Genomic DNA, 72,089 nt, shown 5'->3' with positions numbered 1-72,089 from the left:
CATTACAAGTGGGGATGCTCACCAACGACTGCACAATGTTCAGCCCCATTCATGACGCCTGAGATACTAAAGCAGTCCATGTTCAAATGCAACAAGTTTTGGGCAACATCCAGGCTTGGGCTGACAAGTGGCAATTTATGTTCACACAACACAAAGGATAAGCAATGACTATCATCAGTCAGAGAATATTTCAGTATCACTGGTTGACATTCAACGATGTTACTGTCACTGAATCACCTATTATCGACACCTTGGTGTTCACCATTGAACAGAAACTGAACTGAAATTGCCATATAAATAGGACGGCCACACAATCCACATGAGAGGTTTAGAATACTTTGACCATGAAATCACCTCCTGACTCCTCAATCCCTCTCCATCAACTGCAATGCACAGGTCAGGAGTCAGATGGGGAACCCTTCTCTTTTCTGGGTACAGCTCCAACGGCAGTCTGGAAGTGAGACAGCATTCAGGACAAAGCTTCTGTTTAACTGGCACTACATCCACATGCAGCCCCGGCCTCCTCCACCAACACTGAGTCAAAGCACTGAATACCATCCACAAGGTGCACTTCAGAAATTCACCAAAGATCCTCAACCAGCATATTCCAAACCCATGACCATTTTCACATTTGTGGGACAAGGGCAGCAAATGCAATCGAACACCACCATCTTCAAGTTCCTCCCCAAGACACTCAGCATCCTGACGTGGAAATATTTCACCGATCCTTCGCGTTCACTGCATCAGAATCCTGGAATGCCCTTCCCTATGCCATTGTGGGGAGAGAAACTGCTCAAGAAGGTAGCACACCACCACTTTACCAAGGGCAGCTTGGGATGGGTCACAAATAAATAACGCCCACATACTACAAATGAATAAAAGAAAAGTGTAAAGGAGGCAGGCATTTTGTCTGATGAGGTACTAAATTGCAGATTTATGAAGGCTGAAATAGTAATTAATAGTTTGAATGAAATACTCAACGTGACCATCAATAACATACCTCCACAAACCTGAAGGACAGAAATCTGTGTGATAGTTCAATCCAGAGCTTTTTGACAGGAGAACCCTGGAGAACAACACTTCACATGCATCTATCTATGGGCACTAAGAGACAGACACTGTTGGTTGGAATCATCGTGAATATTCACTATGAATTAGTTCAAAGCCACATTGGGTTGTGTGGCCTAACTTGGTGACTTGAGTGGTCTCAACTTTGTTGCGATATGCAATAGAATTTAAGTTAATTGTCTCAGTAATTGACTGTGTGTGAAATTTCTTAATATATAGCCAAACTAAGGACAGATTGTGGTAAATTTCTAAAGCAACTCTTTTCAAGGTAAACCTGTCATAATTGGGACCAAGTCGAGCACTTGAACTACGAAGGTCGTGAGGGGTTAGTGACCTTGCCCAACAGGGGAGCATTGGCTGGCCAAAATAACCAGATGAGTAGAATCTCGAGAATTGTCTCCGGGCTGGCTGAAAGTGTGCTCTGGTAAATGAAGGGTGCCTGATGATGGAACCCAAACTCTGTGCTGTTTTTTTTTCAAAAGAGTTAAAGGAAAAGGACAAAGTGTTGTACAGGCGTTGAAAACAATTGGCTATTTCTGTGATTAGCACAGGCATGCTGTTTGCTGGGAGAGAGGGGATAATACTTAATAACGGAACAAAAACAAAGTTGCTGGAAAACCTCAACAGATCTGGCAACATCTGTAAAGAAAAAATAAATGAACATTTCTGAGTCTGGTGACCCTTCCTCGTTTTGATACCATGCTGCCTCGTGGCAGAAAGTTTAAAAAAAAATCTGTAGAAGGAAAGCCCTGAGGTAAAGGGGTTAATTTCAGCAAAAGCTGTGCTTCAAACACACACTTCATGCCGAATGTAAAATAAAACAGGGGAGCTACTTCTGACATGAACTCAGGTGCCAGACTTGCTGTCCCATCTGGAGACATCAGAAAAGTGGATGGAAGTTTTGAAGGGATCATTATCATAAACCATAAAGTTTCACACCATAAACTCCGAGGTCAGAATCTTGTTTTAGAATTCAACTTCGCCGGAGCCAAATTGCATGGTCAGGCTTAACTTGCTGACTTGAGAGGCCTCATTTCGTTTGCTCTGTGCAGTAAGAGTTGCATTAAACATTTCAGTGTTTGAGTATCTGTGAGATTTCTTTTAAAGTAAACGTAGATTATGTTAATTTGCAGACCAGCAAATGATTCAGGCCTTACCAGGAGCAGGTAGACTAATGGAATAGAGAAACATATCAGCCATGATCGATTAATGGAGGAAACTGGATGTGCCAAACAATCCCACTTCCATTCCTATATCTTGTGTGCTAATTGTTGTTTTGTGAGATAACTCTTCCCTGGGTCTTCCTTCACTTATAATGTTCCGACTTCGATTTGTCTGATGAGCACAACTCGATGAAGACTGAGTTCTGGAGATATTTGCGAAGAGCTGATGGTACAAGATCCTCACGATGTTAAACTTCCCCACCCACAAAATGCTTATTGACATGAGCATATAATGTAGTCCCATAAATCTCGGTGTGATATTATTTCTCTGTGTCAATTAATTGTCTGAAAGTGTTAGTCAGTGGCAGTAGGGCCACCACGCATAAAATCGGATCACCATTTCTCCTTTGCTACCTCCACTTGAAGATTTATTTTCACTCATTTTTGGAGCAATTTTTTTTCTTGAAACCGATACATTGATAAGAGGAAACATTTATCACTGCAGAAATTCTTGTCTGCACTTCAATGTGCATTCTGAACACTGTGCTTCTCTTGGTTCTTCTATTCTTTTTCCCATGTTAGCATTTTTTTACAAATTTAAACCCCCGCAGTAATCAGTGATCAATGACATGACATGGTGCAACACAATTAGAGGAAAATCCTGTCATTTTTTATAGGACACCAAAACCCAACATCCTTTGGGCCTTTCACTCTGGGCATCTCCCACTTCTTTCAAAGTAACCTCATAATTGAAAGAAACAGTATGGTAGAGTGTACCCAAACCCTCATTGGAATCATATATTTTCTGGAAGAAAGATTAGCTTGAGAGATGATAATACATGTAACTTGCCATTTTTAATAGGAGCATTATGAACTATCCCAAAGTTTGATGTGTTCAGAATTTTACTCAGTAAGTGATAACATATTTAGAATTGTGGACAGTTTCATTTTTGGACTGCGGACCGATGTCCAGCAGTGTAGCAGACAGATCGGTGATGGACCACTTTTGTTTGTCGTTTATTTGAATGATTTTAGTAAGTATATAAGAGGAACGGTTTGTGAGTTTGGGGATGACACCCTGATTGCAGTTTATGTGGACATTGAAGAAGATTTGTTAAGATTCCAAAGATTGATTAATTATGTCAAATTTCTGAAGAGTCGCAGAATGAGTTTCATTGGTGTCCACACAAGGTTTGTAAAAACAAAAAGGCAAGGAAAATGTCATTAAAAGTTGGGCTTTGGGTAGTGTAGAACAAAGACTCTTAAGCAGTCAGGGATTTAATTCCTTGCAGTTTGCATCACATAAAAAGAAGTTGCTTGGGAATGCATTTAGCAGTCTTGCCTTCATTGCTGAGACCATTGAGTAAAGGAGTTGGGACGTTACCATGGGGTTGGATAGGGTTTGATGAGGCCTTTCCTGGAGAACAGTTTACCGTGCCCAGTTAAAGGAAGGACATCATCAAGCTGGAGAGGTTTGAAATTAATGAGAATGCTGCGGGGAATGGAATATTTGAGCTGTTATAAGAGACCGGATCGGCTGGAAATCTTTTTCACTGGAGTGTGGAAGGCTGAAAGGTGACCTTACAGAGGTTTATAAAATGATGAGGAGCATAGGTAATGTGAATGGCAGCTGTAAAAGAAGGCAGCACTATCACTTTCTGTCTGCAACAAGGGGTGAGGACATAACAAGCTGATCATGTTTCTGTGAACTGGAACTATGGTTCACTGTCTAATGCATCGGCTGGGACGTTTCGGGCTGAGATGATGAGGGAGGTTTAAAACAGCTCATGTTGAGTTCACTGGGACAGAAAGAAATTGAGGTCAAAACATTGAATGTGTTCAAGAAGTAGTTGTGTGTATTTCTGAGGGCTAATGGGATGAATGGGCATGGGGCAAATGCGGAAAAGTAGTACTGTGCTGATCTGATCAGTCCTACATTAGATGTTTCCACAAAACTGCAGTTCATAAGCGCTCTCATCACTGAATGTTTTAGGCATCATATCTATGTGTTCTTTAGGATAATTTACAGATATTGTCGGCTACATCTGTTCAATGAAGGTTTAAAAGGCATTTAGATAATTACTTGAAAAATAAATTTTTGGAGGAAAACAGGCAACTAACAGACAGGTGGGACTAGTTTAGACAACAAAATGTGAGGCTGGATGAACACAGCAGGCCAAGCAGCATCTCAGATGCTGCTTGGCCTGCTGTGTTCATCCAGCCTCACATTTTGTTGTCTTGGATTCTCCAGCATCTGCAGTTCCCATTATCTCTGGGACTAGTTTAGGTTTGGATTATGTTCGACATGGACTGGTTGGACAGAAAAGGCTGTTTCTGTGTGGTATGATTCCATGACTCCGTGGTGTAGACACGTGATCCTGCTCTAATCAACTGAGAGAAAGCGTGCACTGATAATGTATCTGCATGAAAACGTGTGTAAGCAACCCCAACTACCCTCCTCCAACACGAGTCCCTGCATTAGCACATTTGGTGTTTCTACAAGAACACCAACCGTTAAATAAGATGGCACACGATAATTTCAGTGGAGCAACAATGTGTGGGCATTAAATATTTTGGTCAGGACCTGACTCAAAAGTCCTCCTGCTGAATCAAATCGAAATGTTAGGAGGCAGAGATGAATGTTTGGTTTTCTGGGTGAGAACAGAACAAGCTGGTGAGTTTTTCAGCCGTGTGACTGCGAACTGGAATGATGGATCACAGGCTTACAACTTTGGGTCGGATGTATGGGACTTCGATGATGACAGTGTTTTCAAACAGCGACTGTGGAGTTTCCAGTGCAGAAAGCAGTTGAATTCAAAACTTTGAATACATTCATGAATTAGATGTAAACATTTCTGAGGGCTGCAGTGATGAAAGGGTTTTGGGAGAAAGCAAGAAAAAAACGTATTGCCGTGATCTGATCACTCCTATTTGAGATATTTCTTGAATCTACGGTTCATAAGTGCAGCCGGAAATGAATGTTCTAGCCAGCACAGCAGTGTGCACTTCAGCAGAATGTACAAATGTTGTTGGCTGTGACTGTTCAATAAACTAACTTTTATTCAGCATCGTACAGCAACCAGGATTCCAAGAATGTTCTGAAGAACTGTCCCAACCCGAAGCATTAACTTCCCTGGGCCTCTGCTGCTGCCTGGCCTGCTGTGTTCGTCTAGCTCCACATTGTTGTCTCTAACTCCAGCACCTGCAATTCTTGCTGTCTCTTAGCAAGAAAGGACATGTTCTTTGCAGTTTGTTTTACCTTTCTTGAAGGTTCGTGTATGACGTTTCAATGTGTAATTTTGTCGGCGACTCAGATCCCTTTCGTGCAATATTGACACACAACTTGCAGTTTCCAAGTTTGAACCAGCCATAGTTTTTGATTGGTTTCGAGACAGTAACAAACGTGACCACGGTTATAAACTGGCACATTTGATCTCAGTATCTCTAATAGGCTCATTTATTTTCATATTAAACGCCATTGTTAAAGCCTCTTCTTTTAAAATTAGTCCCTGATTTTGAACGTGTTACCTTAAAATGGAAATGCTATCTGCAAAATTTAAACAAAAGGTCATAAATAACAGAAAATAACACACGCATAAAATGCCCAATGGAAAATATCAGAAATGTTTGTATAAAGCATTTTTTTGCAACTCGGGGGATGAAGGAAATTCCTTTGTGGAAAACGATGTGAAATTAAGTCTCAGTCATAAAGAATTTCACCTAAATTAGATTTATTTCATGACCATGTTTTTCAACTAATCTGAGAATTTGTTTCCATAGAGAGTTCACCACAGTCTTAAGCTCTTCTCTGAATTTGTTCTGGGTGATTGCATAAATGCATGGGTTCAGGAAACAACTCAACAACTTGAGTATATTTCCTATTTCAATTGCGATATATTCAGGGTTGTTGAAATCACCTCGGTAATAATTAAGGTTTGACAGTCTGGTAATGACCAAACTCGTGGAATATGTCAACCAAAGCATTATGAAACTGACTGATACCGAGAACAATAAAATGATAGACTTTCTCCGATTCTCCAACTCTGAATTTCTTTGATTCTCATTTCTGTGACCCTGGAGTCCAACGCGAGTTCTATTTGCCAATACTATACGGTGGATGGTGAAAGAATTAAACAAAAAAATGAGGAGAAATGGAAGCCAAGCAATCCAGACACTGTAAAACCAGACAAACGCGATCCCTGGAGTTGAAGCAAAGAAAGTTACGCTGGATCGGCAGCCCCACTGAATTTTGTTAATGATTTACTCTGGCACATATGCAAACAAAAGTGGAATATTCTTTAACAAGATCAAGACTGAGATGATTATTAGCACTGTGGTCGCTGTTTTTTTTGGTGCAATATTTTACTTTAAACTCCTGGCAGCAGATCAGCACAAATCTGTCAAACGAGAATGAAACGGTGAACCAAACAGTTTAATCGAGACTCGTGGCAATCATATATGTAATGAGCTTGCACACAGGAGTGTGGGACAGGAAGGAAAATGGTAAATAATGAATCAAAATACGATATACTATACTATAGTTGATAACGACCAATAAATCCGAAGTTCCCATCGCCAACATGTAAGCAGAGATGCATCTGGAAAGGCCACAGTTTCCTCGTAAGATAATTAAAACAGTCACCAGGTTCGCTGAAAAAGAGACAGAGAAGGTCAGTTAAATTGCAATGCATAATTGAAATAGAGGTGAAGATACTTATTAAAAGATTTGAAAACATCCTGAGTAATTTACAAAGCTAGAAATGTACCAAACATTTAATATGCTACTGCAGTCATCATTCCAAATGGTACTGTCAGACAATCAATAAAAATGTTTGCAGAGGATACTTACGGAATATTATAGAACATAGAACATTACAGCAGAGTACAGGCCCTTTGGCCCTCGATGTTGTGCCGACCTGTCATACCGATCTCAAGCCCATCTAACCTACACTATTCCATGTACGTCCATATGCTTATCCAATGATGACTTAAATGTACCTAAGGTTGGAGAATCTACTACCGTTGCAGGCACAGCGTTCAATTCACTTACTACTCTCTGAGTAAAGAAACTACCTCTGACATCTGTCCTATATCTTTCACCCCTCAATTTAAAGCTATGCGGCCTCATGCTGGCCGTCACCATCCTAGGAAAAAGGCTTTCCCTATCCACCCTATCTAACACTCTGATTATTTTATACGTTTCAATTAAGTCACCTCTCAACCTTCTTCTCTCTAATGAAAACAGCCTCAAGTCCCTCAGCCTTTCCTCATAAGACCTTCCCTCCATTCCATGTAGCATCCTAGTAAACCTCCTCTGCACCCTTTCCAAAGCCTCCACATCCTTCTTATAATGCGGTGACCAGAACTGTACACAATACTCCAAGTGCGGCTGCACCAGAGTTTTGTACAGCTTCACCATAACCTCTTGGTTCCGGAACTCAATACTTCTATTAATAAAAGTTAAAATACTGTATGCCTTCTTAACAGCCCTGTCAACCTGGGTGAAAACTTTCAAGGATCTGTGTACATGGACACCAAGATCTCTCTGCTCATCTACAGTACTAAGAATCTTACCATTACCCCTGTACTTTGCCTTCCGGTTACTCCTACCAAAGTGCATCACCTCACACTTGTCTGCATTAAACTCCATTTGCCACCTCTCAGCCCAGCTCTGCAGCTTATCTGTGTCTCTCTGTAACCTACAGCATCCTTCATCACTATCCACAACTCCACCGACCTTAGTGTTGTCTGCAAATTTACTAACCCATCCTTCTACGCCCTCATCCAGGTCATTTATAAAAATGACAAACAGCAGTGGACCCAACACCGAACCTTGCGGTACACCACAAGTAACTGATCTCCAGGATGAACGTTTCCCATTAACTATGACCCTCTGCCTTCTTTCAGCAAGCCAATTTCCGATCCAAACTGCTGCATCACCCACAATTCCACTCCTCCGCATTTTGTACAATAGCTTATTGTGGGGAACCTTATCGAATGCCTTGCTGAAATCCATATACACCACATCAACCGGTTTACTCTCATCTACCTGTCTGGTCACCTTCTCAAAGAACTCAGTAAGTTTTGTGAGGCACGACCTTCCCTTCACAAAACCGTGCTGACTATCTCTAATAAATTTATTCTTTTCTAGATGATTATAAATCCTATCCCTTAAATCGTTTTCCAACACTTTACCAACAACTGAGGTAAGGCTCATTATGTTTATTACAACAGCAGTATTTCTCGGTAAAAGGGGAAAAAAAAACACAAACTGACCAGCCAATATTCTTCATGTTGTTCCGGTAACACTGACATTGGGAAACATACAATGCGTAGCGTTCACAAAGAGAAATTATAAAAAACTACAAGTAGGTTGGATGCCTCACCAGGAAGACAAAAAGCTGCAAGAAGTGGATAATGAATCTCTTTCAACAGCAAAATCAGTGCTTTCACCATTTCTGAGGAAACATGATTTCTGTAGGTTCTGAAGGTTTGTGACTGATGTATGATTAGGTTAAGGAAAGGTAATCTGTATTAATACATGCATCAGACCTCCAGAGAGCTAATTATGTCAAATGATTACTTCTGATAATTAGGCAGGATAATTTAGATTTTTTTGCACAATGCACTAAATAAAATAAGGTCTGACCCCGGCATCATAGACTTTCATTGTCTTCTCTATTCACTGGATCCGGATGCCATGCATCTTACCTTATTTCTGAATTTAGACAGTTGTGCTTTGTACTGAACAATCCTGCCTGGTGAATCAGTTTTGCTTTTTTTGAGTTTGTCACAAATCTCATGAACTACTCTACTCTACTCCACCTAATTGCCAATAGCTACATCTGTCGCGTGTATGGGAGCTCCTCACAATCTAACAGTTGTTCACTTTCTGAAATTAAATCCTTATTCAGGAATGATGGACGAGGGAACTCTAACAGATTGATTGCTATCTTGGAGATGTTTTCCGCATCCAACCTAATTTTAGTTGATTTCACCAAGTTGCCTTGGTGAATGCCATCCTTCCAGACATTGGCACTTTCTGGACATGCTGGAAATCTGTTCTTCTGGCGGCCTGGGTATAAACACAGAGTCCTGAATAAACTTATGTGTTTCTTCCAGAGAACACAAAGCAGCTTGTACTATCTTCAATAAAACCTTTAATGCTGCTGAATATGAGAGGAATTAAGTATCAACACTCAGGAAGTAGTATTGAAAACACACCTAATTTGGTTAATGGAAGCTGTGTCTTGAATATCCTGACCATCCGGTTTCTAGTACCTGCAGTACTTACTGTCTCCAACACACTGGCCTTGGTCTCTTCATATTTAATTACTGAATGCATCCCACTGTCTATCTGACGCAGGCTTTTCTAAAAAAATAACTGTTTTGTCGCTGTCTATTCTCGTCCTATCATACCTGACTTTGCTCCTGATTCAGACTTGGATTTCAGACTCATCCCATTCCTCCTCCATGAAAGTCTTGCATTTAACTGAGTTAACTTGCTCTCTGCAAAATTGTTCCCCACTAATACTTTGACCAATGGCATGACATCATCACCTAATTTTAAGTCCAGAATCGCCACCTCCCTTGTAAGGCATATCACTTGCAAGGTTAGAAACTAAACTGTCCTGGATGTGTTTCAGAATTCCCTCCCTCTAAATTACTTAAAATTTGATTTCTTCAATGAATGTTGGGAAGTTGAAATCACCACTATCGTGCACATGATTTTTACACTCTGAAATTTGCCTCTGCATCTGCTCCTCTATTTCACCCAGATGAGGCAGGAACCTATATTAAACTCCAACCATTTACACTCCGTTCAAAAACAAAATGGAAAACGAACAAGACCAGGATTTTCCGTTGAAGAATTGTTCTTTTATTCTGACATTTTTCTTAGCTCTGCCCATGTGGTTTTATCTGAGGAAATCTCCAGGATGTCATCCTTTCTAATTGCCCAAAGTGATAAACTGCTCAAAAATGTGGTGCCATCTGTTCTTTGCTTTGCTTGGGACCCTTATATTCTACAATATTGATCTGTAAATCCTTCTCCTACCTTGACTGCATCTGAGTGATAGAATATATTCCCATGTGCTCTCTTGTGTCATCAACTCATCTGCCTTGTTTTTCAAAATAACAAAGCGTGAAGCTGGATGAACACAGCAGGCCAAGCAACATCTCAGGAGCACAAAAGCTGATGTTTCAGGCTCAGACTGGGTGTAATAAAATAGATTCAGAGTCACAGAGCGCCATGGAGTCAAACAGCCCAGAAACAGACCCTTCGGTCCAACTCACCCTGCTCCTATGATGTTGCTTGGCCTGCTGTGTTCTTCCAGCTCCACACCTTGTTATCCCCCATGGTGACCAAGTTTTCTAGGCTAAACTAATCTCACTTGCCTGCAGATGGCCAATATCCCTCTAAACCCTTGGTTTTCATGTATCTATGCAAATGCCTTATAAATATTGTAACTGTTCCTGCATCTAGCACTTCCTCTGGTGGTTCATTCCACATAAGAACCTCTCTCTGTGTGAAAAAAAAAATGTTGTCGAGCTAGTCCTTTTCAAATCTTTTGACTATCAACTGAAAAAAAAAGACAAAATCCCTTTTGTTTTGAACCCCACCCCTCCTCCTACAGTAGGGAAATGATCTTTGTTATTTTACCGGTGGATGTCCCTCATTGTTCTACAAATGCTGTAAGGCCTTTACTCAACATCTTATACTCCAGAGAAAAATGTCCCAGACTATCCACCTTTTACTTTTAACTCAAACTCTCCAGTTCCAGTAACATCCTTGTAAATTTTCTCTGGATCCTCTACAGATTAATAATGTCCTTTCTTTAGCTCAGTGAACAGAACTGCACACAATATTCAAGAACTTGTTCCAGCAACATCTTGTGCAAGCACAACATCACGTCCCAACTCCAACACTGAGCACTGAATGTATCATTTAGCCTTGACAATCTCAATCGCTATTTTACTTTGATTGGCTATACTTTATCTGTCTTCCTGACTCACTTATCATTACCTCTAGTACTTCAAGTGCAGCTCTGCTGCAGACACTTCTCTCAGGATCCCACCTCCTTCGCATGTTAGCTTCTTCCCTCTTCAACAGCACGAGTAAAGATTGTCCTGAATTCCTCAGCAATCCTACCAACAGTCGCAATGACCCAGTAGTGAGAAATTGCAGACCATTAGAGTTGTGAGCTTCATATCAATTGACTCAGAAACGAAGATTTTGTTTCAATTCAAGAACAGAAAACAGTGCAAGTTGGTTACGTATGGGTGCAATAATTGTATTGGAGTTATATTTTCTCTGTGAATGAGTATATGGTTGAGGGGTGGCAAGGTGGTTCAGAGGTTAGACTGCTGACTCACAGCGCAGGGGGATAAACTACCCAGCATTATACAGAAATGTATAGTTAGGTGAATTGAGGGGACGTTGGGAGCCTGAGACTTCGGGCAATGGTCTTCAGAGGGTCAGTGAAAATGTGATGGGCCAAATGGCTGTTTTCAGCACTGTGGGGATGCAGTGGGTTGGAAAGAGATGGAAAATAGATTAAAATTTTATTTCCACCCTTGTGATGAGATTTTTGTGTTTCTGATCCATAGTCTTATATTTCTTCATTTCCTCTTCTCCTGGCTCAAATGAATCCTTGCGTATTATGAATACTACCCATACCGGCTACTGAATGTAAAAAAAAAGTTGTATCGAAACAATCTTTCACTCTGATTTATAAAGATTCATTGCACGCCTCCAATGGTAATGGAACAAACTTCAGACGGGAGGACATAAGCAAATTACAAAGGCAGGTGGTAGCTTCTATAAATGAGGAGGCATTCCGTAAATACATACAACTTGTCTTAATACAAGAAAATGTTTCATCCTGGCAAGACGATATAAATAGAAATGTGCTTTGTGAATGTCATGATATCACTCAGCTCTGATTTGCGCAGCAACCTGGGTTTCCTTGTGCATAATTGCAGCACTTTAATGACAGTAGGAACTGCAGATGCTGGAGAATCTGAGGTAACAAGGTGTAGAGCTGGATGAACACAACAGGCTAAGCAGCATCAGAGGAGCAGGACGGCTGATGTTTCGGGCCTAGAACCGTCTTCAGAAAGTCTGAAGAATAATTTTCTGAAGAAGGGTCTAGGCCCAAAACATCAGCCTACTTGCTCCTCTGATGCTGTTTGGTCTGCTGTGTTCATCTACACCTTGCTATCTGCAGCACCGTCGTGTCTCGGTATAACAACTCATTTGAAAAGCTTATACATTGTTCTTGTATATTAAGATCCGAGGTGTCATTAATATCAGACAATATTTGAATGTCCTCAGGTGAAATGGACAAATGAGATCATTCCAAGTTTACAACGAATGTGATCCATCAGTTCAGTATGATTAGGCCAAACACATGCGGCTGAGAAATAGTTGAACTGAGAAGTCCTGACTGACAAGTTTAACTTCCATCAACTGCAGTCATCTTCTTTTCTTCCAGCCCTGACAGTTCTGAGATTTTCTGGCTAGCTCTGACGAATTTGAGATGTATTTGAAACCTTAAACATCATAGTTATACAGTTCTGCTCGCTCAGGTTCACGTGTATTCAGTCATCTCAGACACATCCCCTGATCTGGCTCATCAATTCTCGGGCTAAGTAGGGCAGGATTTGGTCATTCTAGCATATTTGCCTCTTTTAATTCGGCAAGAATAGAGCATCGCTGCCAGTATGGTAGAAGTTGAAAAGTCACATTACTTTTGAGGACACTTCCCGTGATGTTCCCGACAGGAGACTGGCGGCGAACAATCTGACAGATTGATGTTGTTGCATTCTTTGTCAAGTAATTGTCACTGTTGTACAGGCCACGCAATGAGGCAGATTTGTTTGGAAGCAAGTTGGAGGCAATTGAGCTGCTTACACTCTAGTTAGTATACAACCGAAGAAAGAAGGATAGCATAGCTGTATTGCGAAAGATAACAGAAGGATACATACAGTGATCACTATGTTCAATTGTCCTAATGTACAAACAATTCATAAATGTATACCGTGGCAAAAAAAAAGGAAATCAGAAATCAGGTTTTCAAACTACTGCACCTCCCAGTCGCAAACCATTTCCACTCCCCCTCCCATTCTTTAGATGACATATCCATCATGGGCCTCCTGCAGTGCCACAATGATGCCACCCGAAGGTTGCAGGAACAGCAACTCATATTCCGCCTGGGAACCCTGCAGCCTAATGGTATCAATGTGGACTTCACCAGTTTCAAAATCTCCCCTTCCCCTACTGCATCCCGAAACCAGCCCAGTTCGTCACCTCCCCCCACTGCACCACACAACCAGCCCAGCTCTTCCCCTCCACCCACTGCATCCCAAAACCAGTCCAACCTGTCTCCGCCTTCCTAACCTGTTCTTACTCTCACATCCCTTCCTCCCACCCCAAGCCGCACCCCCATCTACCTACTAACCTCATCCCACCTCCTTGACCTGTCCATCTTCCCTGGATTGACCAATCCCCTCCCTACCTCCCCACCTATACTCTCTCCACCTATCTTCTTTTGTCTCCATCTTCGGTCCGCCTCCCCCTCTCTCCCTATTTATTCCAGAACCCTCACCCCATCCCCCTCTCTGATGAAGGGTCTAGGCCCGAAACGTCAGCTTTTGTGCTCCTGAGATGCTGCTTGGCCTGCTGTGGTCATCCAGCCTCACATTTTGTTGCCTCCTGTTAATTCATGTGTTATCTGCAACACCTCATTCCTGGAACCACCACACAGGGGCGCGCGCGCGCGCACACACACACGCACACACACACACACACACACACACACACACACCAGAAATACAAATCAATGAGATTCTGTCCAGTTCTCATCTGCCTGAATATTTGATGGTCTCCATTTCCTCATGCAGACGTCGCTTTTTTTAAAAAAGACAGTAATATTCTGCGATATGCTTCAATTCCTCTCTTGTGTCTGCTTTTCAATACATTTGCTTTTGTTTCTCCTCTCACTGTTGCAGTTAATTTCTCTGAGCTCGAAATAAGGACTTTGTCCTTCATCTATTCCGTTTTTGTTGTTTTTTTATTTTTTTCTGAATTACTTGATCAAACATCATCTCTGATAATTTAACTTCTTTACCTGTATTATTTGTTTTCTCCTCCTGAAACTTTGTGACCGTTTGACTACATCGTGAGAAGCAAACCAGAATACACTTCCTGTAATACCTCGGTTATTTGGTTTTCTACCAGCTTTTCAACCACCCGAGGTATTACTCCCAACCGTGATCCAGCTATATCATTTCAAAACATAAATTGTAGTCCTGGAACCGAGAATTTCTCTATTACTCTGACCACCACTTCACCACCTTCGACAGAACATTCTAACCTCAATTTATTTCGTGGAGCATTGCCCTTCTTACTGCAAATATCACATATTACCTTTTCTTTTCTCGAAGTATTCCTCATCAATTACATATATCTTGGTTTTTCACTGTCAAAGATTGGCTTGTTCCTCCTTCTCTTAAAATTTTGGTGTCATTACCTGCTCTGCCTACATACATGAGTCAGCGTCATTGTCATTTTTTTTCTAAAGAAATTGAACACTTTATTCTCATCCAGTCTTTGACCAGATCATGCTTCTGTTGCAGATATTTAGGTTCCACTGTGCTTTCAATGAACAAAGAACAATCCAGTCAATGAACAGGCCTTTCGGCACTCCAAGCCGGAGCTGACACATGTTGCCCCTCCAGGATAAAACTATCTTTGCTAACAGGAAGCGTATCCCACTATTCCCTTCAAATACTCATATTCTCCCATGAGCATGTGTCCCCGCATAATTAAGACCTACAACCTGGGAAAAAGCCTTAAGCAAAGATTATTAGTCTGTATCCTTATCTTTTATCCATCTTACCAGTGTTTTTTTCTGAATCATCAATACTACTACTTCACAATTTATTGCAGTGAAAACAGCTGAGATTTTCTTTTCTCCTCATTCCCACTTATCAGTTTCCTTCACCCACGGTGTTAAACTATCTTTACTATCTTCAGTCAGGTCTTATTTCCTTTACCACCTGCGGGTTTCACTTTTGCCCCATTTCTGTTACTCACAGAGTGATTAGATTAGATGAGATGAGATTAGATTAGATTAGATTAGATTCCCTACAGTGTGGAAACAGGCCCTTCGGCCTAACAAGTCCACACTGTCCCTTGCAGCATCCCACCCAGAGCCATCGCCCTATAACCCACACACCCCTGAACACTACAGGCAATTTAGCATGGCCGATCCACCTAGCCTGCACGTCTTTGAATAGTGGGAGGAAACTGGAGCGCCCAGAGGAAACCGACGCAGACACGGGGAGAAGGTGCAAACTCCACACAGACAGTAACGTGAGGCTGGAATTGAACCTGGGTCTCTGGTGCTGTGAGTCTGCAGCGCTAACCACTGAGCCACCATGCTGCCCCAAACAGAATTGGTTTCGGAAGCCAAACTTTGATTTGCGAACCAACTCATGATCGTCGCACATTTCCACTACTAAATAACCAGACTTGCTCAAAATTGTTTGAAGAAAGTAGCCAAGAACCTTGTTTTTTTCTTATTTTAAAGGCAAAAGTAAAGTGGCTCGGTGGCTCGGTGGTTGACACTGCTGCCTCACAGCACTCGGGACGCATGTTTGATTCCGCCTTCGGGCAACAGTCCCTCTCAAGTTTGTACATTCTCCCTGTGTCTGCGTGGGTTTCCTGTGGGTGCTTCGGCTCCCTCTCATACTCCAAAGATGTGCAGGCTCGGTGGATTGGCGACACTAAATTGCCCACAGTGTTCAGGGATGTGTAGGTTAGGTGAGCTGTGGGTGCAGGTGCCTGGGTGGGATACTGTGAGGGTTGGTGTGGACTTGTTGGACCAAAGAGCCTGGTTACACTCTGTAATAATCGCTGGAGATTGCAGCAGAGTAGGTGTCCCATACCATGTCCTTTTCTGTCAGTCCCTTTATTTTCAACTGAATTACTTTGTCCTGTGTATAGATGGCAGTGGTGAGATGCCAGTGAGCGGACATCGAGCAGTCTTGATATGAATCTGAGATGCAGATCTCAAGCAGGCCCCGAGCATGGAACTTGAGCAGCCCAGAGCACGGGCACTGAGTGGACACAGCACAGAATACAGTGAGCTCTGACTGGCTTTTCCTGAACGAGGACAGGAACAGTAGGCAGCAGCTGTGACACTGCAGAGATGAGGTTGGCACATCAGCAAAAGAACCACCTGAGTGTCACCATCACTGTTGTTGGCTGGATCCTACACAGTTTGTGACAAAGCAGCGGTGGAAGAGCATGAGAGCTGCATCGATGAGGTGCGCCCATTGGCCAGAGATGCAGCTCTGGCATTGGTTGGCCCCATGATGTCGGTGACGAGGCAGTGTAGGACGGGTATTGGCCCAGTAGCAAAGGTGGGACCTGAGGTACGGTGGCTTCGATGTTGGTTGCATCTGGTGTAGAATTCAGCAAAGTGTTAGCAGTGGAATAGCAGTATAGGTGTAGTTCAGGTGATGGCCTGGTTAAAGTCTGCTGGGGACTCGTCAAGCTATATATTTCCTTTCGTTCCCTCATGTTAAAATTATTCAAAACAACACTATTTCTAAGTGACAAGTGAAATCTTTCCACTTTATTTAATTGTATTCTTTCTGTAAAATATACAGTATGCAATAAATCAAAATTAAAATTAAATGAAATCATGATTGTCTTAAAACAAAAAGGTTAATTAGCTCCAGATTCTAATCAATGGGTTTGAAAAGAATGAGAGATGATCTAATTTAAATTTGATTTTACTGCTAACCCCACCGGGTGTCACAGTGGCTCAGCGGTTAGCACTGCTGCCTCACAGCACCAGGGACCAGGTTTGATTCCAGCCTCGTGTGACTGTCCGTGTGGAGTTTGTGCATTCTCCTCGTGTCTGCGTGGGTTTGCTCCAGTTTCCACCCACAGTCCAAAGATGTGTAGGCTAGGTCGATTGGCCATGCTAAATTGTTCATACTGTTCAGGGATGTGTACATTAGGAGGGATCAGTCTGGCTTGGATGCTTTGAGTGTCAGTGTGGGCTGGTTGGGCCGAAGGGTGTGTTTTCCACACTCTAGGGACTCTGTGATTCCAAAAAATAATTCAGGTAAATCTTTTGCTCACTGCGATTTCTTTTTTTAAAAAGAAACTTGACAATGCACTCTGCAGCTCACGAAGTCGAAGTTAATTCTCATGAAATTGAAATACTTGATTCAGAAGTTTCTCCTCTATCATAATGATGTCCAAGAGGTACCTCGTATTTCAGCTTAATGAACTGCCATGCTTAATTAATTTACTTGTTTCAATATTGTCATCTATTTACTTACTTTACCTTTTGCGTATTCAGACCAAAATGCAAAGAATTTTCTGACAGTGTTAAAATTGTAAGAATAGGAAGTAATTTATTCATATACCCAATGACTTGTAAAATGGCTGTATTTCTTCACTGTGCTCGATCATGGAATAATGTCATTCACCTCCAAACAACCACAAAATTAGCATTGTGTGAAAGTATTAACTGTTGATTTAAAAAAAAATCAGCCCACAAGGCTTTCATGAAAAATATCCTTTTTAAGCCCACATGGAATCTGATCAATAGAAATCAGATGTTACTTTCTTTCATTTCTTCTAGTTAATGTCATGGCGATTGTAATCCTATCTCAGCGAAAATGTGGTCTTTCTATCTGTACAACTCGCGACCTGATTGCCATGGCAACAGCTGATCTATTGACAATTGTCACTTATGTCATAGTGTGGCGAATCACTTCCTACTACTTTCCGGGTGCTGCCCTGATCTTCCACGCTTCCTGTCGTGTCAATCTTATTCTGAGCCTCATATCAATAGAAGGTTCTGTCTGGTTCACTGTCATGTTAACCTTTGACTGATTTCTGGCCATCTGCTGCCAGAATCTGAAGACAAAGTACTGCACCGAGAGTACAGCCACAATAGTCATATCAACGACATCCATTCTTGTCTGTTTAAAAAAACATTCCACACTATTTGTCAGTTGAACCTGGAGTTATCATCAACAATGTGCCAACATTCTGTGTGGAGAAGCAGAGCTACTATACAGGGATAGGATGGGTCATCTTTGATTGGTTTGTTACAGCCTTAACCCCATTACTTCCATTTGCTCTAATTCTCATTCTCAACATTCTGACAGTCAGGCACATTTTTGTAGCCAGTCGAGTGCGTAAGCAGTTGAGGGGTCAGAGCAAGGGAAAGAATCACAGTGACCCAGAGATGGAGAGCAGAAGGAAGTCAGCAATTTTACTCTTCACTGTATCAGGTAACTTGTTACTTCTGTGGTTGACGTATCTTATTGAATTTGTTCATTATAACATAACAGGAATAGACCACAGAGATTACAATGATTCTGAATACATTCCTCCACAAGCTGGATACATTCTGATGAATTTAACTTGCTGCACAAACACATTTATTTACGTTGTTACACAATCGAAGTTCAGAGATCAACTTCAAAGCATGATGAAGTACCCAGTTAACTTAACCCGTCAACTAATTAACAAAGAAAACAGGAGTCCATGACCAACAGCAATAACAATCTGTAATGACATTTTTATAGAACAACAGTGAGAGATCATTTGTCTTAATGTTATCTTATTTGTTTTTTTGTGCTTCCTGCTCAACAAGTGATACGTTTGATTACCTTCAGTCAAATAGAAGTTCACCAGGCTGTCCTGTTCATGTTAGAGGCGCTGCCATATGAGGAGACATTGATAAAGCTGCGCCTGAAATCTGAAAACTTTGAAAGAATGACTGGTGATGTCAAAGGAAACGCCAATGCTTAAACTGCGGGACAACGCTTGTTTCATGTTTAATTTGCTCTTTGTAGAGAGGGCCCATTCTTTCACTGTAATACCTTAATTTGTACTAGACATATATCTCTCTCTCTTTCACTTTTTTTCACTGTATCTGTCCAGCAGCTCTCTGTACACCTCCGCTGCACCTGTCAATGCCATATATATTTATATATATATAACACATATATAATTTTTCAGCTGTAATATTCAATTGATCAGCACTGAAACTGTTCAGTCTGTCAGTCTGTCCACAGATTTTGGCAGACTCATTGGATTTCTTCGAAGTTCTATGTTACAGTTTTTAGCACTTCCAAGGCTGGAAAGGGCAGATGGCAATTGGATGTTAACTTGCCTGCACTTTGGGAACAAGGGGCACATTCCCGATGGTCACAGGGGACAGCTTCATCTTTTTCAGGGCCAAGCTGGATTTTTGAGAATGCATGGCTTGTAAGTTCAGCTTTGGAGCAATTTAAGGGCATTACTTATCAAATCCCACCGAGGCACACTAACTGTTGTGGGCAAATGAGGACAGGCTGTGCCTTTAATTCAGCTAATCTCCCCCTCCCTCACTGCGTCCCAAAACCCGCCCAACTCGTCCCTGTCTCCCCAACCTGTTCTTCCTCTCATCTATCCCCTCCTCCCACCTCAAGGTGCACCTCCATTTCCCACCTACTAACCTCATCCAGCCTCATTGACCTGTCCGTCCTCCCCGGACTGACCTATCCCGCCCCCACCTCCCCACCTGTATTCTCCTTTCCACCTATCTTCTCCTCTGTCCATCTTCGGTCCCTCTCTCCCTATTTATTTCAGAACCCTCTCTCCACCCCCCCTCTCTAATGAAGGGTCTGGGCCTGAAACGTCAGCTGTTGTGCTCCTGAGATGCTGTTTGGCCTGCTGTGTTCATCCACCTTCACACTTTGTTAACCTCCAAAGGAATGATAGATTTCTTTAAATAAGGAGACAGAAACTGTGCACAGTATCCCAGCACTTGTCCTTGTTCCACACTCTTCTGCAACAATACTTTGAAATATGGGCCACAATTCAACTCAATTTTCTGATTCCCTTTTGCAACTCCTCACTGGCGTCTGTGTTTTCTGCATAAATACGTTTAAGTATTTCTGTGTTACAGCTTCCTGTGGGTTTTCCTCATTCAAATAAGGAACTACAACGAGTACAAAGTGGAGTATAACGTGGGAAAGTGTGAGGTGTGGAGTACAACATGGGAAAGTGAGAGATCACGAACTTTGGTGAGAAGGATAGATGCATGGACCATTTTGTAAACGGGGAGGACATTCAGAAGTCTGAAGTGCAGAGACTTGAATGTTCTTACCTGGGATATTCTCAAGGTAAGCTTGAAGATTGAGTCAGTCGTTAGGAAGGCAAATGCAATGTTGCCATTTATTTTGAGCGAAATTGAATGCAAAAGCATAGATTTACTTCTGCGGCTCCAGAAGACTCTGGCCAGGCCACATTTGTAATGTTTTAAGCAGCTTTGGGCCCCATATCTCAGAAAGGATACACTGGATTTGGAGGTTCATGAGAACGGTCCCAGAAACGTAAAGCTTAACAAGCTAAATTGCCTTTCTTGCTCAGGGATGTGGAGATGAGGTGGGTTATACGAGGATGGGTCAGTGTGCGCTTGATGGGCCAAAGGATTCTATGATCTGTGATCTATATGAGGAAATTTTGAGGACTCTGGATCTCTGCTCGATGGAGTTAAGCAGGATGAGGGGGCATCTGGTTGAAATTTGCAGAGTAATGAATGGCCTGGACAGAGTGAACGTTGGGAAAATGTTTCCAATGTTAGGAGAGTCGAGGACACAAGAGCATAGCCTTCGAGCAAAGGGTAGGCAATTTAGGTCAGAGATAAGGGGAAACTTCTTCACCTAGGCAGTGGCAAATCTTTGGAATTCACACCACAGAAGGCTGTGTTAAAGAGATTAAGGGTTACAGGGAGAAAGCAGTACAATGGGGTTGACAAAGCAGACGCGATGGGCTGAATGGCCTAATTTCTGCACCTTTGTCATGTGGTCTTCAGGTAAATAATGTTTTGTTTCCTTGATTTCCATTTGAAAATTAACAACTTCTCATCTCCCCACTTTTTAAAAAAAGTTTTCATTGTGGAAAATTTTGCTCACTTACTTAATCCATCAATACCTCTGGAATTTGATTGTATCCCATTTAGAACTTGCCTTTTCACCTTTGAGAGTGTCATCTGAATATTTGGCCAAAGCACATTTGCTCCCTTCCTCTAAATCATTAACATAGTTTTGGTACAGGTTTGTGGTCCCAGCACTGATTCATTTGAACCCTACTAGAGAGACCACCAAACAAAAAACAACTCCGTAAAACTATTCGCTATTCCCTGCCAAATGTCAAATTCTCAAGCTACGCCACATAAAATTTTCAACACTTTGGTGTCTAATGTCTTAACCTTTTGTTAGCTCCCTTATGAAATGTTTACTCAAAATCTAAATGCAATGGATCGATTGTTTTCCTTTTTTTTCCATTATGGTTCAGACATTCTCAAAATGTCGAAGGAATTTTGACGATAATGACACAGGAGATGAAACTAGGCCATCTGGCCCATCGAGTCTCCTCTCCCATTCAATCATTGCTGTTGAGGTGTTTCGCTGATCAGCTTATATTTAACACCTTTTTTTCCTCGTTCCCTTTTTTTTAATACAGGATGACACATTGGTAGTTTTAGGATCCTCTGGTATGTCTCCGGAATTCAAGAGTTTATTTTTAATAAAATTAAAACCAATGTAGCTATCCTCTCTGTAGCTACTTATTTTATAAACTCAGGATGGAAATTATCAGTACCAGAAAGCAAATCTTCCTTAAGAAGAATTAGTTTTTCTGTTACAACGTTCACACTGTTGGTGTTGATGCTGAATACTCCTCGATATTCTTTTGCATTAATAGCTTGTTTGAAGATGTTACATGCCGCTCTGTTTTCTAGAAAAATAAAATTCATTCAGAGCTCTGTGTTCATACCTAGGCCTGTAGATAAACTCCAGAGGATTTCACAGTTGTCTAGAATATGTTTGTGGCCGAGGGCATGTAAAATTAAGATGGCCGCAGAAAAAAAAAACTAAAGTGATTCTCACAGATGGCAATCAAGCTGTTAGAATTCTCTTACCCAGTAATCGTGACCGAGTATGCAATTTAAGAAACTGTGTCATTGATAGAATGTGGTGAGCACCCATATATGTTACAGTTGTAGCTCCTGGCAGTTCTGTGGAGCAGAGCACTGCAGATACAGGAATTAATGCCAACAAAAAATTGAAACCGATTCATGCGTCAGGCTTATTTTAGACAAAAGACAACTGTCTAATTTCAGAAATTAAGTCATACGCGTGACATCAAGGTCCAAACAACAGGGGAGCCAATCAATTAAATGTATGACGTCAGGGTCAGATCCTATTTCATTTAGTGTATTATGCAAAAAAATAAAAAAATTGAAGTGATTGTAATTAATGTGAGTGATGATTTGACACATTTAATCCTCTGGAGATCTGATGCGTGTATAAGTACAGACTGGCTTTCCATATCCTGGCCATACAACTGTCAGAGACCTTCAACACAGACAGAAGTGATTCATTCTCATAAATGAGAAAACCACCAATTTTACTGTTGAAAGAGATTTACTATCCACTTCTCGCAGCTGCTTGTCTTCCAGGTAAGTCATTCTGACTTGTTTGCTTTTAGTAGATTTTAGTTTCTCCTTCTCCTTGTTAATGCCACATATCGTATTTTACCTCGTGTCGGTGTTGCCAGAACAATATCAAGAAATGTGTCTGGACACTGACTGCTTTTTGTTTCACTTTATCTGAAAACACAACTCCTGCAATGATTATAAACTATACGTGTCATCTGCAATGAAAATTGATGATTTTTAGACAGGCTGGCTATACTATATGGAATGATGACTGATGCAACATATTAAACTCTTGGGTAAATTTTCTATTTTTAAATCAATCACAATGTGTTCAAATGTTCTTAATAAGTACGTTCACCTCTATTTCAAACGTGCATTGCAATTTTACTTACCTTCTTCGCCTCTCTTACAGCGAACATGATGACAGTTTTTATTCTCTTACGAAGAAATTGTGGCCTTTCCAAATGCATCTCAACTTACATGGTGGCGATGGCAACAGCGGATCTATTAGTCATTATCAACAGCATTATAGTATATCGTATTTTGAGTTATCACTTTCCATTTTCCTTCCTGTCCCACACACCAGTGTGTAAGCTCACTGTATATATGATTACCGTGAGTCTCGATTTAACCGTTTGGTTCACCGTTTCCTTCACATTTGACAGATTTGTGGTGATCTGCTGCCAGAGGTTTAAAGCAAAATATTGCACCAAAAGAACTGCAACCACGGTATTAACGGTCATCTCAGTCTTGATCTTGTTAAAGAATATACCAGTTTTGTTTGCGTATGAGCCAGAGCAAATCATCAACAATATCCAGTGGGGCTGCCGATCAAGTGCAAATTTCTTAGGTTCGTCTCCAGGGATAGCATTTGTCTGGTTTTACAGTGCCTGGATTGCTTGGCTTCCATTCATCCTCATGTTCTTGTTTAATTCTTTAACAATTCACCGTATATTAGTTGCGAATAGGATTCATATTGGACTGAAGGGTCACAGCAGAGAGAATCATAGCAATTCAGAGATGGAAAACCGTAGGAAGTCCATCATTTTATTGTTCTCCGTATCAATTAGTTTCATATTACTTTGGTTGACACATTCTATGAGTTTGGCCATTACTAGATTGTCAAACCCTAATTATTACCGAGGTGATTTCAACAACCCTCAATATGTCGCAACTGAAACAGGAAATATCCTCAAGTTCTTGAGTTGTTTCCTGAACCCATGTATTTATGCAATGACCCAGAACAAATTCAGAGAAGAGCTGAGCAATGTGATGAAATCTCTTTTAAACAAATTCTTTGATTAACTGAAAAACACACGGACAAGGCAAATGCATTTTAAACGATTCTCTTTGTAGCTGAGCCTTAATTTCACATCATTTTCCACAATGGAATTCCCTTCGCCTGTCTGGCTGTAAAATAAAATGCTTTACTCAGATACTTCTTATATTTTCAACTGGACGTTTGATGTGTGTTACTTTCAGTTATTTAAGATTTTTTGAATATTGCAGGTAGCATACTTATTCAACGATCATGTTTTCAAATTCTTGTACTGCGTTGATTTTTTTTAAAATGTGACTTTACAACTGGCATTTAAAAATTTGGAAGAAGTGCTCCCTTCCTCCAAATCATGAACATAGACTGTAAACGTTTGTGGTTCCAGCACCGCTTCTGTTGAACCCCATTCGATCTACCTCACCAAGCCAAAAAAATACTCCTTCACACCATTTGCTATTTCCTGCCAACTATCGAATTCTCAGACCATGCCAATATAACACATAAATAAATGAATCCACTACAGCTACTTAAATCAAATGCATCAGGTTCTGCCCATAGTCAAGTTTGTTTTTGTCTGGACAAACAATCAAAGCTATTACTGCCTCAAACTTGGAAACTGCATGTTGTGCGTTAATATCGCCGGAAAGAGACCCCACTTCCCGACAAAAGTAAACATTGAAACGTCACGCACAGAAACTTCAAACAGGTAAAAGAAGCACCAAAGGAAAAATATGTCCTTGCTATCCTGGTTATTGCATGATACTGATTTAAAATAGTTTATTGAACGGCTGAGGCCTGCAATATCTGTAAATTATCCGAAAGTACACATCTGTATGATGCCTTAAACACTCACTGATGAGTGCACGTATGAACCATAGACTCATGGAAATATCTATTACAGGAATGATCTGATCACTGCAGTACTTTCTCCCGCATTCTCCCAATAACCTTTCACCCGTGTAGCCCTCAGAAACACACACGTCTGCTTCCTGAATGTATCCAATGTTTTGACCTTACGTGATTCTATGCCACAGAAGGCAGTAGTCACTGTTTGAAAACTCTCTTGTCATCTCAGTGGTACATGTCCTCCCCAATGTGCTTACACTGTGAAACAAGTTTCCAGTTCGCAGTAACATGGCAGAAGATCTGATCAACTGCTTTGTTCTCACTCAGAATAAATATCTGCTCTATGCCCTTATATTTTCATTTGTTTCAAGGGGAGGAATTCTGAGACAGTGCTTAAGTCAATACTTAATGCTCCATCCTTGCTGCCCAACTCAGATTGTAGTTTGCTGTCTTGTTTAACTGTTGCAGTTCTTGTGGGAATACCACACGTGAGAATGCAGGGGCTCTTGGTTGAAGAAGGGTAGTTACAGTTGCTCACCCATTTTATTTTTCATGCAAACACAATTATCAGTGAATCTTTGCTCTGAGTTCATAAGAACAAGATTTTGTATATGCTGTCATGTAGTCATACATTCCTTCGAACAGAAATAGGCTTTTTAATCCAAATAATCCATGCCGACCATAATCCCAAACTAAACTAATCCCACCTCCCTGAGTGCCGCCCATTTCCCTTCAACTTTCTATTCATGCACTTACATAAATGTCTTTGATACATTGTAACTGCACCATCATCCATCACTTCCTCTGGAAATTCATTTGACACAGGAACTGCTCTCTGTAAAACAAAATACCCACATGCCTTTTCTTAAAATTTTCTCCTCTCATGCTAAAATGATTCCCCTCAGTCTTGCAATCGCCCATACTATGGAGAAAAAAGACACCTACTATTCGCGTTCCCTGTATCCCTCATGAATTCATAAGCCTCTGTAAGGTCAACCTCCAATCTTCCAAGCTGCATTGAGAAAGAGTTCCAGCTGATCCAGTCTGTCCTTACAACTCAAACAACTCCATTCCAGGCAACATCCTAGAAAAATCTCTTATGGACCCTCTACAGCTGGTCATGTCTGACCTATCACCAGGCAGCAAAGACTTTAAAGAGTCCTCCAGGAGACCCCTCACCAGGGTCCTGCACAACATTAAAATAACATCCCAACTGCTATACTCAATGGCCTGAGCAATGAAGGCAAGCGTCCTAAATGCGTACTTAACCCATCCTATCAACATGGGATGCAAACTTCAAATAACTGTGGACCTGTTCATGAAGACTCTGTTGTACTACACAACCCAAGGCCCAAATTTTCATTGCTTAAGTCTTGCAGTTGCTTGCTTTATCAAAATTCAATCTTGTGTTTATCCAGATTTAACTCCATCTGACCCAATTCATCAAGTTCTCTTTCGAATCATCAATAACCTTCACTGCCCACAATACCAGCAACCTGTGTGTCGTCTGCAAACTCACTACTCACTCCTCCAAAACGCTCATCTAAATATTTTTTTTTCTAAATGACAAACAAAAGTGAACCCATCACCGATAAAATTATTTACAAGTCAGGATTTTGCAATACTTCATGTCACTCCAACTAAACTGGCAGCTCACACATTTTTGTCATCTCTGAAGATGTTTTTTTTTCTTGCAGTAGATATGATTCCTGTGAGAGTTTGGGCACACTGGAACTCAGTACTCCATTCAACTATGAGGTCCCTTTGAATGGAACTGGGCTGGGAGAGAGTGAACGACATTACAAATGTGGGTATTGGCGTCCCCTAAAGGAAGGGATTCCCTCTTAACTGCTGTGGAACATGCAATCTCGTTTTTCAACGATCACATCAGTGATTAAAATTTGTAAAATCCTAACATGAGAAAACAAAGTAGAAGAATCAAGAAAATCACAGTAGTCACAATGCACATTGCAGTGTAATCATTAAGTTATGTTGTACCAAATGTATCCTGTTCTCTGTTTGACTTTACCAAAAAAGATTTTGTTTTGTGAATGAGTGAAAATAAACTTTCAAACAATCCTTGTGGCGACCCGCTGGCTCAGTGCCACTTCCAGCATTGGGCGACTGTCTATGTGGAGATTGTATGCATGGGTTTCTTCCGCATGCTCTGGTTTCCTCCCACAGTCCAAACACGTGCTGGTTAGGGTGGATTGGCCATGCTAAATTGCCCAAAGTGTTCAGGGATGTGCAGATTAGGTGAGTTATGCGGGATGTGTCTGGGTGGGATGCTCTGAGGTTCGGTGCGGACTTCTTGGGGAGAAGGGTCTGTTTCCACACTCTCGGAGTTCTATGGTTCTTAAAACGAGGTAGCAAAGGGAAAATCGTTACCTGACGTCATACATGGGAATCCTACAGGCACTAACCAAAGGGTTACAGAGAAATAGAAACCTGTCAAGAAATACGGTGTAACATTAAGTGCTTTGCGAATAGGCTTTTTACTGGGTTGCAGGTGCAGGAATTTATTACCTTGAGGGTCTGTACCATCAGCTTTTAGGAAGGTCTCCAGCGAGCAGTCTAATCAGGAAAATGGAAGATGGATCGTAAAAAGTGAAGGAAGACATTGGGAAGAGTTCCCCTGACTAGACAACAATTAGCACACAACAAATAGGAACAGAATTAGGAAATTTGTCCCATCCAGTCTGCTCCACCATTCAGTCATGGTTGATACGTTTCTTCAACCAATTCATCCACCTTCACCCAGGAAGGCCTGAAGCAATTTTGTGTGTGCAAATTAAAAGAAGCTAACTTAGCACTGCAGGGATTCTATGATCAAACACTGAGACAATTATTTCATCTTTATTGCACGCAGCAAACAAAAAAGGACCCCTCCACTCAGCAAGTTAAGCATGATCACACAACAAGGCTCTTAACAAATTGGATCAAACAAATAGTGTTTGCTTCCAGATGTGTTCACTCTTAGATTCGTATACAGCGTTATTCTCTGAAACTCTGCAACTGAAGAGTCCTGAAGTTTAATTCTTATACAAGTTTCTGTCCATAGAGTTCATGGTGTGAAATTATTGAAGATCGCTTCGATATATATGTCCACTTTATTGGTTATTGTTCTGGATCCATCAACCCTGGAACTTGCTTTCATATCAGAAGCAGCTCCCTGTTTTGTTTAATGTTCGGCATGAGGTTCCTGTTTGAAGTGTGGCTGTTGCTGCATTTTACCCATTTACCTCAGGACTTTACTTCAACAGACGTTCCTATTTAACTATGTGTCACAAGGTGGCATGTTATCAAGTATTGTTATCTCCTCTGTCTCAGAAAACAGCATTTTATGTTGCATCCTAGAAATAGCAAATTATTTTCAGTTCCTGTATAACAGTTTGTCATTGTCTCTGAACAGTTTCAAAATAACTGTACAGAGGTCAGGTCCCACCTCTAAGTCTCCCCTTATTCACGACTGCACAGGACACTGGCCGTGGCAGCTGTCATAGAGCTGTAGTGCTTTTATTTTCCCCCAGCACCCGTGTTGTGTGTGTGCAGGTGTAAGACCAGAAAACACCAGCCGTGAAAACAACTTTATCCACGCAGCAAACCAGTAAAGACACCCATGTGACTAAGGAGCTAGTAGCAAACAGAGCCCCGAGGGGCCATGCCTATGTGAACAAAAAGGTGACCTTCCGGTTTTATTGATCAACCAAAGCTTTCCTGATTGGCTCAGGGACACAACCTAAATCAGGAACCTCGATGTTGATATGGTCAGCACAGTTCCAATTATTACAGGTTTACTCCAAAAACAGTTGTTTCAAATAAATTACCACAAGCAACCTTTAACTTGGCAACTTCACAAGAAATTCGGAATATTAAACTCTTATTTCTCATCATTGATGACACTTTGAAAGCGTTTGGCATGTTTGGCCAGGCCTTGTCCTTCCACCATCTCTGTTCCATTTATGAGATTCATGTCGTGATGTACATTGGTTTTGTATCCACATGTTACCCCACAATGAAATAATCCAATCCTCACAATATTCCAATCCATTTTTTCCCTACATGACAACACTCAGATGAACCTCATAACTACACACAGAAACTGATCCAAGGTGAGCCCTTTTAAGCATTGGTTGAGCTCAAATACTTTCCAGGTAATGGGAAAGGATTGAAAATGACCTCAAAATATAATGTGATGCTTCCAGGAATATCTTTCTCTTTATGGCTTACCTAAAACTGTTTGCAGCCTTGGAAATAATCCTTTGCACAAATATCCACATTATCCATACAACAAAATGTTTATTCGTCTCTCCTTCTCTGAATCGCAGTTAAGCATCAGTTGGTTGTTTAAATCCTCTTCATGTTGCTTTTCAATTGCTGCATGTCTAACTCTTCAATCTTTTCCAGCCTGACAATGATTCTATGCTCTTGAATTTTCTTATAATTAGCAGCTTTGACCTCACATTTTGGAATCAACCATTGGTTTTGTCTGACAAAGGTTAATTGGACTCAAAACTTTAACTCTGTGAGCCCTTCTCTTTACACTTGCTCCAGGTTCTCCAGATATTTCTTTTTTTTTCTCTTTTCCTTCAGATCTCCAATTATGTACAATATTAAAAATTGCAGCTCTTCCTTAATTTCCCCAATCACATATGTTTCTTTCATTTTTCCAGGTCCATTTCAAGGCTGGTTTTTCAAACATGATTATGGACATGTTGTTGAAAATGCGATTGGATGCTTTCTTGCCTTACCTTGGCTGAAGATATTTATATGGAAATTAGCAATAAAAACTTTGATATTGTTTCTGTTTTATTGTTGTTCCAACACCCAGTGGCTTTGCTTCCTCCGCAGAGGAAGCCATTCCCTGAGTAGCATGCAACCAAGTTAGAAAATAATCTGAAAAAGTGTCACTGAACCTGGTGTGCAGGTGTAAGACCAGAAAACACCAGCCGTGAAAACAACTTTATCTACACAGCAAACCAGTGAAAACACCCATGTGACTAAGGAGTTAGTAGCAAACAGCACCCCGAGGGACCTGGAACTCCAGTTTCTCTTTACAGATGCTTCCAGGCCTGCTGATATTTTCCAGCATTTGCTGTGTTCACTTAATGCAACCAGATTCATCATTTCATTCTATGCCGGTCAAAAAACTGAAGAGACAAATTGACACAGGCTACAAATTGCTGCGAATGCAAAGCGGCAGCCATAGGCCTCAATATGTTACAACACCAACTCCAATCTTGCAATAGGCATGTTTCATTCTCAGGTACAAAGTTTTCCATGCTCTAATTGAAGTGTGCACTTCTGAGAGTTGAAAAGTGATTCAATATTTATCAAGAATGAAAATATACTTCATTTGCCTCTGAAATACACAAGTATTTCAGGTCGGAAAGCTCAGAAGGATGAGTGGAAACTTCTGACTTTGATTTTTAGGTGACATTTTCAATGCCTTAACAGACGTAAAGGAATGAAAAATCTAAATATATGCACAGGTCGTTAGCAAAGCATCTTTCATCTGCAAGTGTTTTGAAAACATCGACACAATTGCAATAGAACTTTAACCCAGACAATAGAATAATCACTTATAAAACCATGGCATATATAGAAACAAGTAGTACATCTGTTTGTTGAGCCTATTGAAAGAAGAATCAAGGGTTAGGAGGGCATGGGAGATGATACCCTGATAAATTCATGGTCCTTCATATAAATCATTTCAAAGGGGTATGCCTGAGCTAAAAAGTTCATAACGTTTTCACATGAAACAGGGCTATTGGGGAGATTTTGAGTCTTACAAAGTCCACATTGATACTATTGGGGCTGGAGTGTTCCCAAGCAAAATATGAGTTGTTGTTCCTGCAACCTTCGGGTGGCATTGTTAGGAGACCCAGGATGGACATATCATCCAAGGAGTGGGAGGGGGAGTTGAAAAGTTTCACGACTGAAAGGTGCAGACCAGGGAGACGCTGTTGTAGTATGGCACACCGACCTCTACATCGCTGAGGCCACCTGCCAGCTCTCTGACACCTCTTCCTACCGCCCCCTTGAGCATGACCCCATGACCAACCACCAAAGCATCGTCTCGCTGACCATCCACAAACTCATCACTTCAGGTGACCTCCCATTCACAGACTCAAACCTCATTATCCCCCAAACCTGCACTGCTCATTTCTACCTCATTCCCAAAATCCACAAACCTGACTGCCCTGGTCGTTTTCTCCGCCTCCCACTGCCCCACCGATCTTATCGTCTCTTATCGTCGCTTACCTCAGATCCATTTTCACCGCCTTGCTCCAGGGACACACAACCTACATCTGTGACAAAACCCACGCCTGCCACCTCCTCCAAAACGTACAAGACCCTGGTCGCCAACATGTAGTCTTTATCATGGACATCCAGCCGCCGTACACCTGCATTCCCCATAAGATGGCCTGAAGGCCCTCCGCATCTTCCTGTCCTGCAGGCCCGAACAGTCCCCCTACACTGGCACCCTTATTCACTTCATTGAACTTGCCTTCACCCTGAACAACTTCTCCTTCGATTCCTCCCACTTCCTACAGACAAAAGGGGTGGCCATGGGTACACACTTGGGCCCAGGTTATGTCTGCCTCTTTGTAGGTTACATGGAACAATCCCTCCTTGGAAGTTACACTGGCCCTAAACCACACCCCCCTCCTCCTCTGTTACATTGGTTACTGTATCAACCTCATGCTCCCAAGAGGAGCTCAAACAGTTCATCCACTTCTCTAACACCTTCCACCCCAAACCTCAAGTTTAAATGGGTCACCTCCAGTACCTCTCTTTCCTTCGTGGGTATCTCTGTTTCAATCTCTGGCAACTGTCTGGAAACCAATATCTATTTCAAGACAACCAATTCTTACCTAGTGTACACCTCCTCTGACCCACCTTCCTGCAAAAATGCCACCCCCATTCCAAATTCCTTCACCTCTGCTGCATCTGCTCCCGAGATGAGGCATTCCAATACTGGATGTCCCAGATGTCCTTGTTTATCAAGGGCCGCATCTTCCCTTCCACAGTCGTCGAAAACACCCTCGACCATGTCTCTCACATTTCCCGCAACTGATTCCTCACATCCTTTTCTCACAATAGCAACCAAATCAGAAGCCCTCTCATCGTCACGCACCACCCCACCAACCTCCGGATCCAATGCATCATCCTCCGGCACTTTTGCCATCTGCAATCTGACCCCACTACCAAAGACATGTTTCCCTTCCCACCCTTATCTGCTTTCCAGAGGGAACACTCTCCCGATGACTCCCTTGTCTGCTCCACCCTCCCCACTAGCCCCATCACCCCTAGCACCTTTCCCTTTAACGGCAGGAATTGATGCACCTGCCCCGACACCTCCCCGCTCACTCATCCCTGGCCCCAAGAAGACTTTCCATATCAAAAAGATGTTCACCTGCACGTCTACTAATGTGGTATACTGTCCCTGCTGTTCCCAATGCGGCCCCCTCTACTTCGGGGAAACCAAGCAGATGCCTGGGGACTACTTTCTGTAACATCTATGCTCGGTTCATGACAAACAACTGCACCTCCCAGAGGTGAACCATTCCAACTCCCACCTCCCATTCCTTAGATGATATGTCCATCCCGAAACTTCTGCAGTGCCACAACACACAAAGGTTGCAGGAAAATCATCTCATATTCCGCTTGGAAACCACACAGCCCAATGGTATCAATGTGGACTTCACAAGTTTCAAAATGTCCCCTCCCCGACCGCAACTCAAAACAAGCCCAGCTCGTCCCCGCCTCCTTCACCTGTCCTTCCTCCCACCAATCTACTCCTCGCACCTCAAGCCTCACTCCCATCTCCTACCTTCCACCCTCATCCCGCTTCCTTGACATCTCCAAGCTCTCTGGACAGACCTATCCCCTCCTTAACTCCACACCTCCTCTCACTTTTACTGACTCCATCCCTTCCTCTTTGACCTGTCTGTCTCCTCTCCACCTGTCATCTCCTTTATCCATCGTTTATCTGCCTCACCCACTTTCCTTATTTATTTCAGAATCCCCTTCCCCTCCCCCATTTTTGAAGACCGTTCTAGACCCGAAATGTCAGCTTTTCTGCTCCTCTGGTGCTGCTTGGTCTCCTGCGCTCATCCAGCTCTACACCTTGTTATCTCAGATTCTCCAGCATCGGCAGTTCTTACAATCTCTGCCGACATGCTGGATCTGGTTCACACCCTCGTGTAATACTAGTTCATACCCTCGTGGGTGGCAGTCACAAATGTCACTCCAAGGATATTGGAACCCGTCCAGCTGAGACGCAATCCATCCTGCAGGTTCCTCCTGCCCTGGCAGTGATTCCAATGATCCAGATAGATCAATCCCTTCCTCCGGCACTCACCCTTCAGCCACTGCATTATCATCCAATTTCTGGGCTCACGAGCACATGGTAGAGGGAGTTAATCCTGACATTCCAAAGCTAGAATTTCTCTTTATCATCTTTCCATCTAATTCCCTAAAGCCCTATTTGCAGGATCCCATCTCCCTTTCTGCCTACATTATTGATGGTAATATGCACTACCGAGTCGATCTGCTTATTCTCCCATTTGGAGCAACCTATGCCCGCTCAGAGACATCCTTGGCCCTGGAAGGAAGGTGATAACATGTCATCCTGAAGTCTTGCACGAGTTTCCTTGACACCGACTATGGAATGCCCAGTCCCGGCAGATCGCCTGTAGATCGACACTTCCAGATGTAACACAGAGTCAATTGCTGTGCCAGTGATCAAACTGCTACTGTTCACTTTCACTGTTTGTGCGGCCCCTTTGCTTCCAGATGTAAGTGACTATGGGGTGGAAAGCTTTGTCTAAATATCTTTAGTAAAATCCCGTGGTGCATCTTGGAGAATGTACAGACACGTTGGCTGTACCAAAAAAGACATGACTGCAGAGTTTTTGTGACATCCAGCGCGGAAACATACCCTTCAGCGCAATTCGTCCATGCTGTCAGGATATCATTCCTTAATCTACTCCAATTTGCCAGCATTTGGCCCATAACTATATGAGTTATGAGGACAGACCGCACAGCCTGTGGTTGGTTACACCAGAGAAAAGTGAGCTGTGGTGGGGTGCTGTCTGGTTAAGGTCTGGTGTATGAAATTATGACCGATGCAGTAAAGGGAGTTTGTGAAAGCATTTTCCATGGCAAACCTGTCTTGAAGAAGTGGACGCAAGTTTCAGGCCAAGAGGTAAATTGTTAGAATGGAAAATGTTCAGGAAGCTTTTGGACAGCCTTGGGCAGCAGAGTTATGGATCATGATGCCTGAGAGGCCGCTGAAGGCATGCATTCTCTCAACATTTCAGAAGTTTCTGAGCGAACTGTCAACGTGAAAGGAAATGTCAGGCTACTGGCTAAGTGCAGTTCATTTCTCAGTATTATTTTGATTCTGTTGCGTGGCACAGACATGGGCCGAATGATCTGTTTCTATGATGTATCACTCTTTGACTTAAAGTAGCCAGAATGATTTTCTGTGTTCAACTAGTTTGCAACAATTCATTCATCGAAATAACTCACTTGAATTTCAAGAGCAGAATGGTTGCAGTCGAGTGAAGGATATGACTCAAACAATTTGAGAACCTAGAAATGGGACTCCTGGCATTTGTGTGGGACAGCGCCATTCACGTGAGAATTCAGCTTCGTTCATGATTGTGTTTGATTCGATTAGATTCCCTACAGTGTGGGAACAGGTCCTTCAGCCCAACAAGTCCACACCGCGCCTTGGAGCATCCCATCCAGACCCATCCTCCTACAGCCCACACACCCCTGAACACTACGGACAATTTAACATGGCCAACCCACCTAGCCTGCACTTCTTTGGGCTGTGGGCGGAAACTGGAGCACCCAGAGAAAACCCATGCAGACACGGGGAACTGAAAAGTTTGGTTTTAGTGCTGAACACAACTAACACAGCGGGGAACTTACTACCTACTGCACACTTTGTTTTGTTTTCAAGAAAGATGATTAAATTGAATGATGTAACGTTAACATTCACAAGGCCACTGGACATTAAATAAATTAAGTGCTTCGTGAAACAACATTTTGGAATTGATTGCAGGATAATTACAAGCAGTTTAAGAGCACATAACCGTGAAAATGCATCTTCCAATTCAGTGAGTGGTGAAAATATATAACATGATTCTTGCTGTTATTGGTGTTCCTGATAAGTGGCTGTACCGATTAAATTTGTCCGAGTCTGTGTGTTCTGAGTCCCCTTCCTCTCCCCCATTTCTGAAGAAGGGTTCAGCTTTCCAGCTCCTCTGATGCTGCCTGGCCTGCTGTGCTCATCCAGCTCTACACATTGTTATCTCAGATTCTCCAGCATCTGCAGTTCCTACTATCTCTGTCTTCATAATTGTTGTGTTTCAAAAAGCATATCGGCAAATTATCAATGATCATCAACAAGACTATTTTCTGCCATTCAGATATCTATTTCCAACCAAATACAACTCTCGTTTCACAGATATTCTTTTGGTTGTGCGCAGTGTGCAGGTATTGTTTGACAGAAAATGACTCTCCACAATTAAACAAATTCTTTTTTTTTCTATTTTACGATATTGCTTTTAATTGCGGAGCTAACTCTCCATTTCATGCAGCTGTTTCGTTCTTTAAATTGTGCCTTAGGTTGGAAGAAAGATTGTTGTATTAAACTGCTCTGGTAATGACTTCATAAAGAGAATTCGATATTTGTCGAATTCCTCTTGAACAGAGGCAGGTATCAGTCAGTCCGCAGGATTATTTTGAAGTACTTAAAGATTTACTCTTGTTCTGCCCAGTGCCACCATGCTCAATATAATGTTACAAAACATTCCTAAGAATCTGAGAGGCCACGATTTCTGGATTTTATTTTTCATCTTGTTGAGGATGAAACTAAAGCTGGCGCCATTTAGCCATTCACGTCTGCGAACGATGAAGCTTTGCAATCGATTGTTTTTAACTTGCGATAGGACCCTGATGAGCTTTGATATGCAGAAGGATGTGGGTGAGCAGATCCACAGATCACTGAAGGAGGTAGCACAGGTAGAAGAGGAAGTTTAGAAAAAATGCTTATGGCATGCTTGCCTTTAGCGAGTATTGAGTAGAAGGTTAGATAAGTAATGCTGTAGCTTTATCCAAATTTGGTGAGGACAAGTGCAGAATTGCATACAGTTCAGGTCATGATACCACCAAAGGATGTGGATGCTTTGAACAGAGTAGAGAAAGGGCTAACCAGGATGTAGCTTGGTTTGGGGAATTTTCGCAATGAAGACAGATTGGACAGGCTGGCTTTGTTTTTGCTGGAACATCGGGGCCTGAGGGGCGACCTCATGGAAATTTATAAGATTATGAATGACATGGATAGATTGGAAAGGATGGCGTTCTTTTTCCCCATGGCAGGGGGTTCAATTACTAGGGGGCACAGTTTTAAGTTGGGAGGAGTGAGTTATTCAAACAAAGGGTGGTGAGTGCCTGGAACGCACTGTCAGAGGAGCTGGTGGGAGTAGAGAAAATAGCAACATTCAAGAAGCACCTGGTTGAATCCGTGAATATGAAGGGAATTGAGGGATACAGATCCTATCAGTGAAGACCATGTTAGTTTGGAAGGACAAAATGTGGCGGTGCGGATTTGGAGGGCCAGATGGCTCGCTCCTAGGTTGTGTTGTTCTTTGTTCTTGTTCACCATTCTTTACCTGGCCAGAAATTTTGCTGAATTCAAATTTCCCAAACCACAATTGTGAGATTAAAACCCGATGTCCCCAGAAATCTGCCTGGGTTCTCGTTTATTACTTCAGTGATACTAACATTGCACCATCTCTTTCACAATAATCAGAGTCCGATCCAAAGACAGGACTCATTGTCCCTGATTCTCAGAGAAGTCTGATGAAGAGTAATGTCTCATTGTGAAAGGAAACCAGTCTGGAGTGTCCGATACTCTGTTGTGACTGATTCTGACAAGAGGTCACACCGTGCTTGGTTTCTGGCCCGAAGATGTGGCCGGTTATGAAAGGTATCCAATACTGAGAGAGGGACAGTCCCAGGTGAGATCTGATGCTGATGAGGATGCACAGTTTTTAGGTTAATGTGAAATCCTGACAATGTCTTCTTTAATTGATTGTGTGACCAATACTGGCTCTCATTTCACGAGTGTTCTCATTCTCAGCCACATTCTCACTTCTGTATCACTCAGCCATGAGTCTCACTGAATACACAGTAATTAATTTCACGGGAAGATGAAAATCCAGTGCAGGTTCCTCACCTGTGAAGCATCAGGCACGCATGCTCAGTCCCATTTGACAATGTCTCTTCTGGTTCTTCCTGCACAAACTCTCATGTTGGGACCTACGGAGAGAGACTTGCAAAGTCGGAAACAAAGTCTGTAAGGATGGCGAGTGGGTCGAAGACTGAGGATTTTCCGAAGGTCAGGTTGTTTGAAACTTACAGCGTCTGCAACTACACACACACACACACACACACACACACACACACATGCACACACACACACACACACACACACACACACACACACACACACATAAATGCATTGTCCATTTAGTGCTGAAGGTCCATGTGAGATTATGATGAATTTTAGGAAGTGATTTTCATTCATTTTTCACTCTGTCTTCTTCAGTGAATTTACTGGGGATTGTGATCATGTCCTACAGAAAGTGTAGCCTCTCCACCTGCACTACTCGCTACCTGGTGGCCATGGCAATGGCAGACCTACTTGTTATTATCACTGAAGTCATCTTGATCCACGTCAATCTTTATTATTTCCCAATTTCTTTCCTGGATATCACACCTATGTGTAATTTAACTGCTGTCCTGCTTCCTGCAGCGACAGATTGTTCTGTCTGGTTTACCGTCATGTTCTCCTTTGATCGCTTTGTTGTCATTTGTTGCCAGCAGCTGAAAACAAGGTATTGCCCTGCGAAAACAGCAATTGTGGTTCTAGCAACAATCTGCATTCTTCTTTGTTTGAAAAAAAACATTCCTTTGTCCTTTATATATGAACCTTGGATAATAATCGACAATGTACCCTGGTTCTGTTCTGCGAAGCCAAGCTCTTATACTCATCCTGGTTGGGTGGGTTTTGACTGGTTTGATAAGATTCTAACTCCCTTTCTACACTTCAGTTGGTTTTGTTGATTAATGCTGGGACAGTCAGACATATTTTAGTGGCCAGCAGAGCCCGTAAGGGACTGAAGGGTCAAAGCATCGTAGAGAATCGTAGCGACCCAGAGATGGAGAGCAGAAGGAAATCTGTGATTTCACTTTTCACCATATTTGGCAGTTTCATCCTCCTTCGGTTTTTGTATGTAATAAATGTGATATACTACAACATAACGGGAAGAAATCCTGGGGATTATACAGAGTCAGAAATTACCTTTCACCAAGTTGGTGTGATGCTGCAGAATTTAAGTTGCTGTACAAATATTTTTATTTATGCGGTGATGCAATCCAAATTCAGAGAACAGCTTAAGATGCTTTTTGAACTATCCTGTTACATCTGTTGTTCAAATATTGAAGAAACAAAAGAACCGAACCTCTCCTCACGGCATGTTAACCTATCAGTGACCTGGATCAAGTGATTTGTTACCCACCTCCCCAAAATACGGATCTCCTCCTGCTGGCTGGCGGTTGCTCATCAAATCAGTTACACGAGTCAAGTCACATGCTCTTGCTGTGACTGGTGAAGATGGATTCGATCAAACTGTAAGGATACACAGTCCAACAAGTGGAAGTTGCCAAAATTGCGACCACATCTTCCCCATTCTTTCCTTATGAGCGTCTTTGAACTGACAGTTGCCTCATTCAGTGAATGGATTGAAACAGCACGTCCTGGAATGAAGACAACAATGTTCCAAACACCAATCGATGACTGAGCATTTCACGGGACTCATCACAGTTTACTCCTGCACAATCTGTTACAGGCAATCCATTCAGCTTAACAGTGATCAGCCTTGTATTTCTTTGATAAATCCCATTGTTGCGATGCTAACTCAATACTCAGTGTCTGCTTCTTTGGTTGTGTACGTATCTAGTATGTGTTTGTGGTTGTGTGTGTGTGCGCATGTGTGTGTATTAATGTGACCAGCAACTGCATCTGCATGTGTAAGAGCGCGCCTCTCTTTGCTTGTCTCTGAGTTTCTACATGCGTGCTTGATTGTATAACTATTTGTGAAATTGTGTATATAGTTCAATATTTATGTGTCCACGCTGATGCAGCTTTGCTTGTGAACGCACAGATGTGTTTCACGTTTATCTGTGATTCATACTTTGGAAGTGTCTGTTTTCGCTGTGAGACTCCGTGATAGTGTCATTGGTATCAATGTATGTCTGTGAGTGGGTCAGTTTTTTTCTCTGTATCACTCAGAGTGAGCATACTTTTTTGTGTATGTTTGTTTCTATCTGTTTGTATCTATATCAGTTTGTGCACACACGCCCTGTGAGTGCAGTTGAGTGTCCTTCTGCGTTTGTGTTTCTCGAAGGTTCTTGAGTAGATTTGGAGCTCGGGTTGTGGTTCGCTCACCGAACTGGTTCGGTAGTTTGCAAACATAGAACATAAAACACAACACCACAGTACAGACCCTTCAGCCGTCGATGTTGCACCCAACTAACCTACACTATTCCATTATCATCCATATGCTTAATCAATGACAATTTGAATGCCCTTAAAGTTGGTGAGTCTACTACTGATGTAGGCAGGGCATTCCACGCCCTCACTACTGTCTGAGTAATGAACCCACCTCTGACATCTCTCCTATATCTATCACCCCTCAATAAATTGTTTTGAGCAATTAGAAAATGCTTAGTTTCTTCCTTCATTCCACAAAGACTAATCCACACTCGCACTGTGTGCCTCAGTCATATACTTTCACAGGGTAATGGGGAGGGAATCAGAGCACAGTTATTCCCGGATCATCACAAGGACACAGATATTACAGGATACAGAGTCCTGGAAGCAAAATCATTTCTGACACGAAGAATATTGATGCAGAAAAGCAAGAAATTAATTGAAGGAACAAACAGGTGAATAAGGAAACGTTGGCAGGCAACAGAAAGGTGGATCCCAATATATTCTACAAATCTGTCAAGGGGAAGTGAATATCCATTTAAAGATTCAGTCCTGTTGAGGTAAAGGGGATAGTCTGTGCTTCAACCGGAGCACATTGGTAGAATACTAAAATAATTCTTCACAGATGACTTTATTTGGGAGAAGGACGATGAAAGCACAGAATGTGGGAAGATGGACTGTGAAGTTCCCTATCAGATTGATGTATGAAACGAGGAGGTATTGGAGGGTTTGGCGCATTCAAAAGCTGATAAATACTCAGGTCCGACTAACATGCATCCTGGGTTGGTCTGGAAGGTAATTACAGGGGGCTGAGCCAAACTTTCCAGTCGTCTCCTGCCACAGAAGAGGTGCAAGAGGATTCGTGAACAGCTAATGCACCAGCTTACACTCTCCATGTAATGTGGTAGATAGAGACCAGGGAGCTGTAAACCAGGGACCTCATTTAATTGGCACGAAATCTCTTGGGGGTTAAAAAGTGAAGCATTACAGTTAATGTACATTTGGAGAAACAAAGTTTGAAATGGAATTCACTGAGGCACGCCAGAGCGACGGGCTGCCTCAGAAACCTATTGGAATATTTCCCAGAGGTTACAATGAGGTTAGCAGTTCATGTAGTTGACACAACTTCCCACAATTTCTCTAGCAAGATACCAAATCAGGGGAAAACAAGTAAAATCCATGGTATACAGGGTAATTGGGAAAGTTGGATTCAAGATTTTTCTGAATGACTGGAGGAAGGTGGCTATGGCAGAGGCCAGTTTGTGGAACTGGCAGCAGCGGATGCCACGGTGATCATCACTGGGTCACTTCAGCTTTGTGATATTCATAAATAATGCAACTGTCTAGATGAATATTTTGGAGTGTGTTGTGGTGGGAATCTTTATTAAGTTCATGTATTACACAGACATTGGCCAAGTAATCCCAGTGACGAGGAAGGTATCTGGTGACAGGAGGATATAAACGGTTTGCCAGATGCTGGTATCTGTACCAGATGAAATTTAACCCTGACATACATGTGATGATGCAATTTGGAATGAGGGTGAATGAAAGACATTACTGAATGAATGGCCGGACATTCGGAATCAGAGAGGAAGAAGGGAATCTGGGGGTTCTTGTACACAGATCCCTGAATGTGGCAAGGGAGGTGAACAGAGTAGTTAATGAGGCCCGTTGGATGGTTCCCTTTCTCAGGCATCCTTTAGTGCATACGCGTAAGGAGGTCATGTTTCAGCTGTTTCAGCACTTTGTTTCGGACATTGTTGGAGGACTGTGAGCAGCAACAAGAAGATTTGACTGCAGCGGAGGTTGCCCACAGAATATTTACCAAAAATTTGCTTGGATGGAGCTATGTAGAAATGCTGGATAAGATTGCATTGATTTCCTTGGAGAGGAAGATGTTCAAACTGGCCCTGATAATGGTATAGAGATGAGAAGGGACATGGACAGGGGGTTTCCCTTACACGGAGATAAAATAAAAGGGAGTATAATTTTCAAGTGAAAAGTAGAAGGCTTAGAAAGTTTTTCACATAAGAACGTATTCGCACAGACACTGCTGAGGTTTGAAGCGGACTGGCTGGGAGGTTAGTTCAGGAAGGCAACCTCGAAAACATTTAAATGTAGTGGACCAGCACTTGAAGTGTTATATTATCCAAGGCTGTGGTCTAGTCGGAGGAAGTGGGACTTGTGATAGTTGTCATGTTTCATTGGTCATATGGCCTCTTTGCTACTTCTGCTTTGTATAATTCTGCCAGTTCTCTCTCCTGAGTTACAATATCTCACCCACCTCTGTTATCGCATCCCGATCATCTCAATTATTAATTTCCATTTCACTGGGTCGCTCCATTTCAAATCATCATTTCATACTCAGTGTAGACACTGCCTCCCGGTACCATCATTCACTAAGTCCTACTCACCACAATCAATGCACCTTGATGCTGTCAACTACTGAATCCCATTTCCCTCCATCACTACATTCCACGCCTCTCCATCACTGCATCCCATTCCCCTCCAAAACTTTATTTCACTCCTCCGTGTCACTGCAGTCGACTCTTTTCAGTGACTTGGACACTCTCCCCTCCGTCACAACCTCCCACATCCTCAGGCACGACATTCCATCCCAATCAATCTTTGCACTCCATTTCCCTCATTTATGCATCTCGCAAGTTTTACCGTGCTTCAGACGTTTATCTGTTCTGCCAGAATCATTCTTGATCTCTTGCTGTGAACATAGTTTCCCTTGGAAACAGAGAGAGCGAGAGTGGTTTTTTTTTTCAGAATCTTGCTGTTCTCCGGAACATTGTAATAGCTTTGTATTGTATCTCATTCTGTTTTTGGTTTGTTTATTTGCAAGATGAGGGGTGCATGTAACATTCTGAGAGCAACGCGATGCATCTCAGAACCTCACTGTGAGTGATTAAGAAATTACCATCTACCTGTACAATATCTAGCATTGCAGAAAGGTGTTGGTTTCAGCTCAGATTCAAACAAAAACTGCACCTCCCAGTCGCAAACCATTTCCACTCCCCCTCCCATTCTTTAGATGACATGTCCATCATGGGCCTCCTGCACTGCCAGAATGATGCCACCCGAAGGTTGCAGGAACAGCAACTCATATTCCGCCTGGGAACCCTGCAGCCATATGGTATCAATGTGGACTTCACCAGTTTCAAAATCTCCCCTTCCCCTACTGCATCCCTAAACCAGCCCAGTTCGTCCCCTCCCCCCACTGCACCACACAACCAGCCCAGCTCTTCCCCCCCACCCACTGCATCCCAAAACCAGTCCAACCTGTCTCTGCCTCCCTAACCGGTTCTTCCTCTCACCCATCCCTTCCTCCCACCCCAAGCCGCACCCCCAGCTACCTACTAACCTCATCGCACCTCCTTGACCTGTCCGTCTTCCCTGGACTGACCTATCCCCTCCCTACCTATACTCTCTCCACCTATCTTCTTTACTCTCCATCTTCGGTCCGCCTCCCCCTCTCTCCCTATTTATTCCAGTTCCCTCTCCCCATCCCCCTCTCTGATGAAGGGTCTAGGCCTGAAACGTCAGCTTTTGTGCTCCTGAGATGCTGCTTGGCCTGCTGTGTTCATCCAGCCTCACATTTTATTATCTTCGGTTCTTAATGATGATGTTTTGGCTGCTGTAGCATTTATTCCGATTCCAGTTAATTAGACGGTCCTGGTTACCACGCCTTTCCTCACAGGGGGATGACGACCTGCAATGTGTTTCTATTTATTTTAATCCAAAAGGATAAAATTATTGTCGAAAGTGCTGAACAGAGGGTGAGATATGCTCTGTTAAAATGTGGTAATCCCATTTAACCAGCCCGTACTCCTTGTGCAACAGTGATCAAATTGCACAACTTTCTTTGGAATCATCCACCCGCCAGAACTGAAATAATAATCACACAGTCTGATCCTGACCTGGTCACAATTATTACCCGACACTTAGAATCGGAGGGAGGTCTGAAATCTGTGTCCCCTTTCTTCTCCATCCATTCACAGCATTTTGCCGGACAGAGATGTCTGTCCAAAATTCTCCATTGGATTCGTGATTAATTCTCTCCTATTGATTGTCTCCTTCATGGTTGGCTCGAACAAGTAGAAACAGAGCACAGTGTTCCTAGCGGAGGCTATTGTGGGAGGACCTCCCAGTCGCAAACCATTTCCACTCCTCCTCCCTTTCTTTAGACGACATGTCCATTATGGGCCTCCTGCAGTGCCACAATGATGCCGCCCGAAGGTTGCAGGAACAGCAACTCATATTCCGCTTGGGAACCCTGCAGCCATATGGTATCAATGTGGACTTCACCAGCTTCAAAATCTCCCCCTCCCTACTGCATCCCAAAGCCAGCCCAGTTAGTCCCCTCCCCGCACTGCACCACACAACCAGCCCAGCTCTTCCCCCCGACCCACTGCATCCCAAAACCAGTCCAACCTGTCTCTGCCTCCCTAACCTGTTCTTCCTCTCACCCATCCCTTCCTCCCACCCCAAGCCGCACCTCCATCTCCTACCTACTAGTCTCATCCCACCTCCTTGACCTGTCCGTCTTCCCTGGACTGACCTATCCCCTCCCTACCTCCCCACCTATACTCATCTCTCCACCTATCTTCTTTTCTCTCCATCTTCGGTCCGCCTCCCCCTCTCTCCCTATGTATTCCAGAGCCCTCACCCCATCCCCCTCTCTGATGAAGGCTGTAGGCCCGAAACATCAGCTTTTGTGCTCCTGAGATGCTGCTGGGCCTGCTGTGTTCATCCAGCCTCACATTTCATTATCTTGGATTCTCCAGCATCTGCAGTTCCCATTATCACTAATGTGGGAGGATGTAATTTTCACAGTAGCATCCCGCACTCCTGAATGAACAGAGTGATACAGAGACCAAAACTCACTGTTGTGTTTCTAGTGGGGAACAATGAATATGGAGACAAGAAATATGTACTGTATTCCAGTAGTCATGTGATAAATGTTTTAAAGATTGTTAAACAGGATTATCAACAGGCTGTGCTTTACATTATATAAAAATACCAGAAGTCCTTCATGAAATATATTCGTGATCTTTTATTTTCTTTGCAACAGGCAATGCCTTCACAGTCAGGGCTGAAGGAGATTAGTTTAATGTTCTGGAGTTACAAATGAACCGTAACTCCCACCAGCTCTCTCAGAGTGTTTGCCTAGTCCCCAGCACCACCAGTACCTTACAAGTACAATCACTCTACCATCTTCCCAGCCTGCCACAATTATTGGCTACATTCCAAGAAAGTTCACTCTTTACCTATTCAACCTGAACCATTCCTGTTGAAGGATATTATTTTCCACTATCCACTCCTTTTGGCCATTCACTTAAACACAGATCGACGCTCCTCCAGGCCTGGTCCAGGACTGTGTGATTCACACACATGGGTCAGCGTGTTTGCTCCCTGGGACTGAATGTCATAAAACATGTTTAATATTATGTTCATAAGTACCGTGTATATTACATCACGACATATACTCCCAGGAGCAACAAAACCACAACTGATGAAAGTGAGAGCAGGGTCGAGGGGCTTCAGTGACCTTGACAGATGAAAGTTCTGATTCTGCTCTTTGAAGAAGTGGAGGTTGAGTGGAGATTTGAACAAAGTATTGAAAACCGGGAGGCGTTTCGACAGTGTAATCACGAGAAAACACTCTGATTGACAGAACTATTGAATACCAGAGAGCAATGATTTGAGGCGATGAGCGTTGTGGCAATGAATTCCACAAGCCCACCACTCTCTGGCTGAAGAAATGTCGTCTCATTTCAGTTTTAAATTTATCCCCTGTAATTTTAATGCTGAGTCCACGGGCCCTAGTCTCCCCGCCTAACAGAAACAACTTCCTAGCGTCCACCCCTTCTAAACCATACCCTATCTTGTAAGTTTCTATTAGATCTCCCCTCAACCTTCTAAACTCTAATGAGTACAACCCCAGCATCCTTAACTGTTCATCATACGTTAAACCTACCATTCCAGGGATCATCCGTGTGAATCTCCGCTGGACACGCTCCAGGGCTAGAATGTCCTCCCTCAGGTGTGGGGCTCAAAATTGGACACAGTATTCTAAATGGGGCCACACTAGAGCCTTATAAAGCCTCAGAAGCACATCGCTGCTTTTATATTCCAACCCTCTTGAGATAAACAACAACATTACATTTGCTTTCTTAATTATGGACTCTACCTGCAAGTTAACCTTCAGATAATCCTAGACCAACACTCCCAGATCCCTTTGCACTTCTGATTTGCAAATTTTCGCACCATTTAGAAAATAGTCCATGCCTGTATTCTTTTTTCCAAAGTGTAAAACCTCACATATACTCACATTGAATTTCATCAGCCACTTCCTGGACCACTCTCTTAAACTGTCTAAATCTTTCTGCAGCTTCCCCACCTCCTCAGTACTACCTGCCTGTCCATGTATCTGCGTATCATCGGCAAACTTCACCAGAATGCCCCCAGTCCCTTCATCCAGATCATTAATATACAAGGTGAACAGCTGTGGCCCCAAAACTGAACCCTGCGGGGCACCACTCGTCACCAATTGCCATTCTGAAAAAAGAGCATTTTATCCCAACTCTCTGCCTTCTTTTAGACAGCCAATCCTCAATCCAAGCCAGTGGCTCACCTCGAACACCAAGGGCCCTCACCTTGCTCAGCAGCCTCCCATGAGGCACTGTATCAAAGGCCTTTTGGAAGTCTAGATAGATAACATCTAACGGGTTTCCCTGGTCTAACATACTTGTTATCTCTTCAAAGAATTCTAACTGGTTTGTCAGGCATGAACTCCCCTTACTAAAATCATCCTGACTTGTTTTAATCTGACCCTGTAGTTCCAGGAATTTAGAAATCTCATCCTTGACAATGGATTCTAGAATTTTACCAACTGCCGAGGTTAAACTAATTGGCCGATAATTTTCCATCTTTTGCCTTGATCCTTTCTTAAACAAGGGAGTTACAACAGCAATTTTCTAATCATCTGGGACATTGCCTGACTCCAGTGACTTTTGAAAGATCACAACTAAAGCCTCCACTATTTCAGACCCATCCCCCAATAACCCACACACCCCTGAACACTATGGGAAATTTAGCATGTTTGATCCACCTAGCCTGCACATCTTTGGACTGTGGGAGGAAACCGGAGCACCCGGAGGAAACCCACGCAGACACGGGGAGAATGTGCAAACTCCACACAGACAGTTACCCGAGGCTGGAACCGAACCCGGGTCCCTGGCGCTGTGAGGCTGCAGTGCTAACCACTGAGCCACCGTGCCACCCCAAACAATGAAGCAACTTTGACAGAATTGTGCCCATTCCGTATATTACTCACTAGGTTTTATTCTGTCAGATTATACCCTCTGTTTATTGCCAACCATAACATTTCTATTTATCACCCCATCAGAACACTGAAATTGTTTGAATAAAGTTACAAATGCACCATGGGAGGTGTTGCTGCAGAATTAAAATAAATAATCAGAGTGAAGTTTGAATAAATGACAAGGAGCTTGCTGATGAAGTTGAGAACCAGCAGCAGAGTGCTCATGTCACTGTGTGATAGGGATCACAGAATTACCATTAGAAAGTGTCACTAGAAGAGGAAGTATAATGGGAGATAAATCATGGAATGGCCATTCTTGGATAATTGAGAATGATAATTTGAGTGTGTGGTCCCTCCATTTTCCCTCACTTGGGCATCTGCATGAATAGTGAGATATATCTCTCTGTCCGAGAGGGATGTCTACAGACAGCGTGATATTAACTGTTCTTCCTCACTATTCATACCTACAGAGTGAACACAATCTCTCTCGTTGTGTAACTTCCAGGTGTACACTTCCTTATGTTTTCCATCTCAAGTACAAATATCAGTACTTTGAAAATAGTCATTTTTCTGATGTCATGCGATTTACAGAACCCCAACTGATTTGAACCTGAGGTTTCTATCAAATAAACTATCCTGTTCAGCTTCTTCCAGTATATCATTGCCCGTTACTCCTCGAGAAAAGCTCTAATCGCTAGGATTTGGATCATGATAGGGAAAGTAGTTCGTCCGCCACAGAGCCCACACAAAACAGGTAACCCCTTTCTGAGATAATGGGAACTGCAGATGCTGGAGAATCCGAGATAACGGAGCTGGATGAACACAGCAGGCCAAGCAGCATCTTAGGAGCACAAAAGCTGATGTTTCAGGCTGAGACCCTTCATCAGAAAAGCTTTTGTTATGTTTATATGTTTAACTTTGTTCTTAGTTTTTATTATCAGATAATCAGATTCTCTTCTGTCCTGGCCTGCTATCCATTATCTCCTTGTTTACTCACCCCTTTCATATATTTTGGAATGCACCAAACTTCCCAAAAAACAGCAAGGAGATAGCCTGGACACTAGTTTTATTTCCAGGCAAGTAAATGGCGCTGCATTCCAGATGTGATTTGAATCATCAAACTGCTGAGCTTCAAGCAAAACACACTTTATCATTACACAATAATTAAAATACAAATAAAAAAAGACATAACTTTAACTCCGCTGAAATACTTGAATAATGGATGAACTAGTGCTCATCAATTGATCCAATAAAGCAACATCCCATGAACGCAGCCTGGCAAAGACTAATCCAGCAATTCAAGAGATTCCAGTCCAGGAGAACCAGTAACAAGATGAAACTAGCAGCACACACACACACACACACACACACACACACATACACACACACACACACACACACACACACACACACACACACACACACACACACACACACATAGAGAGAGAGAGAGAGAGAGGGAGCGAGGGAGAGAGAGAGAGTTCAACAATGAAAAGCAAAACTAAAACCTTGGGTCAGTGTGAGCCTGACTCCGCCCATTCCTGATCCTTTTGTTTGCTTCAAACACAATTATTTACTCTGCTTTTCATGGAGCAGATATGTCAGCAGCTGCTTCACAACCCCCTCATGAAGAGAAACTAAACAGAATAAATCCCTCTTAAAGGAACACATTGTCACACATTTCTCTCTCTCTCTCTCTCTCTTTAGGCTCGATCTCCGCTACCTGCTCACCCCTCCCTTTCCCCACCACATCATCTTCCCATCCCAGTTTTCAGGATAAATACCACTTATTCCCAGATGCTATCAGTTCTGACAAAGATTCATCAGATTCGAAGCAGTAAATCTGTTTTCTCCCTACAGATGGTGACAGACCTGCTCAGTTTTGAGGGTTTACTATGTTCATTTCAAAGACAATTCGTGATGGATAATGACGGTTGATTTACCCAACAAAAAACCAAATTGCAAATCCTGAACTTTCTCCACTGCAACCTTGGGGGTACCGCCTCACTACTGTCGGGACACCGTGCCATCTCTGAGCGCAGACAGAATCCAAAGTGTAGAACCAAGCATATGCTTCTGCCTCCTGGAACACAATTGCCAGATAATCACCCCTTGAATGAGACACTGGCCTGCATGGAGTTCAGGCTTGATTACATTGTCACTGAGATGCTGTTTTTTGACCCACAGGCATTTGCTCTGTCTATGGTTGGTACAGATCATGCAAGCATGCACCAACATACCCACAGTACAGCTGGTAACTATCATTTGCCATCCATCCAAATGATATTGCAGTTTAAGAATTAGAATTCAAATTGTGCCTTTTCCACATTTTCACTGATGTTATCTTGTCAAACCAGGCATTCATAAATATAACGTCATGAATTCAGCAGCCTGCTTCAGAAAGAAAGGGGGACAGTAAGAGAGAGAGACAGAGTGAGAAAGAGAGATAGACAGATAGTCCAAAAATAAATAGAAATTTGAACACAGAGAGAAAGACACACAGAGAGACAGTGAGAGAGGGAGTGGGGAGAGAAAAGATGAAAGAAACAGTGAGAGAGACAGTAGGAACTGCAGATGCCAGAGAATCCAAGATAACAAGGTGTAGAGGTGGATGAACACAGCAGGCCAAGCACCACGCTAGGAGAAGGAAAGCTGATGTTTCGCGCCTAGACCCCTTTTCTGATGAAGGGACTAGGCCTGAAACGTCAGATTTCGTGCTCCGAAGATGCTGCTTGACCTGCTGTATTCATCCAGCTCCACACCTTGTTCTCAAAGAAACTGTGTGTGTGTGTGTGTGTGTGTGTGTGTGTGTGTGTGTGTGTGTGTGTGTGTGTGTGTGTGTGTGTGTGTGTGTGTGTGTGTGTGTGAGAGAGAGAGAGAGGGAGAGAGAGAGACAGAAACAGAGCATGAGAGTCAGAGAGGGAGAGTGATATACAGACAGGAACAGAGAGAGCAGTGAGAGAGACAGAAAGAGGCACAGAGTGAGAGAAAGAGAGGAAGACAGGGAATGAGACAGAGAGAATGATATGTATGTGTGAGAGAAAGAGAGGGTTTGAGAATATGTATGTGACAGACAGGGAGTCTGTGAGTGAGAAACAGGCAGTGGGAGAGAGACACTGTGAGGAAGAGAGACAGTGAGAGAAAGAGACAGAGTTTGAGACATAGTGTGACAGAAAGAAAGAGAGAGAGACAGTGAGACAGACAGTGAGGGAAAGAATGAGACACAGAGAGACAGTGAGAGATCAAAAATGAGAGAGATGGTGAGAGGAGAGCAATAGTGTGAGAGACACAAAGTGAGACAGCAAGTCAGACATAGACACAGAGGGACTCCCAAAGAGGGCAACACAAGGAGAGAGAGATAGATAGACATACATGACAGGGAGGGGGAAAGAGCAAGAGGAACGGTGACAGAGAGGAAGGGAGTTTGACACACACAATGAGAGACACAGAACAAGCGAGAAGGACAGTGAGCGAGAGAGACAGAGAGGGAAAGAGTGAGAAGTAGGACAGAGAGTGAGTGAAATAGACAGGAAAATTGTGAGTGAGGGAGTGAGAAATTGAAAGGGTCAGAGAGAGAGGGAGGCACTGGAACAGAAAGACAGAGAGAGACAGAGTGCAAGAGAGACGGAGGGAGAGTGGGAGAGAGTGTGATAGAGAGAGGAAGAGACAGAGGCAGAGATCAAACCTGATGGAGAAAAACAGCAGCCAGACAGAGGCACAAAAAAGATTCACCTGAAACAGCCATTCTCTGAGCTAATTCATGACTCTGCCCTTGAGTCCTCAATTTTTGTCACTGTCCATGTGGAGCCACTCCTACTTTTGGTTTGGACAGAGATTTACATCTTGGCAAAAGACTCTTCTTGGCCAAATTAAATGCAGCATGTCCATCCGTCTCTGAGGTCAACAGGCAGAGAATGCAACAATTCAATTGGATTTGCATGTTCCTTTGCTTCGTGCCCATTTGATGACTGAGCTCTGGTGGCTGGCTCCAGACTGTCCTCAAGGTGAGACATTTATTCAGTATTCAACATTTCAAAACTTGAGTTTAATTACACAAACACTACTTTAAAAAAATGAGGTAAATATTTTCATGTGCAATGCTACTGCCATCTGACAAAATACTGTAAAGTGGAACTCTCCACTGGAAGCGTGTCCTTCCCTCATAAGATCAGCAATACCATGCACTTTACTGAAAGGCACAAACCATTGAAATCTGACAAGTGGACAACCTGACAATGAAGCATTGCCTCTCCACTGCTCGTGGTAATGCGACAGTCTGTGTGCTCTGTGGTTTGTATATCTTGCGTTTAAAAAGAAAAATTTAACTATTTCATCATTTGTAACAAATTTAAGTTCTGGTCATGAGCAGAAGTCAAACAAGATCAAATCATGGAATACAGGGGAAGGTAAAGATTGTTGTCAATGAAAGGAAAAGATGTGTGAAGCCGAATTTGGGGGTGGGGGGGACACCTTGTGGTGCAGTGGTAATGAACAGGTGATTTGAAAAATAGGTTACATTAAAACAATATGTATAGAGCTTACATTAAGCCCCAGGCCTGGGGATTCGGAACACTTTTGAATTCAATAAAGCGAGACTAACAGAATAATGCATTAAGGGAGAAAACAACATTAAATTAAACTAGCGAGAGACATAAACATGTCTTTTTAAAAGCTTGCCCCTGTATTCCATGGTCATATCTTGTCAGACTGCTGCTCATGTTGAGAAGTTAAATTTGTGACAAATGACAGAACAATTAAAATCTTTGATTTAAATGCAAGCTGCGCAGATACAGAGCACACAAACTGTCCCATTACCAGGAGCAGTGGTGAGGCAACACTTCACTGTCTGGTTGTTCACTTGCCAGATATCAGGTGGCTCTGAGTCAAGTGCACATTGCTGGTGATCTTATGAGGGAAGGACGTTGCAGCAAGTGGAGTGATCAACATAAGAGTGTTCCTTCAGATAACTTGTTTCTCACACTAGCATCACACGTGAAATCATTTACCTTGTTAAAAAAACAGCCAGGTTTTTTGAACAGCTGTTGAATTGTTGGATGCTGAGGTAATGTCTCACCTTGAGGAGAGTCTGGAACCAGCCACCAGTGTATTGTCTTCAAATTATCCCAAAGCAAAGGAACATGCAAATGCAATCTTTGTTTTTTGTTTTGCACTTTGCATTCTATCCCTGCTGACATGAGAAACGGATGGATGTGCTGTGGTGAAGATCGTCGGCCAAGAGATTGTTTTGCAAGATGTACTAAATTGGAGGAATGCAAATTTTGACAGTGTTAGGCAAGAAAATTTAAAAGTGTGTTTAAATATTCACAGGTAAAAGGACACCTGGAAAATGGGAAGGCCTCAAAAGTGAGATAGTGAGAATCCAGAAACAAAATTTTCCTATTACCGAGAAGGACAAAGCTGGAAGGGAATTTGGATGGTGGCAGAAATTGAGGCATTTTCTGAAACAAAGAGGGTTGCAGAGGTCAAGAATAGACAGCAGGGATCAAGTGAATCCCGAGGAGAGTAGAGAGTCACTGGAAGTATATGTAAGGAGGGAAGCAAAAGGGGGAATGTGACAGCTTTGGCAAATGAGAGTAAGGAAAATCCAAAGGAATTCCACAAATACATAAGGATAAAAAAGTAACTGGGGAGACAATACGGCTCGTTAAAGATCAACTTATGTTGGAATAGGCAGAGATGGGGGGAGACACTAAATGAGCAGTTTGCATCAGTTTTTATTGTGGAGAAGGATATGGAAGTAATATGGTAATATGGTGAAGTAAATAGTGATGTCTTTATAAAAAAATGTCCATATTACAGAGGACGAGATGTTGGATTCCTTAAATTACATCAGGGTGGATAAATCCCCGGGACCTGATCAGGTGTCCCCTGGAACTCTGTGGGAAGCTCGGGAAGTGATTGTTGCGCCTCTTACTGAGGTATTTGTATCATCGATGACACAGAGTTTGGCTAAAGTGGTCTCACTGTTTAAGAAACATGGTAAAGGAAAGCCAGGGAACTATAGAAGATTGAGCCTGACATCAGTGGTGGGCACGCCATTGGAGGAAATCCTGAGGGACAGAATTTGGATGTATTTGGAAAGGCCAGGACTGATTAGGGTTGGTCAGTATGGCTTTGTGCATGGGAAATCAACCCTCACTAACTTGATTGAGTATTTTGAAGAAGTAACAAAGAGGATTGATGAAGGCAGAGCGGTTTGTGTGATCCGTATGGAGTTCAGTAAGGCATTCGACAAGGTCCTGCATGGTAGACTGGTTAGTGAGGTTAGATGACGTGAAATACTCAGGGAACTAGCCATTTGGATACAGCACTGGCTTGAAGGTCAAAGACAGAGAGAGGTGGTGGAAGGTTTCATTTCAGATTAGAGACCTGTGACCAGTGGTGTCCCACAGGGATTGGTGCTGGGTCCACTCCCTTTCCTTGTTTGGATGTGAGAGTATGACATGAAAATGAGTGATGCATTGGACATAGAAACATAGAAAATAGGAGCAGGAGGAGACCATTCAGCCCTTCAAGCTGTGGGATGTTTTATTTGTTGAAGAAACAAAAGGAAGCTGGAGAGGATTGCACACAGGAGAGGCGGAGAGAAAGACCTCCCAGATTCACAGTGAATTGAATTAAAGTGGCTAATGACGTGATTCTCAAATTGTATCATCCTGCCCCCGCATGTCGCACATTACTCTGACATAATAACAAGTCTTTCAGGAGAGTTTCACATTAAGGGTTTTAATTTCCACCTTTGGGGGAGCGCGGTCTGTCAGGGGCTCGCTGGGGGTCTACCTGTTTGTGTCAAATCCCAAGGCCCCAGTTACTTTAACCCCAGGCTTCAAACCTGTTTTAAAGCTCCAAGGCCACAATCCAACAGGACCCTGTTAACTAGTGGCCCATAAAAAAAAGGGGCTCACAAAAGAAATCAAACCTCGGGGTAATAACCAGATACAGCTCACATGGGCACCGCCGAGTGTTGCCTGTTGTACAGGCCTCAGGCCTCAGAGCTATGGCCGCCCCCCACTTGGAGGATGGTCTTGTACAAAGATCACCTTGTCCCAAAGTCACTCTCTCTCTCTCTCTCTCTCTCTCTCTCTCTCTCTCTCTCTCTATCGGACTTCTGAGTGAACAACAATTCCCTGGGAGGAACAACACAGGATTAGTTAAAGGAGACAGTATGAACAGCAGATGCTGGAGACAGAATCAATACAGGGTGGGGCTGGAGGAACACAGCGGGTCCAGCAGCATCAGAGAAGCAGGAAAGTTGACATTTCAGGTCGACAGCCCCCCACCAGGACTGGGGAGGGTGAAAGGAGCTGGGAAATATATAGAGGGAGAAGGGGTTGGGCTGGGGAGGGTAGGTGGATGGTGATTGGTGAATGCAGGTAGGGGGCAGTGGGGATTGTGTCAGTGCAATGGGAGGGCCAGAGAGGTGGGAATGAAGATCGACGGGTTGTGTCAGGTCTAGGGGTTGGGGATGACAGGGAGTGTTGGAAGGAGGACGAGGCCGGTGGTGGGGAGATTGTAAAACTGGTGAATTCTACGTTGAGGCCATTGGGCTGCCGGCTCCCGAGGTGGAATTTGATGTGTTGTTCCTCCAGTTAGTGTGCGGTGTCATTGTGGTACTGGAGGAGGCCTGAGATGGACATGTCACCAGGAGAGTGGGAGGGGGAGTTAAAATGGTTGGCAACCGGAAAGTGTTGTTGATGATAGCGTACAGAGCGCAGATGCTTTATGAATTAGTCACAGAGTCTGCGCTTGGTCTCGCTGGTGTCGAGGAGGCCACAATGGGAGCAACAGATACAGCAGATCAGTTTGAAGGATCTACGGGTGAACCCCTGTCAAATAAAAGAAAATTTGCCTGGGGGCTTGGGCAGAGGTGGAAGGGGAGGTGTAGTTGCAGGTGAAGCACCTGCCACAGTTACAGAGAAAGGTACTGGGTGTGGTGGGGCTGGTGGAGAGTGTGGAGTGGATGAGGGAATCGCAGAGTGAGTGGTCCCTGTGAAAGTAAGGTAGGGGTGGGGAGGGAAATATCTCTTTGGTGGTGGGGTCGATTGCAGATGGTCGAAGTGACGGAGTATGACGTGCTGGTTGTGGAGGTTGGTGGGATAGTACGTGAGGACCGGGGTTTCTGTCCTCATGTTTGTTGTGGGGAGGGCGTTTGAGGGCAGAAGTGTGGAAATGCAAGAGTTGCTGTTGAGGGCATTGTGGATCACAAGGAGAGATGGCACAGCAAGATCCCAGTGATTCCAGTCTCAGCAGAACACTGACAATCTCTCAGCTGCGTATCAGTTACAGATTGAGTTTATCTGCTGGGCTCCTTTCAAAAACTTCAAAAGTGAATAATTTGCTGCTTTGAACACTCACTGCTTGCCACAATGGTATTGCAGACGTTGCTGCACAGCAAGATCTCTGTTAAACAATACAGCAACAGCCAGCCTGATCATCTGATTCCTTTATCCTCTGTGATACTGCTTCAATGTTCACTGTTTGCAGTAACTCCAGAAATTACCTCATCTCAAAAGCCTCTCTCTGTCTCTCCCTCCCACTCGCTGCCTTTCTCTCTGCCTCTCTCTGTCTCTCTCTCTCTCTGTCTCTCTCTCTCTCTCTGTCTCTCTATCCCAATCTCTCCCTCTATCTTTGTTCCCAGAAACACTCGCGCAAACACACACACACACACACACACACACACACACACACACACACACACACACACACATACAACACAGACACAGACACACAATATCTTGACGAGACAGCGAGAGCTGGTGACTCTCTCGATAGACAGAGGGAATAAAGTATTTAAGAAAGAATCTGATGCATTCTTCTCCAGATTTACTCTCAGTGAGGGGTTTATTGTCTCCACCCCTGGAATGTCTTACTCTGCCCCACCCCCGAGAGCTCTCTGACACATTGAGATGTTAATGTCAGGACAGGAACCGCGTTGAATCATTCTGAACATTGACATGTTAACTCGAGGGCAGCAGAGATTGACTGTTCCCTGTTTCAATTTAATTTTTAAAAGAAAGCTTTGTTAATTATTTCAGTGCAGCTTGAAATTATTCAACATTGATCCCACATGAGCCTCTCAGATTCTCTGACGCTAAAACCCCCAACATACACAGCAGTGGCCAGACCATTGGGATATTTGCTGAGGTTCTCTCCCTGGGGATTTTTAAACTGTCAGTATGATTCCTCGATATGAATCTCTCTCCCTCTCTCTCTCCGTTCCTGTTTCTGTCTTCGTCCATCTCTCTTTCTGTCCTGCACTCATTGCAGCCATTTCAAACTTGACTTTCAAACATCCCTGGGTAAAGTCACAGGTAATCTAATTGCTTTGTCCTCTGTGATGCTGCACAAGTGTTCATAATCTGCTCGAGCTCCAGAAACTAACATTCCTGCTGTTTCACTGTCCAAAATACGTCTCCCTGTCTTCCCTCCTGTCTTTCTTTTTCCAGTGCATCTCTTTCTTTCGCTGTTGCCGTTGTATGATCCTGCCCCACACAAATCACATATTACCCTTCATTATGCCAAGTGTTTAAGGAGAATTTCACATTCAGGGTTTTAATGTACTCTTTGGGGAGTCCTGTCTGTTAGACACTCACTGTGGGAGGCGTGAGCTAAAACGTTTGTATGAAACCCCAAGGCCCCAGTAACTTCAACCCAAGGATTGAAAATTGTTTGAAAATGGCGGAGCCGCAATCTGATGGGATTCAATGAACCAGAGGCCCCTAAAAATCCAGGGTCCCCCAGAGGAAATCAAACCTCAGGGTAATAAACAGTCACAAATCACATGGACCCCGGGGGGTGCGGTCTGTTGAACAGGCCTCAGGCCAATGTCCGCCCCTCCCCTCTGGGGGATATTTCTGTCCAAGGGAAGGATTTCTTGTCCTGTCGCAGTTTTGAAATAAAAATTCCTATGCGGGATGGGTGGATAGAGTGTGACCGCGAAAAGTATTGGAATTGAAATGGTGGGGGGGACATTTTTAAACAAACAACACAGCAAGATGTTATTCCGTCACACAAAATATCTGCCAGCAAACCCAACAATGATCAAATTGGGGAATAAAGTTTGGGGATAGAATACTGCAAACTTTGGGCAGCTGTAAAACTATGAGCTGAACGAAACAGTTGTTGCTGCGATCGCATTGCTGCAGGCCATCGGAGAACAGCAAAACCTGACAGGCAGCAAAGTACCAAGATAATAAAATGTGAGGCTGGATGAACACAGCAGGCCAAGCAGCATCTCTGGAGCACAAAAGCTGACGTTTCGGGCCTAGACCCTTCATCAGAGAGGGGGATGGGGAGAGGGAACTGGAATAAATAGGGAGAGAGGGGGAGGCGGACCGAAGATGGGGAGTAAAGAAGATAGGTGGAGAGAGTGTAGGTGGGGAGGTAGGGAGGGGATAGGTCAGTCCAGGGAAGACGGACAGGTCAAGGAGGTGGGGTGAGGTTAGTAGGTACCTGGGGGTGCGGCTTGGGGTGGGAGGAAGGGATGGGTGAGAGGAAGAACCGGTTAGGGAGGCAGAGACAGGTTGGACTGGTTTTGGGATGCAGTGGGTGGGGGGAAGAGCTGGGCTGGTTGTGTGGTGCAGTGGGGGCAGGGGTCGAACTGGGCTGGTTTAGGGATGCAGTCGGGGAAGGGGAGATTTTGAAACTGGTGAAGTCCACATTGATACCATATGGCTGCAGGGTTCCCAGGCGGAATATGAGTTACTGTTCCTGCAACCTTCGGGTGGCATCATTGTTGCACTGCAGGAGGCCCATGATGGACATGTCATCTAGAGAATGGGAGGGGGAGTGGAAATGGTTTGCGACTGGGAGGTGCAGTTGTTTGTTGCGAACTGAGCGGAAGTGTTCTGCAAAGCGGTCCCCAAGCCTCCGCTTGGTTTCCCCAATGTAGAGGAAGCCGCACCGGGTACAGTGGATGCAGTATACCACATTGGCAGATGTGCAGGTGAACCTCTGTTTAATGTGGAATGTCATCTTGGGGCCTGGGATGGGGGTGAGGGAGGAGGTGTGGGGACAAGTGTAGCATTTCCTGCGGTTGCAGGGGAAGGTGCCGGGTGTGGTGGGGTTGGAGGGCAGTGTGGAGCGAACAAGGGAGTCACGGTGAGAGTGGTCTCTCCGGAAAGCAGACAGGGGTGGGGATGGAAAAACGTCTTAGGTGGTGGGGTCGGATTGTAAATGGCGGAAGTGTCGGAGGATGATGCGTTGTATCCAGAGGTTGGTAGGGTGGTGTGTGAGAACAAGGGGGATCCTCGTTCGAGGCAGCAAAGTACCAGCAGGAAGGTGGGCTCGGTTTTGCTGATGGGTGCTGCTTAAATGTTAAATGTTTGTTGCAACTACAGGCACTGACATTGCTGATACTTCATCATCTCAAATGCCCCTCTCTCTTTCTACTGCCCCTCTCACTTTTAAACCCCCTCTCTGTCTCACTCCCAATGTCAATTTTAATTTTAAACATTCTTATTTGGACAGTATTCAAAATCTATATGAGACAGTTTGACATTTAGGGTTTTAATTCCCTCGTTGGGAAGTCCTGTCTTTCAGATACTCACTGGGGATGGTGGGGCTTCACAAGTTTGTGTCAATTCCAAAGGCCTTGGTTATTTTAACCCAAGGCTTCAAAACCGTTTTAAAATGACAGGGCCACAATCTGACAGAACCCAGTGATCCAGACGCCCTGTTAAAAAAGCCAGGGTCCAATGGAGGAAATTGAACTTTGGGGGAATAACGAGACAGAACTCGTGGGCCCCAGGGAGAACAGCCTGTCGAATAGGCCTCAGGACTCTGGGCCATTCTTGGAGGATGCTCTTGTTCAAAGATGACCTTGCCTGAAACTCTGTCACTCTCTTTGGTTCTTCTGAGTGAGTAACAATTTCCTGGGAGAAAAGAAACAGAACTGGAAAATCTTTCGAGAAATGGCACAACAACAGCCGAGAGATTTCCTCTCTCAGTAACATCGAAATATTAAACGTGTCAGCAGGTAGTTGATTTTTTCAGGACAGATCCTTTCGGAACCTTCACAAAACAAAGAGTATGTTGATGAGAAGTCTCACTGCTTGCTAAGATCGCTTGTTGGCAATTGATGCAGAGCAAGATCCCCCATAGAACTGCCCAATAATCTGACTCCTTTCTCCTGTACAATTCTGGTCAAGTGTTAATTATTAGGTCGAATTTCAGAAACTAACATTGCTGCTGTTTTTCAATCTCAAATACCTCTCCCTCCCTCTCCTCCTGTGAACAGGGTATTCACTCTGTGGAAGGAGTATTCAGCAAACTAATGGAGCGGCAGTTTCTCAGGCTTTGGATCCGAGAACAAAGAGCAGATGAGAACAAAGAACAATACAGCACAGGAACAGGCCCTTCAGCCCTCCAGGCCTGTGCCACCTCATTTTTCCATCCCATCCAAACACTGTCTTCACATACAGGATCCATGTCCCTCAATCCTTTCCCTGTTCATGTATTTGTCCAGGTACTTCTGGAATCCTGTGATTGTGTCGGCTTCCACCATCTCCTCTGGCAGTGAGCTCCAGGCACTCAACAGCCTTTGTGTGAAAAACTTGTTGTGCACATCTCTTTCAAACTTCCCCCCACCCCACAAATTGAAACTGTATCCCCCACGAATTGACACCTCCACCTTGGAAAACGCCTCTTACTTTCCAATGTTCGCAATGCCATTCAAAATCTTGTAAAATTCTATGAAGTCGCCCCTCAACCTCATGCGTTCCAGTGAAGAGAAACCCAGTCTATCTATTCTTTCTCACAGCTAAAAATCCCCATGCCAGTGAACATCCTGGTGAAAATATTCTGCACACTTTCCAAAGCATCCACATCCTTCTGGTAGTGTGGTGACCAGAACTGTCCTCACTATTCCAAGTGTGACCCAATGGAAGTTCTATAAAGCTGCCGCATACCTTCCTGTGCTGACACTCAATGCCCCTTTCCACGAAGGTAAACATTCTATCAGCCCTTTTTCCACCTTATCTACCTGTGCTGCCACCGTCAGTGATCTGTGGACCTGCACAACCAGATCTGTCTGCATATCAGCAACCCTAAGTGTTCTGCAATTCACTGTTGAATTTCCACCTGTGAGTGATCTTCCAAAATGCACCACCTCACATTTGTCCAGATTAAGTTCCATCTGGAATTTTTCGACCTTTTCATGCCTCCAACTGATCTATATCCTGTTGTATCCTCTGACAATCCTCCTCACTTTCCGCAACTCCACCAATTGTTGTATTTTCCTGAAATTTACTAATTTGACCAGCCACATTTTGCTCCAAAGCCTTTATATCCCAGCGCTGATCCCTGTGGGGCACCACTATTCACAACCCTCTATTTTGAAAAGCATCCTTCCACGGCTACCTCCTGTCTCCTGTGACTGAGCCGCTACTCTGTCCATCTTGCCAGGTCACTGTGTGAATTCACTTTTTGTCCCAGTCTGTCATGAGGGATAATATCATCAGCTTTACTGAAGTCCACATGGACAACATCAACCGTTTTTCCCTAATCAAGCACCTTTGTCACCTCCTCAAAAAATTCCGTCAAGTTAGTGAGGTGAGAACTTCTTTGCACAAAGCCATGCTGTTTATCACCAATTCATACATTTGCTGTGAAAAATGTACAGGCCTTGTCCCTGAGAATCTTTTTTCACGAATTTCCCTATCACTGATGTAACGCTCACGGGCCTGCAATTTCCCGGATTATCCCTGCTACTCGACTACAATGGGAGAACATTGGCTAATCTCCAAACCTTTGGGCCCTCATGTGAGGCCAAAGACGATACAAAGATGCCTGTCAATGCTGCAGTAATTTGTTCTCAAATATCCTTCAATATTCTGGCATGGATTCCATCAGGACCCAGGGACACATACTGTTTAATACACACAAAACATCTTCCTTTGTATCAGTAACTTGGCTTAGAAATTTGACCCTCTACTCCTCGAGATCATCCTTCAACAATTTTGTCTCTTTTTTTGAATACCAACACAAAGTACATGTTTAGGGTTTCACTGAACCTTTCTGGCTACACTCATAGGATCGCTCCTTTGTCCTTGCATCGGCCAACCAGTCCAAATTCAATTGGTAAACACGGCTGCAACTGTCTATTGGTAATGTAGAAAGTGAATGTTCAACATCGGACCATAGGAACAGGAAGAGGCCATTCAGCCTCTCGAGCCTGCTCTTGCTTATTCGAGCTCATGGTTAATCATCTCCCTCAACGCCATATTCCCAAGCTATACCTGTATCACTGATTTGATTACTGAAAGGAAATCTTATCAGTCTTCATCTTGGAGTTAATCAATGATCAAGTTTCCATCACTGTCTGGGGTAGGGATTTCACTGGGGTCACCGTTGGAGTGAAGAGGCTCCTGTTCTTCCTGATCTGAATTGTTTGTCTTTAATTCTGAAGCTGTGCTCCCGAACATGAAGCCCAACAACCAGGCAAAACACACTTTCTACATCAATTGTGTCTCTTCCTTGAAGAATGTTGTAACTTTCTGAGAATGTTGCCCATTCTGAAATCTTCTTGTTGAGTACAGATTAAAATCAGCTGATTATTGAAACATTTCTTGATCATTATCCACTTTCAAGTGTTTTCTGATCACAGATTGAATTGCAGGAGATAAATTAACTGAAGCTCTGAACAAAATCTTCAAAAATGTACTCAACAGTAAATACGAAATCATGAAAAGTTACTGAGAAATTGTTATGAGAGTACAGCTGACATCGAGAATCACTTTCTCTCTGTTCCAGGTTGAAGGTGTTCAATAGAAACAAAAAGACACACTCTGGATACGAGCAGAAAAACTGAAAGTGAAAACTATCCTAATAAAGGTAAAGATTTTCCAGCTGGGTGATCGATGCACTGAGTTACTGCTCATCTCGAATGTACGAGGCCAGGCAGTTATACAACATGAACTGCTGGTAAGAGGCTGAGATCATGAAGAGTGGGGAGAGAAACATCTCCAGGGAGAACTGGAAAATATACAATCTGCTCAATTGTTTTTGGCAGAGAAATTCCATATCTGGGAGTCCGGCAGCAGTGATTGGTGTCCCAGGGAATGGAAAAACAACAATGGTATGAAGATTGTTTATGACTGGGAAACTGGAAAAATATACCCACAGTCTGTTTTCAGTTTTAAATTCTGGGATTTGAGCGCTATGAACTATAAAATAAACCTGAGGAGTCTGATCGTGGGTCACGATCCTCATTTTGGGAATATTCTGGGAGGGCGCTGGAAGAATCCAGAGAGGTTGCTGTTTATATTTGACAGTATGATGAGTTTAAGGACTCTGCAGACTTTGCTGAGTCGGAGAAATACAGAACCTGAGTTTGTGTGCACAGATCCCGAATGCTGGTGTGAAGTGTGTGATATTGTTTACGGTTTAATCCAGCACAAGCTGTTCCCAGGATGTTCAGTGCCAGTGACTACCCACTCCACTGCATTACGTTTATTGGAAAAGGCTGACATCCTGGGTTTTTCAGGTGACACATGGAAGGAATGTTCCAACATGTTTTTGGAAGATCAGATGGTGGCAGCAGCTGTTCACAAACACATGGAAGAGAACGAGACCCTCCACACCACAAGCGATATTCCTTTGTCCTGCTGGGCCCTTGGTCTGTCACTGCATCCCTTCTTCACACAATGTGACAGGGAGGTCCCAAGGCCATCACCCAACTCTATTCCCACTATATTTACAACATTCTGAGTCACCATGGCCAAGAGATTGAAGACCCCCACAAAATGTCACTGAAACTTGGTGAGATGGCCTTCACAGCAGTCTTTGAGAAGAAGATTGTGTCTAGTGATGGAGATCGAGTACGATCTGCAACTTTCCCAGTTCCTGCCTGGATTTAAGATGAACCTTTTCAAGAGGGATGGTTCTTTCCACAGTGTGGTTTACACCTTCCCACATCTCACTATCCAAGAGTTTGTAGCTTCTCTTGATGTATTCCTGTCACCACATCCTGTGAATACCCAGAGTCTCAGTGAGGAATACGGTTGATTTCTGATATTTCTGCAATTTATTGCTTGTCTCTTCTCCTCGCGGGCAGCCTGGAGATTTTTCTGGTTGCTACAACCTGTTGAGAGGTTCATTGTGTGAAGGAGAAGATTTGAAAGTCAGATTGGAAACACAGCAAGTCAAAACTGATAAAAGGAACCTTCTGATTATGTAGCAACTTTTGTTTGAGGATCAGAAAAAAAAATGGCTCAGATTGTACTTGGTTCTGCAGACATCCTTACGTTTTGTGGGTTGGACCTGAAACCAGATGAGTATGCAGGTCCTGTCTCACCTCATATGCTAGGTGATAAAATAAGGGAACATGATTTAGAATCCTGCAGCTTTGAGTGTGAAAGTTTTCAGCAACTGATACCTGCAGTTCACAAATCTCTGGTGTTGAGGTAATTCTTTACTTTCTCTAACTGGTAAACAAATTGTAGAACTAGCACAGAAGGAAACAAATGATTCACAAACTTTACTTCTCTCTGATCTAATGCTGCAGGATTTAAGAATTTCTACCAGGACAGAATATTGATACAAATGTTCCTGAGAAATGGAGTTTACAGCTACGACAGTAAAACATGAGCGGTGGGAAATTAGCCTTTGAACTGAACAGCCTGCAGAAGGAATATGTTCACCAAACATGACGAGGCTTGTCAGTGTCTGCACAGAGATTAACTCTGATTGCCAGAATGAGACCGGGTGGAGGGACATTTAAGGCTTTAAAGATGGTGATTTATTTCACAAACACATTTGCTCAGTGATCCAAGTGTACGTAGAGTGGGACCTGTCAAAAACCATTATCAATGAAAGAAACTTTAAATATTAATTTACTGTTTATTTTTCAGCATTTCCTGGAACATCCAAGAAGGAGAAAAGACAAGAGCCTGGTTTGATTCAATTTGATTCTCATCCTCTGAATGTTTCTGTTTCGACTGTGGGACAATAAACTGGGAGGTTCAGGAGTAATGCTCCTGTCTCTGGGCCTCAGGAAACCAGATTGTAAAATACAGAAAATACAGTCAGTACTACAATCCGAGTTTATGTCTATAAAGGTGAATATTGAATGGTGTATGTCAGTCTCAGTATCAGTGATGTGGAATTAACCCAGACTCTTCTTATTTCTCTCTCTCTGACCCCAGTCAGTGGGCTACTGGTCTCACAGCTTCTTGAGGTGAGGATCTCACCTCTGCCATCAGTGTAAACCAGTCCCTCATTTCTCTCAATCTACGATCAAACTCTTTCACACATCAATCTGTCCCCACTCTCCACTAACTCAGAAAGAACTGCAGGGATCTGAAGCAAATCTGATGATTGTCTGTCTAAAAGGCTGACGTACCCAGCAGCATTTTAATGTTTTTTGCAGAGTTATTGATTAAAGTTTTTTTTAATTGTTATTGAAGGAATAAGTTCACTGCCCCTATTCCCAAAATGCTGCTCAATCTGTTTTTTTTCATCTTCAATGATTTTCGGCAGGTCACCTGGACAACTGAAATCACTGCAGGGTACAGGCCTGGACTGAACGTGATAGTCTAAACATTTCAATTCATAACCACCACTCCTCGCATTATAGGGACATTCCTATAGTCACTGTCCCTCCCTTTAAATGCTGCACTCCAGGATGAAATCTCACAGACTGTTTCCCAGTATCCACCTCAGGCTCAGTGAGAGTGTGAGCAACGATTATGCTCAGTGTCTGTGAAGTAGCCTACCATTGCCCTTTGGGTATCGGAAAGTTACAGCTACAATTCAATCAGACACACCAAGATAAGCATCTCGGGGCAATTTGAGTTGAAAGTTACAATGATTTTACCAACAATATCTACAGCCAAGAAATGAGCAGAAAAAATCTTATCATTTTGGCATAAAACTGGTGTTTTAGATTATTAAATTAGAAATGGCAAAGTTTCTGTGAGGCGACTGATTTATAATGGCCGCTCCTCAGTAGGCGATATACATTCAGACATCCTTAACATCATGTGTTCTCGCAGGTAGCATCTGCTGTATCCACTTGAGCAAGCAGACCGCACCATTGAGCAGCTACTCATGAGTGAAAGCAAATTGATAGCCTGAAGATAAAAGGCACGGCCCATTGATTGACTGATTGATCCATTTGTGTCAGCCTGGATGGTGAGTGACTTGAAAGACAGAGTTGTCTCGCAATTTTGGGAATGTGCACAATTAATGGGCGGGTAAATTAGGGAGAATTTACAGCAAATGGATGGCGTCACCTCTCATTCATTGTCTTATTTAGCCGCCCATTAATTGTGTACATTTCCAAAATTGCTGGACAGCTCTGCCTTGAAATATTTTTTGCCATTGGTATAGTTGATGTTGAAGATACAATGTTTATGTTAATTAATAAGTTAAACATTGCCAGTGGATGAGTTGCTCACTATTTACAGTAGAAGTAACACAATGAATCTTATAGCAATTAGTAAGACCTAACTTCCTTTTGTATCTCCAGTGATTAGGGCAGTGGGCAATGTAAAACGAGCGCCAGAATTTGATAGGGATTGCAATGAATAAAATGGATAACAGAATCCGAGCAGCCCTTAGAGATAAACAAGTGTGGAAAAGAGTACAACTGTTGACTTTGAAAAGTGAATTAATGGGATGCATTGTTAGATCCCAAGATCTGATGATTGCAATGCCTGGTGAACACCATGAGATCTTGGGGAAACTCGGGATGTCCATCATTGAGCAGGTGTTTCACAGGATTGGATGTAGATGAAGGGTGAAGGAACAATGACAGTGTTGCTATAATTATTGTAACACAAGCTGTCTAAGAGTACTGCTTCCCACTGGGGAAATCTGAGCATCATTGGCGTCTCTGACCTGTATGTTATGACAGCGACTGACTCCAACATAAAGGCCAGTATCAGGGGGCGCGGTGTCTGTCCTATTCCAATTGTGCGGTAAAGAGTTCGAATAAAACTGAACACATAACTCCAGGCTGCTCTTTGGCACCTCTCCCCAACAACTGGCACTGGAGCAGCGTACTGCACCTTTCTGCTACCAACTACGTGGGGCCTAATTAGGTGAGTATATTTAATTTTACCACCCTTTAGGTAGAGGGCAAACCCTGCAGCTAATCCCAGCTGTAAGTTGCAGGACAGAAGAACTATGAGGGACAATGCAGTTGCGCTGTGTGCAGTTGACAAGTGAAAGGCCTGAACCTCACCAGGAAGATTTGAGCCTCACAACAGGACAGCGAAGCCAACGAGAGTGCTTAGCAGGGAGAATTGAGTCCCACTGCTAGATGTCTCGGGTGAAGATAACTTCATCCACGCCGTGGAAAATAAGAGCCCCGCAAACAGGACAAGTGAGTCCTCACCAAGAAAAGTTGGATTTTTTTTCGCTGAGAGAAGGTAGGTTAATTACAACAGAAAGATGGAATGTTACAGTGGTTGAATGAAAAAGCATGCACAGAAGATGATTCTGGGTGTATCACAGAATGTCATAAATGCTGACACATTGTCAGGACTTCGCTGAATGATGATGGATGTGTGGTGGATAAAACAGTCTGAGAGTGTCTGCAGTATTAATTGTTTGCATTCACAGATTTGGTGTGGTATATATATATATATTCGAGTACTAATAGCCTGAGGTGAAAGTCTTTGAAAATGGAGCCATCCTTGTTTGTCGACAGTGTCCATTTTTTTAAGGGTTGAGGTAAGCTGGCACTCTGCTTTTTTGAGCATTTTCCTCCACCTTGATCCTCTTGCAGAGACGTGTTGCCAGTGGTGATATAATATCTTCATCCGAAGCTGTGGGCAAACAGCTTTGACTTCCCTGAGATTGTTTTTTATTCCACAAAAGAAGCATGAGAATCACAGACCCAGGGTTTCAGTTTGGCTTTCAGTTCATAGATCATAGAATAGAATCCCTACAGTGTGGAAACAGGCCCTTCAGCCCAAAAGGCCAACACTGACACTAAGACCATAAAACACAGACCCATCTCCCTATAAAACCATATAATCTACACATCCATGAACACTACTTGGGCAATTTAGCATTGCCAATCCACCCAGCATGAGCATCTTTTGGACTGTGGGAGGAAACCGGAGAACCTGGAGGAAACCTGCACAGAATCAGAAAGAATGTGCATGCTCTACACCGACAGTCGCCTCAGGGTGGAATCAAACCCAGGTCCCGGTGCTGTGGGGCAGCAGAGCTAATCACTATGCCACTGTGCCACCATGCTGCCCCATGCCAAAGTGGAGAACAGGGGAAAGTTGCGGTTGGGTGTTTTGGTTTGCAGTTGCTAAATACAGCTGTGACTACTTTTGAGTTCTTTCTCTGCCGCTAGACTGTTTCATTTGCTGATTATTTCTCCTCCATTGGAGAAAATCTGCTTTACTGAATTTGCCTTTGCCAAGGATTTTTTTATGAGATGCTGCTATAATGGAACACTTGATAAGTAGTAGTTAAATACAATTATTTTGTTCAGTATTTCAACCCAGTTAAAGACATGCCAATTCCATTTTTTTTCCAAAAAATATTGTCACTGTGATGTACAAATAAAGTGTGTTTTGCTTAAAGCCGAGTAATTCAATCGTATCTGGAATGCACCACCTTAATTCAGATAAAAGTTAAGGATTGTACGATCTCCTTGGTATACTTTGAGGGGAGTTTTGATCTCGTCCACAAAATTAAACCTATGCCCCTGGCCATTGCTCACTTCATGAAGGGGAAATATTTCTTCCTATCTGCTCTATGTCCCTCTTAATTTAGAACATCTCAATCACATTACCTCAATCTCATCCGGTACAATTAAAAAGAAAAACAGTTTAGTCATTCATTCTTAATGAAGGGCCAGTGTCGTCTGGAGTTCAGAATGAACATCATTGAAATATATGAGATCCTGAGGGAGCCTGACCAGCTGGATGTTGAAAGGACAATCTAAAACTAGGATTAAAAATGAAGGTACATACCTCTCATCCCCACCTCCTTGTCCTGACACATCCTGTCCATCTGCTGTCCCAGCTATCCTACCTTCCCAACTCACTGACCAATCCTCACCAGCCCCGACCTGCACTCAGTGATCACCTTCCCAAAGACCATCCCCAGCACCACCTCTCCTCTCTATTATTTCTGAGCACACTTCTCCATCCCACATTTCTGAAGAAGGGTCCTGACCCGAAATGTCAACTTTCCTGCCCCTCCTATGCTGCCTGGCCTACTGTGTTCCTCCAGATCCAAACTGTGTTATCTCTGACTCCAACATTGGCAGTTTCTACTATCACTGGGAAAACATTTGTTTTGCCCAGCCCTACTGAACCTCCTCTTCCTCAAAAGACATTAGATGTAGAATCTTCAAATGTTTCTAAAGTTGAGGAATATGGATTCTTGTTTCACACAGATTGGTGGGGATTACACAAGGGATGTAGAATTGCTGATGCAACTCAGCCGGTCTGGCAGGGTGGGTGGAGAGAAGGCATAGGTTAGGTTTTGAGTCCAATGACCCTTCTTCAGATTGGACATGACATGCTTCAGTGTGTTCTCGACTTGTTGAAAACTGACCCTGAATTGTTTCACCCGATTCCTGATCTGCTTCAGACTATTGACAATTGTCTGCTTCAACACGCCGCCTTAGGCTGTCCATGACTTCCTTCAGCCTATTTTTCCCCCAACCAGCATTGTGATTTCACCTTCCCAATTCCTGAGTTCCACACATTGGCTCACTGCACATGTCCCATGATGTATCCTCCCTCAGTACAGGTACGAGATACTCCTTTGACACTAATGCATCTGTCTATCTTGGATCACAGCGTTCTTTCAAGCTGTTCTTTTCAGATTCCAGTAAATATAATTAAGAGAATAGTCCACAGCAGCAATTTGCTGAAATGTGAATGCTTATTGCATAATAATTTATGATTATAATAGCAATAGTAAATTATTACACAGGCAATAATGAATGAAAAAGAAAAGAGGGGTGAAAAAAATAAAACAAGAAACCTCATGGCTTTCAAGAAAATATCTACAAGTCTCATGTTCTCAGAGATAGTAAGAACTGGAGCCAGAGAGAACACAGTGTGGAGCTGGAGGAACACTGCAGGCCAGGAAGCATCAGAGGAGCAGGTAAGTTGACATTTTGGGTCAGGTCTCTTCTTCAGAAATGGAAAGAGGGAAGAGACCTCAAAAATAGAGAGAGGGGGATGGTTTTGGGAAGGTAGGTTACTTGTTCTGCCCTTCAAGGAGCCCTCGATCGATGGTTAGTCTGGAGGACTAGGTTCATTTATGGCACCGTTCACGATCTCGGTCTGAATTTGAAGCCCAGCAGCAGCTGTAGCAGCCTGGAGAGAAATTCTGTCTCTCACACAGCGTGCCAAACATGCAGCATAGAGAATGCAGGCAGTAAGGCAAAATTGCTGCCTGGTACAGACAACACAGGATGGGAAAACAAGTGCGGGTGTCGTTTTCGGCTAGGAAAGGAATGTTCGCAGGACTCAGAGGTTCGCAACTGGTTGAGTATTATTCAAAACTCTCCCAGCCTATGTTCTGATTCTGTGCAATCTATTTTCCCAAGCAGCTGTTGAATGTCATCCTGAACTTGTAGCCCCCTTTGGCCATTCCTCTACACTCCCCTTTATATCTCCTTCTGTTGACCTTATACATCTCAATCCTGTCATACTCAGCTGCCTGTCCCTCTTTCAAAAAAATCTCTGTCATTGCAATAATGTCATCATTCCAGGTACTAACAAAATTCGAAGGTCATTTCCTTGAATATTCCTCTTCTTGCACTGAAACATTTCTCACCCAACTCCCCCGCTCTTCTCAGTAGCGTTTCCCTGTCTGTTCTTGGTCTTCGTCATGTTTGCCTTGGTTTCTAACTCTCCCTCAACTTCTGCATCTATTGTTCTTCTCCTCTGGTTCCCATGCCCCTGCCACACTAGTTTAACCCCACTCCGCCAAAACCTCTTTGTGTGATGGGTGAGTTTCACTTCCCCTGTGTTGACTGGGACTAACTTTGTGCTGGGGGCTTGGATGGGGCAGAATTTATAAAGGCTATTCAGGAGGATTTCTTGACACACTTTATAAACAGTTCAACCAGGGAAGGCGTTATATTGTACCTGATGTTGGGAAATGAGCCCTTCTGGGGGACTGAAGTTTCAGTCGGTGAGCATTTTGGGAATAGTGAGCATAATACCATGAGTTTTAGGATACTCCTGGATAGGAATAACAACAGCCCCTGAGTGAGCATGTTAAATTGAGGCAAGGTGAACTCCAACAATATCAGGCAGGAACTGGAGAATCATGATAGGAGGCGACTGTTTGTGGGTAAATCCACGTCGGACATGTGGGAGTATTTCAAATGCCAGCTGATTTGAAGAGGAGATAATCCCCACCCTTGCTGTGCCCAAGATACCAGTTCCAGGTGCAACCCATCCAGATGGCACATGCCCAGATCTAGCCTCAATCCAAATCTGAAACCCTCCCCACTAACCACATTTTTCAGCGATGCGTTCATCACATATATCCTGCAGTTTCTGATCTGACTAGCTCATGGCACTATTCCTGAGGTCCCACATTTCAACTTTCTTCCTAATTCTCCATATTCTGCTCTTCGGACCTCATTCCTTCTATTTATTTTGACCTATATTGTTAGAACCAACATGCACCATGACCAGTGGTTCTCCCATCTTTCCTTCCAGAATCTCCTGCAACCGCTCGGAAACATCCAGGACCCGAGCACCAGAGAGGTAACACATCATCCTGGACTCTTGTTTGTGGCCCCAGAAATGTCTGTCTTTTCCCTTTAGCATTGAATCTCCTCAAACTTGAGCATATCGATGGTTGTTCCATCCTCCTTCTGCAGCAGATCTGGTTCCATGAATTTGGCTGCTGCTGTAGTCCCATGAGAGAGCATCCCCCTCAAGCATATCCAGGACAAGAGCATCAGTTTTGCAGGGTGACAGTCGCAGGAGATTTTTGCACTGCCTGCTTAGCCCTCCTGTTCTGCCTGGTGGCCACCCATTCCCTTTCCTGCCTGTAGAGCGTGTGGTTTGACCACCTCCCACCACACTCTCCGCAATGTCCCCAGATGCTGCTTCAATTCTGAAACCCGAGCTCCCAGGAGCTGCAAGTGGAGATAACTCTTGCACACATGCAGGTCCCAGGCACTGGGAATGTGCTTCCCACATCGAGACAGAGGAGCAGCCTCCAATTTGGAGCTCACCTGCCAGGTCTTACCTTTTTTATTTAAATGATCCAGACAGTGTCAAATACTTGTAATACTCGATTGAAGCTGTTGGTGTTTCTCCAAATTACCAGTTACTCGCCAACAACAGATTCCAGAAGTTGTAAAGCCTCAGGCTCCTTCACCCACTGGAACTCTCACTGCTAACCTTCCTCTCACAATATTCCTCTCTCTTCACCTTTTCCGTCTCCCTCTTTCAGTAGAGGAGGAAAGGACAGGAGGAGGATAGGGAAATGAAAGCACTGCAGTGATGTGATCTTTGGGGCGGCTAATCCTTACCATCAAGTACTCCCACCAGACCCTTCACACTCACTCTGACTGCAAAGTGTACATCAGAATGCCATGTCTCAGCGCACTCTGGTTGGACAATTAACCTTTGACTGATTTAGTTTAGATTTTTTTCAAAAAATCCAACGTTGTCATGTTGACATTGCTGCTGTGGGCTGCTCACAATTTCATATTTATTTGAAGTTGCCTTTTACTGCAAATCAATATGGTGCATTGTGAACTTCTGTCCTCCCTGTTAAAAGAAAAATAAATTTGCTGTGCAGCTGAATAGACATCACATCCGCAAAATTTTTGCTGTTTCCAGAATTCAAAAAAAATGCACGAGAAATCAAAAAGGCGAGTTCTATCAACAATTGGATTTCCTCGTTGTAAAAAAGATTTCCTCGTAGTTCTGATTCGAACACAGAAGGATCATCAACAATGTACAATTCGATGCCAGAAATCAGCCAAACTACATTCTAGACTCAGGGTAGATTGGATTTTAAACCCATTGCTGCCTTTATATTTCATTCTGTCCCCGGCACATTAACAATCGCACACATTTTATCTACCTATCGAGTTGATAATACACTGTGGGTTCTGAGTAAGATCGATAATCACACTCACCAGTTAAAGTGGTAAATTTACACTTCTTTCTGGTGCGTATATCCTAATTGTACTTCAAAGTGTTGCTCATGATACCTTCCAAAAAGCTATATTGGATGCTGTGGAAATTTAAGTTGCTGTTAAAAAAATCTATACAGTGACTGAACATGGGAGCAATTCAAACATGTGGTGAAATATCTA

At 43.2% G+C, this 72,089-nt stretch overlaps 1 protein-coding gene and 1 pseudogene across 1 annotated transcript; both read left to right on the top strand.

Annotated features, from left to right (window-relative positions):
- The first annotated feature begins 22,662 nt into the window (after nucleotides 1-22,662).
- LOC132206900 (probable G-protein coupled receptor 139) lies at nucleotides 22,663-26,726 on the top strand. Its single transcript, XM_059642000.1, has 4 exons — nucleotides 22,663-22,777; nucleotides 23,169-23,606; nucleotides 25,347-25,398; nucleotides 26,579-26,726. Exons 1-4 carry the CDS (start codon nucleotides 22,708-22,710, stop codon nucleotides 26,724-26,726), a joined length of 708 nt encoding a protein of 235 aa, XP_059497983.1. The 5' UTR covers nucleotides 22,663-22,707.
- A 7,379-nt stretch (nucleotides 26,727-34,105) lies between these two features.
- On the top strand, nucleotides 34,106-62,914 carry LOC132206899 (uncharacterized; annotated as a pseudogene).
- Nucleotides 62,915-72,089: the final 9,175 nt, after the last annotated feature.

The sequence above is a fragment of the Stegostoma tigrinum genome, chromosome 44, assembly GCF_030684315.1.
Source record: "Stegostoma tigrinum isolate sSteTig4 chromosome 44, sSteTig4.hap1, whole genome shotgun sequence".
Classification (NCBI taxonomy): Eukaryota; Metazoa; Chordata; class Chondrichthyes; order Orectolobiformes; family Stegostomatidae; genus Stegostoma; species Stegostoma tigrinum.
Note: the sequence above shows the minus strand (reverse complement) of the source record. Positions and strands in the feature narration are given on the sequence as shown.

Bases quoted from the DNA above. Each gene is read 5' to 3' on its own strand.
- LOC132206900 (XM_059642000.1), top strand. From the start codon at position 22,708: ATGAGAAAACCACCAATTTTACTGTTGAAAGAGATTTACTATCCACTT. The intron at 23,607-25,346 runs GTTCGTCTCCAG...TAACTGTTGCAG, and splicing joins ATCAAGTGCAAATTTCTTAG to TTCTTGTGGGAATACCACAC. The intron at 25,399-26,578 runs GTAGTTACAGTT...TTCTTGCAGTAG, and splicing joins GGGCTCTTGGTTGAAGAAGG to ATATGATTCCTGTGAGAGTT.